The 72,089-nt window shown below is 32.8% G+C and overlaps 1 long non-coding RNA gene across 1 annotated transcript; it reads right to left on the reverse strand.

Moving 5' to 3' along the window:
- Window positions 1-9,400: 9,400 nt before the first annotated feature.
- Window positions 9,401-43,148, reverse strand: LOC133037871 (uncharacterized). The gene is made up of 3 exons (XR_009687856.1): window positions 43,069-43,148; window positions 9,868-10,188; window positions 9,401-9,719 (listed from the first exon to the last, which is right to left on the reverse strand). It is a non-coding gene; the product is annotated as an uncharacterized LOC133037871 (long non-coding RNA).
- Window positions 43,149-72,089: the final 28,941 nt, after the last annotated feature.

A 72,089-nucleotide genomic window follows, 5' to 3' on the forward strand; every position in this document is an offset into this window, starting at 1 on the left:
GCGCCAAGAGGAAAGAGTTCGTTCACCTGACCCAGCGGGAGAACATGAGCGTCACTGAGTATACTACTCAGTTTGACCGGTTGGCGAGGTTAGCCTCGGGAATTGTGCCGACCGACTTCAGCAAGAAGGAGAAATATCTGGATGGGTTGAATCCCAAGATCAGGCATGACCTGATGATCACCACAGACGACAGCACCACCTATGCTCAGATGGTGGAGAAGGCACTGCGAGCTGAGGGCGCAGTGGGGTGTATGTCAGAACCAGCCAGTACTCCGGTGAGTGGCGGAGCTCCTACCCCTCCTGCATCAGGTTATAGCAGGGGGAGTAGTGGTTCGGCTATTGATCAGAGGAAGAGGGCACCCACTGCTTCCGGCGGCTCAAGTCAGAACAAGAGGTTCCGGGGGAACCAGAATAGAGGGAGTCGTCCTGGTGGTACTGAGACCCGATTCTCCTATCACGAGTGCCCTATCTGCAAGAGGCATCATCGGGGTGAGTGCAAAGGTCAGGGATGCTTTCATTGTGGCATGCCCGGACACTTCAAGAGGGAATGTCCCCAGCTCCGGCCAGAGGCACCGAGAGCTCCAGCGATACCCACTCCAGCCAGGGTGTTCGCTATCACGCAGGCTGATGCAGATGCCAGCCCATCAGTTGTTACAGGTCAGCTTTTTATTAACAACTCGCTTTATTCAGTGCTGTTTGATTCTGGGGCTACACATTCTTATGTGGCGGCCAGAGTCTTTAGTAAGTTGGGTAGACCCTTTGATAGATATGAATCAGGGTTTGGAACCCTGTTACCTGGCGGAGAATTGGTTATCTCCAATAGGTGGATTAGGTCTATGCCGATCAGGATAGATGGTAGAGAGTTAAGCGCTGATCTGATAGAGATGAGCTTAGTCGAATTCGATATTATTTTAGGAATGGATTTCCTATCTAAATATTCGGCGAGCATTGACTGTAAGAGGAAGATGGTGGTCTTCCAACCGGAAAGTGAAGAACCGTTTGTATTTGTGGGTTCGGTTCAGGGATCTCGGATCCCGGTGATCTCGGCTATGTCAGTGAGAGAATTATTGCACGGCGGGTGCTTAGGGTTTCTGGCCATGGTGGTGGACACCACTCGGCCAGACACCGTTCGGCCAGAGGACATCATAGTGGTTCGGGAATTTTTGGACGTTTTTCCCGAAGAACTTCCAGGGTTACCACCTCAGCGGGAGATTGACTTCGTGATTGACTTGGCACCAGAGGTGGATCCGGTTTCCAAAGCCCCGTATAGGATGGCTCCAGCTGAACTTAAGGAATTAAAGATTCAGCTCCAAGGGTTGCTTGACATAGGGTTCATTCGGCCCAGTGTGTCACCCTGGGGAGCCCCGGTTTTGTTCGTCAAGAAGAAGGATGGATCTATGAGGATGTGCATCGACTACAGAGAGTTGAACAAGTTGACGGTGAAGAATAAATATCCATTACCTAGGATCGATGACTTGTTCGATCAGCTTCAGGGGAAGACGGTCTTTTCTAAGATTGATCTCCGTTCGGGTTATCATCAGTTGAGAATTCGAGAGGAGGACATTCCGAAGACGGCTTTCCGCACTAGGTATGGACACTACGAGTTTCTGGTTATGTCATTCGGACTAACCAATGCTCCTGCAGCATTCATGGACCTGATGAATAGAGTATTCAAGGATTTCCTCGATATATGTGTCATTGTGTTTATCGACGACATCCTCGTGTACTCTCAATCAGAAGAGGAGCATGAGTTACATCTTCAGATGGTACTGCAACGACTTCGAGAACATAAGCTCTACGCCAAGTTCAAGAAATGTGAGTTCTGGTTGTCTCAGGTGTCCTTCCTAGGGCACATTGTGAGTAAAGATGGGATCAAGGTGGATCCCGGGAAGATTGAATCCGTCAGGGATTGGCCGAGACCGAAGACAGTGACAGAGATCAGAAGCTTCTTGGGATTAGCTGGGTACTACCGTAGGTTCGTGGAGGGGTTCTCCAAAATTTCAATGCCCCTAACCGAGCTTACAAAGAAGAATCAGCGATTTATCTGGTCAGATAAATGCGAAGCTAGTTTTCAGGAGCTGAAACAGAGGTTGATTACTGCTCCGGTACTAGCTTTGCCTTCGGACAAGGAGAAGTTCGTAGTCTACTGTGACGCATCCAAACAGGGTTTAGGGTGCGTATTGATGCAAGCCGATCGGGTTATCGCTTATGCCTCCCGTCAGTTAAAGGATTATGAACAGCGATACCCGACTCATGATTTAGAATTAGCCGCAGTGGTTTTTGCACTGAAGATTTGGCGGCATTACCTTTACGGGGAGAAGTGTGAGATCTATACCGACCATAAAAGTCTCAAGTATTTCTTTACTCAGAAAGATTTGAACATGAGACAAAGGCGTTGGTTGGAATTAGTGAAGGATTACGATTGCGAGATCCTCTATCATCCCGGAAAAGCCAATGTAGTGGCCGATGCCCTGAGCAGAAAGGGTCCCGGGCAGGTAGCTAGCATGGTACAGATCTCACCCCAGCTAGCTGAGGATATGGTTAGATCCAGCATTGAGTTTGTGGTAGGTCACCTTCACAACTTAACGCTGCAATCTGATCTGTTGGGAAGAATAAAGGTCGCTCAGATGGCAGATCCGGAGTTAGTGAAGATCCGAGATGAGGTATTGGCTGGTCAAGCCAAAGACTTTTCAGTGTCAGATAGTGGGATGCTTTTGTATAAAGCCAGGGTTTGTGTTCCGAACAGTGTGGAACTGAGAAATGAGATCTTTGAGGAAGCTCATTCTACCCCGTATTCTCTGCATCCCGGCACCACCAAGATGTACCAAGATTTGAAATCGTACTTCTGGTGGAACGGTATGAAGAAGAATTTGGTAGAATTCGTATCGAGATGCCTCACTTGTCAGCAGATCAAGGCTGAACATCAGAGACCAGCAGGGTTGTTGCAGCCTCTAACCCTACCAGAATGGAAATGGGAGGATATTACGATGGATTTTGTGGTCGGGTTACCTAGGACCACGGGTATGTATGATTCCATCTGGGTAGTGGTGGACCGATTTACGAAATCTGCTCATTTTCTGCCGGTCAGAACAACATTTACAGTGGATCAGTTGGCAGAGTTATATGTCAGGGAGATAGTGAGACTTCACGGGGTACCGAAGTCTATAGTTTCGGAAAGGGATCCGAAATTCACCTCCAAATTTTGGCAAAGTTTGCAACGGGCAATGGGTACGAAGCTGAAATTCAGTACAACATTCCATCCTCAGACAGATGGTCAGTCCAAAAGGACAATTCAGATATTGGAGGATATGTTGAGAGCCTGTGTTATGGACTTTGAAGGCTCATGGAGTAAGTATCTACCGTTGATAGAGTTCTCTTACAACAACAGTTATCAGAGTACAATAGGGATGGCACCCTATGAACTGTTGTACGGTAGGAAATGCAGATCCCCTATCCACTGGGATGAGACAGGGGAGAGGAAATACCTAGGTCCAGAGTCAGTTCAGCGGACCAATGAGGCAATAGAAAAGATAAAAGCTAGAATGCTTGCCTCACAGAGCAGCATTTAAGAGTTACGCAGATCCGAAACGTAGAGATGTTGAGTTCCGAGTAGGGGACCATGTGTTTTTGCGAGTATCTCCGATGAAGGGGATTAAACGTTTCGGGAAAAGAGGCAAGTTATGCCCTAGATTTACTGGACCTTTCGAGATTCTCGAGAAGATAGGTCAAGTGGCATATCGGTTAGCATTGCCTCCAGCCTTATCAGCAGTGCACAACGTATTCCATGTCTCAATGTTGAGAAAATACGTTTCAGACCCCTCTCATATACTCAGTTATGAGAGTCTTCAGCTTCAGCCAGACATGTCATATGAGGAACAACCAGTGCAGATCCTGGATAGAAAGGATAAAGTCCTTCGGAATAAGACCATAGCATTGGTCAAGGTTCTCTGGAGAAACAGTAAGGTGAAAGAAGCCACCTGGGAGCTAGAGTCAGATATGCGAGCTCAATATCCAGAGTTATTCAGGTTAGATTTCGGGGACGAAATCCTTTTAAGGGGGGAATAGTTGTAAAGCCCGCTTAGTTAATTTGGAAATTAGCAGTTGTTTATGTTTAAATTATGAAATTATTTATAGCTATTTAAATAATTTATTACTGTTATTTATGGAATTCAGAAATGCATGATTATGTCATCAGTAGCTTTATATTTCGCATTTCCGGTGTCCGGTATTTTGGAACTCGACGTTGGCTCAGTAGAAATCACAACTTAGTATGTTAGTAATTTGGGGACGGGTTTAGACATTGGGAATGTCGGGAATGGCCGGGAATTTAGAATGTCCCAAAAATACCCCTTTAGTATGATTTATGTGATTTTATGGTGGAGGGGCAAAATGGTCTTTTTGCCCCATTAGTATTTTGTCTTATGTGATTTATTAAATGGAAAATAAATGATAATTGTTTATTTTAATGGCTGAAATAAAATGGTTTAAGTGGCTTATTCTTTCATTTTTCTCTCATTTCACACTTAGTAAAAATTAGAAATTTCAAAAGAAAATTCTCTCTCTTTCTTTCCCTTCCATTTTCGGCCAAGCTTTGAGCAGCAAGGAGGGGGTTTTTCTCCTTTGATTTTGGCTGGTTATTCATCATCTCTTAGGTCCATTGCAAGCTAGGTTGGTTCTTGTCTTTCCCTCTTTAATTTCTTGAAAAAAATGTGTAAAAAGTGATGATGCATGCATGTTTTTGTGGCTGTTATTATGGCTGTGTTTAGTTGTTATTTTCTGAGGTTCAAAGCATGTTTAATTGTTGTTAATTGAGTTGTTTGAAGCATGTTAGTTAGGTTTGTTCAAAGCTTTTAGTTTCTATGTTAAAATAGGTGATTTTGAATGAAATGATCCTATATGTTGCTGTGAAGTTGCTGGGTGTTTCTATTAGTTTTCTGAGGTGATATTATGCTTATTTGAGTAGAATTAACTAGGTTTGGATGCATGTTTGGTGGATTTGCTCAAGCTTGAGTTTGGAACTCAAAGCTTGAGCTCCAATGGTGATTTTTGTGTATGTGCTTTCTGGGTGGTTTTGAGGCTTTAGATTTGTTCTAGGGATAGTTTAGAACAGGTCTGGAAAGTTTGGTACCAATTGGGGTTGAATTGGTCGAGTTATGAATTTTTGAAGTTGCTGCCTGCGAGGAACCGGAATTCCGGTTGTGCATCCGGAATTCCGGATGGGGGTCCTGAATTTCCCAGAACCGGAATTCCGGTTGGGCAACCGGTCTACCGGTTGGGGGATTTTTCAGAACCCTAGTTTTCCTCGTTTTTGGGTTTTTAGGGGTATTGCCATGCTTTTTATCGATAGGGAAACTTTTAGTTCCAAGTTTTAGTCCCCGGGAAGTGATTTAGCGTGTCACTTATAGCGTTGTGATTTTTATGGTTTAGGAGCCAGTAATCCGCCACTCAGCTTCTGTTCCAGTCAGGTTGTGGCACACCGAAATCGGAATCCAGGTAAGATTAGTATAACAGTATGCATATGTAGATTACATGTTTAGCGTGCATGTAGGAAGCCTGCTAGATTACATTAGTCATGTATTTAGGCTTCGAACCATCCAACCCTGTCACGTCGGTACAGGCTGGAGTATGACCAGCAGCCGGAGTATGACCGGTTCGACCGATCAGGCTGACACTTGGTTGGTGGTTCAGTGCTATTGACCTATCCCGTCGGTACAGGCTGGAGTATGACCAGCAACCGGAGTATGACCGGTTCGACCAATCAGGAGGATACTTGTCAATAGTACCGTCCCCTGAACGTTCAAAACTCAGTACCATGTTGGACATGGCAGTAGTGGCTCAGTACCATGTTGGACATGGCAGTAGCGGGACTCAGTATCGTGTTGGACACGGCAGTTAGTTATGTATGATATTATTATGCTTTTCTTACTGAGTCTGTCGACTCACAGTTTATGTTCATGTGTAGGTAAAGGCAAGGCTATAGCTGATGGACCGTGAGCGAGCTTATGAGATTGTACATGTCGGGGCGGTTAGGCCTGGAGCGTACGATCCTCGGGACAGCAAGGCTGAGATTTTTGTAACTGTCGTTAGACGACTTTTATTTTGATGTAATAGTTAAACAGTTAAAACTTTTGTAAATGATTTTATAAATCGGGATCCCGAGACTTTTATAATATGGTTTATAAGTTTAATCAAAAAGCAAAATTTTAATTAATCACGTTTTTCCATAAACCTCGTTGATTAGCAACGAGCTGCACAGTACGTTTAAAAATTCACGTGATACGCCTAAGGTAGTTAGGGCGTTATATTGATGATTGTTGTTAGGTTTACTGTGATGATTCTTTTTGTCTGGTTTGCCTTTGGTAAACAGCCCTTCTCCACTGATGTCAGCATTGTCATCAGATTTCTTTTGAATCTCCTTTGAGTTGAGTGCAGACTTGACATCTGCCATGGTTAGGGATTCCTTTCCATATAATATAGTATCAACAAAGTGTTCAAAATATTTTGGGAGAGAAGAGAGTAAAATTATACCTTGATCCTCATCATCTATCTTGACTCCAATATTAATCAATTCGAGAATAATTCTATTGAATTCATCAAGATGTTTTCTTAGCTCTTTACTTTCATCCATTCTTAAAGTATAGAGCTTTTTCTTCAAGTACAATTTGTTAGCTAAGGATTTCTTAAGATAAATGTTAGCCAACTTACCCCAAAGGCTTACAGCAGTCTCTTCTTCAGAGACTTCCCTCAGAACTTCATCACCAAGACTCAGCAAGATTGCACTATGTGCTTTGATCTGAATCTCCTTCTTCTTCTTTTCATCTTCAATGGCTTTCATGGCTTCTGCATCAAGAGCTTCATACAGTCCTTGGTGCACCAGAATGGCCCTCATCTTTAGCCTCCATAACCCGAAATCATTCTCACCAGTGAACTTGTCCATCTCGAATTTAGCCATTGACATTCTTGGTTTCTCTGTGTTGTAATCGAGTAGTTCTTGAATTGATTAAGCCAACCTTGGCTCTGATACCATTTGTTGTGCAAGAACACAGCTGAAACAACACAATGCAAACAATAACAGAACAAACTCAAGAGATCAAAGAGATCAATTAATAATGAACTGAATTGAAAGTATATGAAATCGAATTCACCAAGAATCAATGAGGCTGAGTTTTGAATATGAAGAAGAATCTTTATTGCTGAATAATCTTTGATTACAATCAATGAGAGAGAGAGATAAACCAGAAAACTGATCAACTTACAAAACCAGAAACAAGTTACATTAAATCCTCACATGAGGGAAGCCATTTCATGAATGGACACTCCCTTTAACATCCCTCAAGAAAACTCTCTCTAAGTCTATCAATTTTATTTTTGTACAATCTCTCTCTAAGCAATTACAATACATCAAAAACAGTAGTGAAATCAATAGACAGGAGATTCTATTTATAGGGGTAGGCAGCAGTTGATTTTGAAACCAATTGAATTCAGTAGGTTAGGTAAGTTTGTTGATGATGTGGCAAACTAACAATTCACATGTGGCTTAATTACAACACTATCAGTAGTATATTATGATTTATTTAAAATGCACTAAACTCCAATAGAGTCAAATAATAGTGTTTATCCTATTGGTAATGTCAATCAAGAAAGCTTAGATTTTTCCAAGGTTGTTTTTAAAAGATCTTTATCCAACAAGGCAGTCAACTTCTATGATTGATATAATAGAAATAGATCAAATGGTAGTTTCATTATACATATATGGTAGGATTTAGGTTCATTACTTTTTACTAAATTACATACTAAAATTTATTTTAGATGATATGGTCTTAGTAATGGATAGTGACTTTAAGAAGGTTATGAAGTAGAATGCTATAATTCAGTTGCTACTAGCCAAACGGTAATCCCTTTGGCTAGTTCTAGTAATTTTTAGTGGGGTTCTCGTTGCTTAGTTCTTGTTGGTTGGTAGATTCTGGTCAATTTGATAATTTTCTAATAAAAGTTTTATTCTGGTTTACTGCTACTTTTCAGGTGTATTTCAATGAGCTAGAAGCGGTGTTTGAAGATGTTATAACTTTATTGTCTAAATTTCCGGTGGCAATTTTGTCCCATGTGGCTCGCTCTGAGAATTTAGCGGCCCATGGTTTGGCAAAGCATGTTCTGCGGTTAGACAAAGAGCTATCCTGATTCGAGAAGGTTTCAACGCTGGTAGCAAATGTCTGCATTGTAAATTTATGAGTGATTCTAATCACTTTGTCAAAAAAAAAAAATGTTAAAATTGTTGTAGTGTATACATATATAAGCTTAGCCAAAATATATACTTTGTCTCCAATTAATCCATGTAAAAATAATAAAATTAAATAGAAAAACTAAAATAAAAAGGGAAGATACATATGGACACTAATTATTATTAGTTCGCATGGTCAATTCAATAATAATCTTATAGATATTCTAATTATAACACCAGCTAATACACATGCATGTTATTGGTCTAGCTAATATTATCATATAGTCTTCCGCCTAAACATAAATTTAATCATATTACTTGGTATATTGACTTAAAGCCAGTTGCAGTGAAAACAGATTCGATCTCATCACCACTAGTAATAGTGTTAATAAGTTTGAGCAGAACCTTCTCAAATTCCTCACCATCACTCCATTCATGGATTTTGGCCTTGATGAGAAGTGGGTCATTGGCAATTAATCTCCATAATAGGAAATTCTTCTTGGCATCACAAAATCACTCTCTTCCAGTTTCAAGCTTGGGCAATAGTCATCAGCTTTGAAAATGTTCTTGAACAGTTAGTTTAGGAAACAGGACTGTAATGAAATGAAATGCTTGATCAATCAAACTGATCAAGTGTTCTCTGATATTTATATAGCAGAGTTTTACAACCTAAAAACCAGGAGAAAAACTAACAGAACAAGAAACAGAAAATATCTAATAACTAACCTATAACAAACTTTGGGAAAGATAAAAACAGAACACTTGTAACAATAACGACGTCGACTCTTGCTCTTTTCCTCTCTTTGGTAACTATTATTATCTCCATTATTATTATTACTTCTACTACTCATAAGTACCACATCTTCATCATCATGATCAACTTTTTCCTCTCTTCCTAATTCAGTGGGAACAACATAAACAAAAGGTACTGTTTGAACCCTGTTTTTCGGCGTGTTAAACTTTTCCGAATTTTTTTAAATTTTGCAGGTTGTCTTAAATAACTATAATATACATTACCATAAGAAAAAAAATTGACTAAAAATTATTTACGATACTAAAACACATAGAGATAGCATCAGTACATTATAGAATTTTCTAATAATATAGATCTATGTATATAAGTGAATAAAAAAGAAAGAAATTTAGCAATAAAAAAAAAATAAAAAAGAAAGACGCTCAAACAAAAAAAAAAAAAGCAAAACAGAAAATGTTTTTAGATTTTAGTGAAAACTTTATATTTACAAAAAAGAAAAATAAAATGAAATTATTTGTTGGATGCGGTGCACGCTCGCCTGGGTGAATTGACGGCATTCATAATGGGGAGGACGGTATTTGTGTTGCTATGCCACATTAACGTTATAATTGTAATTAATTTACCTATATTGTATATTAATGAAAAAATCCCTAATATTTATATCAATATATATGAAAGTCAGGTATAATATTGGACCCAACAGAACCACTCCATAACTAAATACATCGCTCATAGCTGTCACATGACCTGAAATTTTGTCACCAATATACACACATTAATAATATTATTATTAATTTATGAATCATGAGATCGATAATAATAATAATAATAATAATAATAATAATAATAATAATAAATAAAAATACGAAAGAGAAAAAGGGAAAAGATATTTCACCTTTGAAAATATGGTTGTCTAAGCTTCCCCGAGGCATGAATTCATAGACAATAAGCCTATGTTCATCTTCGCAACAATAACCGATCAAGTTTACAAGATGAGGGTGCTTTAATTGCCCAAGAAAATAAAAACGAAACATCTATATATATAAGCAATTTTGAATCACATAAAATAAACAATTGAATTGAATATTTTGGTGCATGATTTTATTATTAATTACCAGCCACTCCCGATGGCCTTGTTTGCCATCCAAATCGAGAACTTTAAGATTGAGCTTTCAAACCAGGCCTGACCTTGTCATCAAATAAACAGAGTACGTACCTTGTTGCTTTGAGCTTGAGTACGAGTTGGCCTTTTCGGAAGTCCGGTTGTAGAGGTCTCCAATTAATTTTTGTTACCAAGTTTCAGAATTTCGTAACCCTTTTCTCATCTCATCAATCATGAAAAGGGTTATGAAATTCTAAAACTTCATCGCAAAAATTGCTATTATTTTTTTCCAGCCATTACTGTTAATTACTGTTATTTATAATTAGGTTATATAGGATTATTAGGAAAAGAGATATTTATACGAAATCATAACCATTGTTCAAAAAATTAGAATATATATTATGAGAAATTGGTCTACTACGTATAATACTTCCATATATTAAAAAAGATATTTTAAAATATATCACAAAAAAATCTAATATTTTGTAAATATCTTTAATTATACGGAAAGTTATAAAATATACATTGTAGATTATTTTTAGAAATTTATGAAAATAGAGTAAAAAAATATTAAAAATTAACACAAACATAAAATAAAATAAATACTTAGAAAAATAAACAAAAACCCTGTGAACTTTAGGACACATTTATATGCACTCATAAAATTATAAATGTACTCTAATATTAAATAAAAATTATAATTATTTTAAAAATTTATATTTAATATTTTTTTTTTCAAATTTTCTTTTTCACATAATTTGTTGTTAATTTCAATAATTATGTTAATTTGGATTTCAATCTTTTTTTTTAAAAAAAAAAAAAATAATGCATATTTTTTTATTTTTATTTTCAATAATTATGTAAATTTGGATTTCTTTTATTTTTAAAAATAATTATAGAAGATTTTTTATTTCATTCAGATTTTCATAAATATGATGCCAGGACCATAATATTTGAAAGGTACTTATAACCGTTAACAAACAAAAAGAAAAATGGATAAAAATCTCAAAATAAAAAAATTAATAATCATAATGAAACAAAAGAAAGACAACACTCTATTAAAGAATGTATGTTTATGTAATATTATTATGAGTAAATTGCACCAAAACTTCAATAGTCACTTCGCTAGCAATTAATTTCTAAAATCTAAATTTTGACGGTAAAAACTCCTTAAACCAAAATATTGTTAGCAAAATCCAACTTCTTATTATCTCAGTGCCTTATTTGCCTATGACCAACTGCTAGGTCAACTACTATTACTATGCATGTCACTCAAAATGTAATCAAATGGCATTTCCACGTGTGCATTATTGTACACGTGGTCTACCTACATTGGTCTACATACTATATTAATTTAAAAATTATTTTAAATTGAAAAATAAATTATAAGTTTTACAAATAAAAACTAATTATAAAATTAATTACAAAATCCCACTCACTCAAATCGTCCCTGCCATGAAACCCAACTGAAAACACTCACAAAAATAACAATGCTATTATTTCCAGCCATTAATTATAGTTATTTGTTTCTCTTTAGTGGGTTTATATATATAGGCACTACGGAATATAATTTGGTAAATTAAGATTTAGGAATTAATATTACATTTCATTTTATTTTATATGTTAATATAAAGAGGTAAATCTTTTACTTTTATTAAATTAAACCACATAAATGATTAATTAATTAAGCGGTGGACCTTGGTATATTAAGGATTTAGAGCCGTCAGATCTCATATATATTTTAACTGTTGATAAAAGAGATATATATAAATATATAATTAGATATTAATTAAGAATAGGTTATATGTAAGTCGCAATATTAGGAGGAAGGTACGTACTGTGAAAAAACATGAATACGTGAAAAATAAATAAAGATTTTTTTTAAAAAAAAAATATTTGTAATTATATGAAATAATTAGTTTTTATGACAAAATTAAAATGATATATATTATTATTTTTTTGTCAGTTTTAATTGGAGTTTTTAGACCATATACTTAAATTTTTAACTTTTTTTATTTTTTTTACTGTGAGTTGGAATTATCTTTAAAAATACTGTGTAAAACTGTAAATTTTAGACTGTGTATTGTGTTAAGTTCTTACGGTTGTTCCACGGTTGTTTTTTAGTTGTTCTACTGTTGTTTAATTGTTCTATTTTATTGTTTTACGATTATTTTATAAAAAGATAGTATTTTTGTAAAACAATCGTGTGATGGTAAAATTGTAAACTTTTGTATAAAATCTAGTATTTTTTTGTAAAAATTCCTTTTTAATTGGCCATGGACTTAATTATTAGCAAACTGATCTTCTCCATCTCTCTCTCTCTCTCTCTCTCTCTCTCTCTCTCTCTCTCTCTCTCTCTCTCTCTCTCTCTCTCTCTCTCTCTCTCTCTCATTTTGCTCAATCAAAAACTGATTGGCCAAGCTTGTATTTATAAATAAATAAGTACTATTATAAGTTTGTTACTTTAGTAAACTAACAAATAAATAACTAATCTTTGTAACAGTCTATTTCTGTTACTCTATCATCCCCTCAAGTTGTACTGGTTTAGACCACGTGCTAACTTGTCTTTGAGGAAGTGGAATGAAGATACAAGTAAATATATCAGCTATTTGATTCATAGCGTCCAGATATCTTACATCTAGTTGGTTGGAAAGAACTTTATCTCGAACAAAATAAAGATCTATGTCAATATGCTTGGTTCTTGCATGAAATATTGGCTTGGAAGCCAAAGAATCAGCTCCCAAATTATCACACCACAAGATTGGACACTGAAGAATTGGTATTTTGAGTTCAATGAACAGAGATTGAATCCAAACCAGTTCAAAGGTGGCCAGAGCAAGGGCCCTATATTCAGATTCAGTGCTTGATCGGACAACCAATGTTTGTTTCTAGGAGCACCAACTTACCAAGTTACCTCCAAGGAAAATACAGTATCCTGATATGGACTTCTTATCATCATGACAACCTACCCAATCAGCATCAGTCTGCAACTCCATTTTGGAAGCTGGTGTGAAGACTAAACCAGTGTCCAATCTCCCTGCTAAATACCTTAGTGTTCTCTTGCAAGCACTACAATGTTCTGAAGTAGGAGCCTGAAGAAGCTGACTCAATTTATTAATAATGAATGCTACATCGGGTCTAATCATTGTCAAACTTCTATACATTGTTGGATTTTGCATTGGAGTTCCTGTTTAAGATTACATCTTTATTGTGGAACACATGGGAGTTGGCTGGGGCTCGGAGTCACTAAGTTTAGTTTTCTGTAATAAGTCTCAAATGTACTTCTTTTGATTGAGATAAATGTTTTGGCCATCCCTGGTGACTTTGAAGCCTAGGAAGTACTTGACAGTTCCTAGAATTTTGAGTGCAAACTGGTTATGTAGAGCATAGATTATGTGTTGAACTTGGGATGGTTCTTCTCCTACGATGAGAATATCATCAACTTATATGAAAATAATGAGAAGCTTTTTTAGTGAAGAACATGTTGGTATCAGACTTACTGTTGTGAAAACCCCACTGCAACAACTGATTTTTGAGCTTGTCAAACCAGGTTCTTGGTATTTGCTTAAGCCCATAAATGGCTTTATTTAATTTAAATCAAATATTCAAATTTAAGTTAGATAAGAAAAATCAGTTGATACAACTAATTTATAACTTAAATAGGAATATTTAATTAAATAAGCTCCAGAAAGAATCTTAGTTAGTTAAAATTCTATATTTAATTAAATATAAGAAAACTACAAATAGTTTATCTAGAAATAATATCTAAACTAAAAGTGTTTTTCTTAAAAATTAACTTTAAAATATTAAAATAAAAAATAAATTTTCATATATTTTAAAAGTTAATTATGTTGCTAATTCAATTTTATTAGGTCAAACTAATATAATTAACCTAGTACAGTTATTCAAATCAGACAAATGGGCCTTCACAATTGGGGTAATTCATGTGAGGGGGTGCTGGGTTCAGTATGTCGTACCCACTTCTATGGCTCCCAACTCTCACACAAGGCCCAAAAGAGAGGAATTTAACCTTAAAATAAATAACTGTTATTAATTGAATAGGTCCAAAAACTAAATGGACCTAAATAAAATCTATCATGGTGTGACATTTTATTTAGCAACAACCTATATGCATCTATATTAAAACAAAATAAACATATAGGCTCACACAGGCACACTTTGGATGGATCCTATCATGTTGCTAGGTCATACACAGATGAAAGAAGATTGTAAAATTTACCTGTTACAAATTATTAACTTGACCAAGGGAGCCATCAGATCATTAGATCTGGCAAAAAGTAACCATGGCTATTTGCAATCAAGTAATAATAAGTTTTTAAAACTTACACACAAGCTAAAAACACATACTCCTGCAACAAGGTTAGCTGGATAGTTAGAAGTAGGATTTATTTAATTTTAAATAAATAATTTCGAAAAATAAATAATTAAATAAAAAATATTTTAATTAATTTCGAAAAAAAATAAAATTAAAAAAAAATTAAATAATTTCGAAAATAAAATAAAAAATTAATTTAAATTTCGAATTTATTAAAAAAAAAATATTTAGAATTAAACCTACTATTTTGAAAAATTAGGTTTCAACCAACCTAAATATCATTTCAAAAATTTACTAACTACTTTTAAATATTAAATGTTATTTTAAAAATAAAAATTAAATAAAAATTAGAAAAGATAAAAGAAATATCTTTTCAGATTTTAAATTTAATTTGAATAAATAAAATAACAAAATTTAAAAGTTAGTAAAATATCTTATATCTATTTAAAATTACATGATTATAAATATCTTATTTAAATTTGAATAAGGTCAAAATATCTAAAAAAGATTTGATTTTAAAAAAAAAATCTTAAAAGATAAGATATTTTAAAATATCTTAAAAGATTTTATAAATATCTTATAAAATTTGACCTTAAATTTAAAAAAATAAGATATAATCAAATTTAAAAATAAGATAGATTTTTAAGCAAGAAGATAGTTACTAATTCTATTCAAATTCAAATTACACTAATATATTGAATTAAATTAAAAAAATATTAAATTAATTCAAAATGATAATTAGAATTGAATTAGGAATAGTAATAGTATATATACAAAACCATACAAAAAATTGGAAGTTAATTACATGAAAAAGCATGAAAAATCGAAGAAAAACAAAAAAATTCGAAACTGTACGGACAGATTTGCGATCGCAGGAAACTATCAGCACAACCCCGATTTTTCCAAATCTTCAAAAAATCATAACTAATTCAAATAAAATCCAAATTGAGTTCTGTAAAAGGCTAACTTGCTTAATTTTTTTCCATACTATCCAATAAAAATAATTCCAGAAACGAAATCACAATTATTTTTCACGAAAATTTCACAAACATCAATCAATTATCAAATAACACTCAATACAACATGATACCATCCAAAGAATATACAAACAATCATTTTAAAGTCCAAATTTCATGTAAGTAAATCAATTACCATGGCTCTGATACCAGTTGTTGGGAATTATTTTACCAGGATCTTAGATCTACTCACAAGTATGTTGTTTAAACACCCTAAATATGAACTTTCTAAAACGATAAATTAAACACATATAAAGTTAAGAAAACCTTACATTGATGCAGCGGAATTAATGTCTCCTTCCACTCAGATCTCTAACCCTTGAATCCTTTCTGTAGCAGAGTATAATCAAGATATGAGCCCGAATGTCCTTCTTCTTCAAGTTTGATCCTTCACAGTCTTCCAATCTATGATTGAGTTACTGCTTGCTGTGTGTGGGCACTTACTCTTTCACTAGGGTCACGAAAAAGATGAAGGAAAAAGAGAGAGAGGTATTTCGACCAAGGTAGAAAGTGAGGGAAGGCTCAGTTTTTCTGAAGAGAGAAAATTCTGTCAGAAAGCTAATGAAACCATGTTATGAGAGTGAGCCATCACTTTCTATTTAGGAAACTACTAGGTTTAGGTTAGGATTTATTTGGCATTAAAATAATGCAAATATTAATTTGAAAAATCTATTTAAGTGGCCGGCCATATGGTGTTATTGGGCCTCACTTAATTTTGCAATTTTATCAAATTTTATCTCTATTTTCTCAAAAACTCCAATTTTCCAATTCTAACCTTTTAAATGCCAAAACTAATTATTTAATAACTAAAATAGATTATTAAATAATATTGTCATTTAATTTAATTATTAATTAGACATATAAAGTCTATTAATAAATAAATAAACTTAGAAAACTCTTTTCCTTACAATTTCACCCCTGCTTAGTGAAAATTCATAAAATTAGACATAGTCTAACTTTAGAATTATAATTGATCAATCACGAATCAATTAATGAGTCTTACAAGAAGAATGTTCTCAACTAGAATGGGGACCATGGATCTATATGCTGAGCTTCCAATAAGTGAACCAAATTTACCAAGTAAATTCCTACTTATTAATTCTTCGTTGAATCCACTCTTAGAACTTAGAATTGCACTCTCAGACTTATATAGAGCATATTGTATGTTTCACGATACCAATATACTATCTCATTTAACCATTGTTATAATCTTATTGTGATTTAAAGATCCTCTATATAGATGATTTACATCGAGATGGGATTTCTTTACCGTTCTCACCCCTCAATGTATTTTGCCCCTTAAAACACTTAGCTACCTGTAAATGGTGTTTAGTGATCTAATAATTAGTCAGTTAAACAAGAGCTCATCCATTTACTTCTATTTGCTAAGCTCGAAGGGAATCATCACTTGACTTCTCTACACCAGTAGAAGCTATAGATTCCATATTTATGTTCAGCACTCCCACTCAATCATACTATCATGTTCTCGAAATATACGTATCACCCTGACCCGAAAGTAGGCTTAACTAATAAATCTAAGAACATGAATAGCACTCCTGAGTTGAGCCCAAGCATATCAGGATTTAGATTCTTTTTAATCTTAAGATCAACTACTGCTATTGACTTGGAAAGATATGTATAACGGTAAGTTTGTAATATCTTAACTTAGTTGCAATATCGGTCCAGTCCAATGTATACTCCATACATTCGAAACTAGCATACTTTACTAATGTCCTGGAAAGAACATAACACTTACTCCAAGTGTAAGTACACATCATCGCTGATAATTATCACATTAGTGTAAATCCAATAACACTGATGAAACAGGGACCAAAACTTTTGATGCATATGATCACAATCACATTCCACTGTGTTGACGATACTGTAATTGTGAATAAACATATGATCTGGATTTAACTGATTTTGTGTGTATGAATGTAATAAACATATTAAACATATTAAACCATTAGCATGTAAAATTCATGCAAACATCAATCACTTCAAATTTCTTATATTGATAACTAATCAGATTGTAAAGAGTTTTATTTAGGGCATAAAACCCAACAAACTCCCACTTGCACTAATATAAAACAAACTGTGCAAATAGGTCAATTTGATATCTTGATCTTCAGATCAAGTGTAGTATATTTGAATCCACCCAAACTTCTGGAAACTAGTTCATAAATACTCTTATGAAACATCCTTTACTATATGTTTTACTCATCAAGGGATACTGAAATCTTTACTATTTTAAAAGTACATCTGGATAAACAGAAGACATATCTCTCATATTTTAAAATATGTAATTGAGATAATACAGTGTAGACTTTTCTTCAGTGATATAACTTTCTGGTATTTTCGAATAGACCAAGTTATAGTTCTTCTCTGGTAGAGCTTGAATTATTATGCATGAATTCCTCCACCCCCAAAGTAAGCACCATCTTATAGAAATCGAAATTAGATGGTGAGATACAAAGACAACTGATACACAGTTCCTTAATATCTGACATATAGATCACTTTCATAAATCTTTCTTGAATATCTTCTAATGTTCCCTATTTGATTACATCTCAGATAGCTCCCACTCAATAGCAGATGTCTGGTTAAATAATACTTTTAACCTCTGATTGTTTGGAGAGTTACCTAGTTGTGACTTTTGTATTAGTCTGTCACTTTAAGACTAAGTCATCAACATAGCAAACTAGTATTTGAAGTGAAAAATACATGCCAGAGATTAAAGTAATCGAAATTAAGATACCATAAAATTTTATGAGGATTAAGAATTCTTGGTTCAAGTCATTCGAATGGACTGAACTAGAGTTCTTTATCTTATTCTCATAATTCTGATAAGCTATACCTATCCATGTGAATGGTTAGATTTGCTTTTCAGTAGTGTTCTTAAGTACCTATCACAATTATCAACCTAATGAAGATGGGTATAGAACTTTAAAATTCTCCCACTCAATTAAGGTAGTGTGAAACTTTAACAAAGAACTTTCAAAGGTTTCAAACTTTTACTTAAACAGTAAAAAAAACAAAATGGAACATACAATCAAGATCAAGAATCTATATTGACAATAGCTGACTCATTATATTACTTCCATGTTTAAACAAGATATGTGTTTCATAGGGAATTGTGGAATGGACTCCACCCCTAAGAATATACATATAGGGTACTTGTGGATAACCTCCACCCCTAAGTGTATAGAGATTATGATCCACCCCTAAAGGTTGTAAAGATCATGATTCTCTTAGTGTGATAGAGTTTATGTGGAGTTGAATACTATCCAGAGTTCATTAGATATAAAAGATCGTTGAACTGAATAGTTTTCTTAACTTTTCTCCACCCCTATCAGATCATAAGATCCTTTTATTAAACAAATTCTTAATAATTGTTTGAGAATTAACAATTATTGATAAACAAAGAAATAATTTCTAGTGTTTATATAATATAACTCTATGAAGAGTTGTAAATATTATAGAATTTGCATCAATAATAAAAACATTTACACATACAAACATACAAATATAATGTGGTAATAATTGATGAAGATAAATTAAATGAAGCTCAATCTCATAAATTGCAATAGTAAATTTCGAAAATTAGAAACTTTATTAATTAAAAAAAAAAAAGTATTGCAACAATATGAGAGAAACAGGGATAAATATCCCTGACTAAAATTTGAAATCCAAATTGTCTTTAAACTAAAACAATTAATTCAAAAAATTGAAGAGCTTCATCTTCATCTGGACGATTTAACCATTGGTCCAGCTTTCTGATCCAACTCAATTGAGTTCAAGTAGCTTGGCCTATAAGAAGAAGAAAACAAATAAACAAAGTTTAGTCCATAATCATAAATCCAATTGGATAACAATTCACTAAAACTCTCAAAGTTTATAAAAGGAGATACCTTGTTTCTTTGCAAGAAGTTTAGGACACTGGGGTTTCCAATGACCTTTTTCATTGCAGTAGAAACACTTTCCTTTAAGTGTAGCATCACCAGAAGGAGCAGCCTTTTTCATGGCTTTTGTTCGCTTCTTGGTGTTCTTCCACTTCTTCTTCGATTTGGGCTTTGAAACAGAGGCAACATTTGCTTCAGGTTTTATCGTCCCATTACCATTACCAGGATTATGAGGTTTACTCCCTTTCTTCTTGGGTCCTCCAATCAAATTTTCATAAGTTTGAAGGTCATTGACTAATTCATGAAAGTCAATTTCCTTCTTATTCATGACATAATTTGATGTATATGGTAGAAATGCTGGAGTCAGGCAATTCAAGATAAGACTTACTTGAGTAGCACTGTCCATTTCAGCACCATGATCCTGGGCTTCTTGGAAATAACTGGACATGAGGAGAACATGATCACGCACGTTTTGATGAGGTTCCATCCGTGCATTGATGTACTTCTTAGTCGCGTCAAAGCGTGACTGAAGTGATGCCTTACCGAATAGCTCATTTAACTTCGTCATAACTTCAGCAGCCTTCTCAGTTTTAGAAAACCGAGTTTTGAGGGTGTCAACCATGCTAGAAAGCATAAAGTATAGAGCTTTGTCATTTGCTTTCTGCCAACGCTCATACTTTTCTTTCACAGCTTTGGATGCATTATCCCCAGGCACTTCAGGTGACGGCTCAGTTAAAACAAACAAGGCACTTTCTCCTATGAGAGCAATATTAATGTTCTCATTCCATTTATTAAAGTTAAATCCATTCAGCTTATTTTCAGTCAACAGTGATAACATGGGATTCATTTTGACAATACAGGATACTACAAAATAATAGAAATCAACAAATAGAAATTAATAATGGTTTAACACACAAAATCAATTCAGAAATTATAAGCACATAGCAAGTAGGAATGATATGAGAAAATACTTAAAAAAAAATTCAATCCTAAATAATTTCCAAGGTTTTCAACAAACTGATATCAGTGTCCCGTTTAGGCGAGAGTCAAAGCTATCATCCATTGAATAGAGTTGTCAGCTCATCTAAAATGTTAAACATTCTAGCAACCTTTTATTCGATCAAGATCAGAATCCAGCGTTGTCCCGTTTAGGCGAGAGTCAAGGCTATTCTATCTCATGAGCTTCTACCATTGTTTCGCAATTTGCAAGTCAAATATGGTCGCCACCATTAGGGTGATCTATACCATATAAAACACTTACAAACCACTTATCATGCGAGATTAAACGGTACGAAATTGCTAATGAACGTTCCTCCATTAGGGAGGATTACTCACTAAAACAAACGCGGTGTAAAACCCACAATGGAGATCGAATATCTTTAATAATAATAAAGCTCATTATTTAAAATGTATTTTCTTTATTATTCTAATAAATAAATCTCATTAAATTCTAAATTAAGAATTAAAATTCAAAAAATAAGAATTTAATATAATATTTATAAAATTATACTTAGATGGTGATTGAAATAAAATTAATTATTTCCATCTTAGTAATAATCTTAAAGATAAATATTAAGGAAATTATTTTAAGTTGAATTAAATAAATAATTAGCAACTTAAAAATTTCCTTTGAGAATATATTTATTGGGTTCGAAAATTTAAAGTATATAAAAATACAATTTTCGAAAATAATAAAAATAGAAAAGAAATACTTCAAGCAAAAATATCACCTATCTAGATATTCTTTGACTAGTTAATTCAATTTCTAATAATATATATATTTTAAATTCATTTATTTTAAATTAATCAATTAAATCATTGACTTGAGTTGGTCCAAGAATTAATTAAAATAAATAATTAATTTACAACTCAATCTATTTTTCAAAAAATTCGAAAATATTGCATAATTAAAATGCAAATTTCGAAATTGATTTATAAAATAAAGAAAAAATATATATTTTGAAAATTATTTAAATTTAAGTTGAAAAATTAAATTTCAACCTAAAAATAATTTTCTATTTAATTAAGTGTCATGAAAAATCAATAAATATTTAAGTATCATGATGAAAATCAACTTAGATATTTAGATTTTTCAACTTAATTAAATGTATTAAATTCAAGAAATAATAATTAAGTGTAGAGAAAGCTTAATTATTAATTTCTATTTAATACTAGGAAAAATATACTTAATAAAATTGTACCAAAATGAATTATTTAAATAATTAATTTCACAAAGTATAATTTTCCTATTTAAATATTAGAAATAATAAGTAGTCTAGAAATTACTATCTAGAAAATATCTTATTTGACTAAGTATCTTTTCAAAAACTTGAAAAATATCTAATTTAAGTTATATAGAAAAAATCTAAAACTTAAATAATTTCAAATTTAGATTTAATTAAATATCAAAATTAAGTTGTAACCACTTAATTTGAAGATATCTTTTTAAAGTTAATATTTGAAAAGATATTAACCAAAAAAAAAAATATCTTAGATATTCCATTTCAAGTTAATATTTGAAAAGATATTAACTTAAAAAATATCTTAAGAATCTTTAATAACTAATGCCTAAGATTCCTCAACTTGATTTAAAATTTAAATCAAATATTCAAATTTAAGTTAGATAAGAAAAATCAGTTGATACAACTAATTTATAACTTAAATAGGAATATTTAATTAAATAAGCTCCAGAAAGAATCTTAGTTAGTTAAAATTCTATATTTAATTAAATACAAGAAAAATACAAATAGTTTATCTAGAAATAATATCTAAACTAAAAGTGTTTTTCTTAAAAATTAACTTTAAAATATTAAAATAAAAAATAAATTTTCATATATTTTAAAAGTTAATTATGTTGCTAATTCAATTTTATTAGGTCAAACTAATATAATTAACCTAGTACAGTTATTCAAATCAGACAAATGGGCCTTCACAATTGGGGTAATTCATGTGAGGGGGTGCTGGGTTCAGTATGTCGTACCCACTTCTATGGCTCCCAACTCTCACACAAGGCCCAAAAGAGAGGAATTTAACCTTAAAATAAATAACTGTTATTAATTGAATATGTCCAAAAACTAAATGGACCTAAATAAAATCTATCATGGTGTGACATTTTATTTAGCAACAACCTATATGCATCTATATTAAAACAAAATAAACATATAGGCTCACACAGGCACACTTTGGATGGATTCTATCATGTTGCTAGGTCATACACAGATGAAAGAAGATTGTAAAATTTACCTGTTACAAATTATTAACTTGACCAAGGGAGCCATCAGATCATTAGATCTGGCAAAAAGTAACCATGGCTATTTGCAATCAAGTAATAATAAGTTTTTAAAACTTACACACAAGCTAAAAACACATACTCCTGTAACAAGGTTAGCTGGATAGTTGGAAGTAGGATTTATTTAATTTTAAATAAATAATTTCGAAAAATAAATAATTAAATAAAAAATATTTTAATTAATTTCGAAAAAAAATAAAATTAAATAATTTCGAAAATAAAATAAAAAATAAATTTAAATTTCGAATTTATTAAAAAAAAATATTTAAAATTAAACCTACTATTTTGAAAAATTAGGTTTCAACCAACCTAAATATCATTTCAAAAATTTACTAACTACTTTTAAATATTAAATGTTATTTTAAAAATAAAAATTAGAAAAGATAAAAGAAATATGTTTTTCAGATTTTAAATTTAATTTGAATAAATAAAATAACAAAATTTAAAAGTTAGTAAAATATCTTATATCTATTTAAAATTACATGATTATAAATATCTTATTTAAATTTAAATAAGGTCAAAATATCTAAAAAGATTTGATTTTAAAAAAAAATCTTAAAAGATAAGATATTATTAAAAAATATCTTAAAAGATAAGATATTTTAAAATATCTTAAAAGATTTTATAAATATCTTATAAAATTTGACCTTAAATTTAAAAAAAATAAGATATAATCAAATTTAAAAATAAGATAGATTTTTAAGCAAGAAGATAGTTACTAATTCTATTCAAATTCAAATTACACTAATATCTTGAATTAAATTAAAAAAATATTAAATTAATTCAAAATGATAATTAGAATTGAATTAGGAATAGTAATAGTATATATACAAAACCATACAAAAAATTGGAAGTGAATTACATGAAAAAGCATGAAAAATCGAAGAAAAACGAAAAAATTCGAAACTGTACGGACAGATTTGCGATCGCAGGAAACTATCAGCACAGCCCCGATTTTTCCAAATCTTCACAAAATCATAACTAATTCAAATAAAATCCAAATTGAGTTCTGTAAAAGGCTAACTTGCTTAATTTTTTTCCATACTATCCAATAAAAATAATTCCAGAAACGAAATCACAATTATTTTTCACGAAAATTTCACAAACATCAATCAATTATCAAATAACACTCAATACAACATGATACCATCCAAAGAATATACAAACAATCATTTTAAAGTCCAAATTTCATGTAAATAAATCAATTACCATGGCTCTGATACCAGTTGTTGGGAATTATTTTACCAGGATCTTAGATCTACTCACAAGTATGTTGTTTAAACACCCTAAATATGAACTTTCTAAAACGATAAATTAAACACATATAAAGTTAAGAAAACCTTACATTGATGCAGCGGAATTAATGTCTCCTTCCACTCAGATCTCTAACCCTTGAATCCTTTCTGTAGCAGAGTATAATCAAGATCTGAGCCCGAATGTCCTTCTTCTTCAAGTTTGATCCTTCACAGTCTTCCAATCTATGATTGAGTTACTGCTTGCTGTGTGTGGGCACTTACTCTTTCACTAGGGTCACCAAAAAGATGAAGGAAAAAGAGAGAGAGGTATTTCGACCAAGGTAGAAAGTGAGGGAAGGCTCAGTTTTTCTGAAGAGAGAAAATTCTGTCAGAAAGCTAATGAAACCATGTTATGAGAGTGAGCCATCACTTTCTATTTATAGGCAACTACTAGGTTTAGGTTAAGATTTATTTGGCATTAAAATAATGAAAATATTAATTTGAAAAATCTATTTAAGTGGCCAGCCATATGGTGTTATTGGGCCTCACTTAATTTTGCAATTTTATCAAATTTTATCTCTATTTTCTCAAAAACGCTAATTTTCCAATTCTAACCTTTTAAATGCCAAAACTAATTATTTAATAACTAAAATAGATTATTAAATAATATTGTCATTTAATTTAATTATTAATTAGACATATAAAGTCTATTAATAAATAAATAAATCTAGAAAACTCTTTTCCTTACAATTTCACCCCTGCTTAGTGAAAATTCATAAAATTAGACATAGTCTAACTTTAGAATTATAATTGATCAATCACGAATCAATTAATGAGTCTTACAAGCAGAATGTTCTCAACTAGAATGAGGACCATGGATCTATATGCTGAGCTTCCAATAAGTGAACCAAATTTACCAAGTAAATTCCTACTTATTAATTCTTCGTTGAATCCACTCTTAGAACTTAGAATTGCACTCTCAGACTTATATAGAGCATATTGTATGTTTCACGATACCAATATACTATCTCATTTAACCATTGTTATAATCTTATTGTGATTTAAAGATCCTCTATATAGATGATTTACATCGAGATGGGATTTCTTTACCGTTCTCACCCCTCAATGTATTTTGCCCCTTAAAACACTTAGCTACCTGTAAATGGTGTTTAGTGATCTAATAATTAGTCAGTTAAACAAGAGCTCATCCATTTACTTCTATTTGCTAAGCTCGAAGGGAATCATCACTTGACTTCTATATACCAGTAGAAGCTATAGATTCCATATTTATGTTCAGCACTCCCACTCAATCATACTATCATGTTCTCGAAATATACGTATCACCCTGACCCGAAAGTAGGCTTAACTAATAAATCTAAGAACATGAATAGCACTCCTGAGTTGAGCCCAAGCATATTAGGATTTAGATTCTTTTTAATCTTAAGATCAACTACTGATATTGACTTGGAAAGATATGTATAACGGTAAGTTTGTAATATCTTAACTTAGTTGCAATATCAGTCCAGTCCAATGTATACTCCATACATTGGAAACTAGCATACTTTACTAATGTCCTGGAAAGAACATAACACTTACTCCAAGTGTAAGTACACATCATATCTGATTATCACATTAGTGTAAATCCAATAACACTGATGAAACAGGGACCAAAACTTTTGATGCATATGATCACAATCACATTCCACTGTGTTGACGATATTGTAATTGTGAATAAACATATGATCTGGATTTAACTGATTTTGTGTGTATGAATGTAATAAACATATTAAACATATTTAAACCATTAGCATGTAAAATTCATGCAAACATCAATCACTTCAAATTTCTTATATTGATAACTAATCAGATTGTAAAGAGTTTTATTTAGGGCATAAAACCCAACAGTTCATACATGTAGACAGCTTCTTGAAGCTCCCCATTCAAGAAAGGATTATTAATGTCTACTTGTTGAATGTCCCAACCATGAGTGGCTGCAAGATTAAAAATTATTCTTATTGTACAGGGTTTGATAACAGAACTGTAAGTCTCAAAAAAATCAATATTAGGAATTAGTTCAAAATCTTTGGCTACCAACCTAGCCTTGAAACGATCAACATTTCCATCTTTGTTTTTTTCACTCTAAAGATCTATTTGTTGTGAACAATAGTCATGTAAGAGGTAGGAGGAACCAAAACCCATGTTTTCTTCTTGGTAAGAGCAATTATTTCATGATTCATGGCTGCATTCCACTTAGGAATAGTAAGTGCAACTTTAATTGATTTAGGTTCTAGTTCAATGCTTGTGCTAACAAGGTAGGATTTTAGTTTAAAAATTTCATGTTTTGATCTAGTAACCATGGGGCGATTGTTTAAAGTTTGGATGGTTTGAGATCCTATTGAGGTAGAATGATCGACAAAGATATTAGTGACTAAATTTTGTGACACGGGAGAGGTAGTGTCTGCCTCAGGAATGATGGGGGTTGGGGGAATGAGACTGAATTGGAGACTGAGAGCTGCTAGAATCATTTTGGGAATTAATGACAATTCTGGTTACGGGGAGATTGGGAAGTGTACTGGAAGGAATTTGAAAGTCAATGCATGGTTAATTATTCTAGGAGCACATTCAGTTGTCGTTTGAGAGAATAGATGAGGATAGGGAAACTCAGTATCATTGAAGGTGACACTTCGAGCTACATAGACTCTCCCACTAGGATGTAGACATTTATATCCTTTGGCAGGACTGTGATAGCCTATGAACAAACATTTGGAAGACATGAATGAAACTTTATGAGATTCATAGGCCCTAAGTAGAGGAAAGCAAGAGCAACCAAACACTTTCAACATGTTATAATCTGGGTGTCGTTGGAACAGTGTTTCATATGGTGAGACAAAGTTCAATTGTGGGTGGGGAAGTCTATTTGTTAGATAAGGGGCAAATGTGAAGGCATCCCACCCAAAATTTAGTGGCATATTGGCTTTGGCTAATAGGGTAAGTGTTGGGTTTTATGCCCTAAATAAAACTCTTTACAATCTGATTAGTTATCAATATAAGAAATTTGAAGTGATTGATGTTTGCATGAATTTTACATGCTAATTGTTTAATATGTTTAACATGTTTAATATGTTTATTACATTCATACACACAAAATCAGTTAAATCCAGATCATATGTTTATTCACAATTACAGTATCGTCAACACAGTGGAATGTGATTGTGATCATATGAATCAAAAGTTTTGGTCCCTGTTTCATCAGTGTTATTGGATTTACACTAATGTGATAATCAGCGATGATGTGTACTTACACTTGGAGTAAGTGTTATGTTCTTTCCAGGACATTAGTAAAGTATACTAGTTTCGAATGTATGGAGTATACATTGGACTGGACCGATATTGCAACTAAGTTAAGATATTACAAACTTACCGTTATACATATCTTTCCAAGTTAATATCAGTAGTTGATCTTAAGATTAAAAGAATCTAAATCCTGATATGCTTAGGCTCAACTCAGGAGTGCTATTCATGTTCATAGATTTATTAGTTAAGCCTACTTTCGGGTCAGGGTGATACGTATATTTCGAGAACATGATAGTATGATTGAGTGGGAGTGCTGAACATAAATATGGAATCTATAGCTTCTACTGGTGTATAGAAGTTAAGTGATGATTCCCTTCGAGCTTAGCAAATAGAAGTAAATGGATGAGCTCTTGTTTGACTGACTAATTATTAGATCACTAAACACCATTTACAGGTAGCTAAGTGTTTTAAGGGGCAAAATACATTGAGGGGTGAGAACGGTAAAGAAATCCCATCTCGATGTAAATCATCTATATAGAGGATCTTTAAATCACAATAAGATTATAACAATGGTTAAATGAGATAGTATATTGGTATCGTGAAACATACGATATGCTCTATATAAGTCTGAGAGTGCAATTCTAAGTTCTAAGAGTGGATTCAACGAAGAATTAATAAGTAGGAATTTACTTGGTAAATTTGGTTCACTTATTGGAAGCTCAGCATATAGATCCATGGTCTCCATTCTAGTTGAGAACATTCTGCTTGTAAGACTCATTAATTGATTCGTGATTGATCAATTATAATTCTAAAGTTAGACTATATCTAATTTTATGAATTTTCACTAAACAGGGGTGAAGTTGTAAGGAAAAGAGTTTTCTAGGTTTATTTATTTATTAATGGACTTTATATGTCTAATTAATAATTAAATTAAATGACAATATTATTTAATAATCTATTTTAGTTATTAAATAATTAGTTTTGGCATTTAAAAGGTTAGAATTGGAAAATTGGCGTTTTTGAGAAAATAGAGATAAAATTTGATAAAATTGCAAAATTAAGTGAGGCCCAATAACACCATATGGCCGGCCACTTAAATAGATTTTTCAAATTAATATTTTCATTATTTTAATGCCAAATAAATCCTAACCTAAACCTAGTAGTTGCCTATAAATAGAAAGTGATGGCTCAGTCACAACACATGCTTTCATTAGTAATCTGACAGAAATTTCTCTCTTCAGAAAAACTGAGCCTTCCCACTTTCTATCCTTGGCCGAAATACCTCTCTCTCTTTTCCCTTCATCTTTTTCGTGACCCTAGTGAAAGAGTAAGTGCCCACACACAGCAAGCAGTAACTCAATCATAGATTGGAAGACTATGAAGGATCAAACTTGAAGAAGAAGGACATTCGGGCTCAGATCTTGATTATACTCTGCTACAGAAAGGATACAAGGGTCAGAGATCTGAGTGGAAGGAGACATTAATTCCGCTGCATCAATGTAAGGTTTTCTTAACTTTATATGTGTTTAATTTATCGTTTTAGAAAGTTCTTATTTAGGATGTTAATAAACATACTTGTGAGTAGATCTAAGATCCTGGTAAAATAATTCCCAACAGTAAGCCCTATGTCAATTACATGCATGTGCTTTCTTTCAACTATTCCTTGTTATTGATGTGTGTGAGGACAAGAATTTCTTCTAACAGTGCCTGGATTTTTGAACAAATTATAGAGGGGTTCATATTATTTTTCCCATGTTAGACTGAACACTTTTAATTTTAGTTTGAAAATATCTCTCAACAAAGGCATTGAACTGTTGAAAGATATGATTAACTTCATATTTGGCTTTCATAAGAAAGAGCCATATAGACTTAGTCAAATCATCAATGAAACTTATGCAATTTGTATCCTTCATTAGAAGTATGAAAAGACGGTCCTCATACATCAGTAAGAACAAGTTCGAAAGGCATTGAAGTTTTATTGCTGGAATTTTTAAAACTAAAGTGATGCATTTTGCCAATTTGGCAAGCATCACAGAACTCAAACTAACTACACTTGACAACAGGTAAAACAGTTGCTAGAACTTTTGTTGTAATATTTTAACATGCAAGTACACGTATCGTAAACAACTAATAGACTCAAAAAGAGTGAGGTCGATTCCACAAGGATTGTAGTTAAGTACTTTAAAATTAAATCTTTACTTCTATTTGCCTATATAAAATTTAAGAGAAAATTAAAACTAGAAAACAATAAAAACAATAAAAATAGGAAACAAGTAAATTAATAGAAAAATTAATGATGATTAAAAGTTAGGGGTTTCGATTTCAATTGTATCTATCGATTATGGTTTAATATGATTCAATTCCTATTACCAAATTCTATGCAATTGCAAGTTTACTCAAGTAATTTATAGTCTTTTCAGATATATAAATCTCAATTACATGCAAATTTTCTAATCTCGTGATAAATTAAACATGTAAAAGACATTAAACACAAAAACTCTATAAGCTATTCAAATTATATAGGTACTCTTATCCTATATATTAACTTGGTTCTATTTCACTATAGCATAATTGACACTCTCTTCTCAGATTTTGTATCAAAATCATAAACAATAATTAAGAGTAATTAAGTACAAATGAAATAGAATACATAAAAATTGAGAAGAAATTAAATCACATTATAACCAAAAATTAATGTCAAACAATATCCATCTAAAACCTAATGAACTGTTTAGCTATTCATGTTTATCGTAGCAATTTCACACATATTAATTCAGAATAGAAGAAGAAAATAGAAAAGAAAAGAATGCTGAAAATCTTGTTGAGAAAGCCTTCACTATTCACTTTGCTCTCTAAAATTCGTACTCCTTAATTGCTTGCCGAAAACTATTGAAGTCTAATTCTTTTATAGCCATAAGAAGATAAAAAAGATTTAAAAAAAAATGCTGAAAAATCTTATTCTGCTTGGAATTAGATGGGGCGGGCCGCAACATAGGAAGTTCCGTGTTTGCAAGTATACACGTCTTCAGAATGCATTGACACGAGCCTAGGCATGGGATTTCCATGCCTAGGAATGACTCCCTTTTTTATGGGCAGCAGTGAGCATTTATTTGACTTTTCTTTTTCTTCTTATTCCTTCAATATTTTTTATTTTTTATCTATTTTAAATCTGCAAAAATAAAAGATAACAAAAAGTCTAAAATTGCTCCAAACAAGAGTAAAACTTAATTAAAAATACACTAAAATCAACCTAAAAATAGTACTAATAACATCCTAACAACTTTGTTTAAGACATATTTAGAAGGATTCCTAGCCTGCAATGCCATGTAGAAGCAACTTGGGACTTGTCTTGGACAGGATGGCTAGTGGTGGTAAAGTTGTGGGCAGTAGAACTAGGATGAATGGACACCACATAATTGTTGGATGAATCTTGAGACTTGGAAGGGGAGACATGTAGCTTGTATAGGCCCTGAAGAAGAACTTGCTTAGTGCTCTTGTCCTTGATAAGACAACACAAATCATAAAATTCAAAGGTAACATTATTATCTTTCGTAAATTAAGATATGCTAAGGAGATTCTTGGTGACATTAGGAACATGAAGAATGTCATGTAAGATTAGGGATCGGTTAGGAAAATTTGTAAGCACTGAACTATGACCTATATGATGCATTGGAAGAGAGGAGACATTACCTACAACAACTTTGGCTTTTCTTTTGTAATCTATGGCAGAGTTGAGTGTCTGAGTGTCATTGGTCATGTGATTTGTTGCTCCACTATCCAAGAACCAGGTTGTTGATAGATCTGAGGAAAAGTTGGACTTAGTTAGGAAGGCCTGAGGTTGTTCATTGTTAGAGGTGGTGGATGATGTGGATGGTGGAGGTCCAGTGAAAGCAATATCAAATCCGTGATAGCACTTAACAAAAGTGTGTCCAACTCGACGAAAAAGTTAACACGTGGGTCTTGAACCTCTTCCTCATCCTCTTCCATTGTTAGATGATTTTCTACCACCGTTGTAGGCTCCTCGATTTCCACAATTATTGTATGAACCTCTACCTCCAATGTTGTAATTTGAATTTTCCAGATTTACTTGAACATTGACAAGGGAATCTATTGTGAGTTGTTGAATTTGCGTTTCTTTATTTTGAAGCATGAATTGTACTTCTTGGAGAGTGAGAGGTTATGTGCTCGAAGTGAGATTGATCACAACAGATTTGTATTCAGATCCCAAGCCTCCAAGAATGTACAACACTAGATTATCATCAGTCATAGGTTGATCTGTAGCTACAAGCAGATCAGTATACTGCTTCATCTTTAGAATATAATCTTCAATGGACAATGAGCGTTGTTTGGTTGATTGAAGAAGATTTTGTAGTTGAAGCAGTCTTGCTTTGGATCAAGTGGAAAAGAGTTGAGTAAAGGTTCTTTAGATCTCAGCACAAGTTTGGTAATTGATAACATGACCAAGCATGTTTTCAGATACAGAATTCATTAGCCAGTGCATTAGAAACTAATCAAAATGCATCCATTATTGACGTGCAAGGTTAGGGACATTACCTACAAGAATAGATGGTGGAGGAGGATGCTGTCCGAGGATGTATTGATCAAGATATCATAGGCACAAACAGTAGGAAGAGCTAGAGATCTCCAGATTGTGTAGTTGGTGCGATCAAGACGAAGATTAAGAGGAAGGATATTGTTGTTTGGGAGAGCTACTTTAGCTTTTTCTAATTTGCTGATTTTTTATGGAGCTCGTTCTGCAAGTGGAGGATCAACTCAAGCTCTTTTAGCACCATTGTCTTCATTGTTAAACATGACTTTGATACCATGAAAGAATTTGACGCAAGAAAAAAGAGAGAGAGAGAGAGAGAGAGAGAGAGAGAGAGAGAGAGAGAGAGAGAGAGAGAGAGAGAGAAAAGAAAAAGATGGAACTGAATTTTGCTCAATCAAAAACTGATTGGCCAAGCTTGTATTTATAAACCAAAAACTGTTATAAGTTTGTTACAACGGTAAACTAACAAATAACAACTGTAATAACTAACTTTTTTAACAATCTATTTCTGCTACTCTATCATCATCAAATATAATAACTTGTAGTCAAAAATATTGATTCACAAAAATATGCTCACCACTTGCTCTCATGTAGTAATCATAAATATATTTCCCTCTCTTATGCATATCATGATCTTTTGGAAACCTTCAAAAAGATCCTTCTTCTTCAATCACACTTTTCACTTCTCTTTTTTTTTTTTTTTGAAAAGACTTTTCACTTCTCTTAATCCACTTGGAAAATATAATGGCATCTTAAAATTGTCCAGCCTTTTTTACTTCATTCCATTAGATTCAAGTATTTATACAAACTTAATTAAATTTGTACCATATAAGAATTGTTGTATAATAATCATGGAATAACTCCTATAATCATATACATAATATACTAAAGATAAATAAAGAATTAAAAACCTAATACAAGGATAATATAAGAGATTAATTATATAAATATTACAACACATATATTGTTATAATTAATAAAGACACTAAAAGATATTGGACTTTGCCACATTAGCAAGTGCTCTAACTAACTCTGTTAGTTACAACCTAATATTACAACACATATATTGTTATAATTAATGACGCTAAAGGATATTGGACTTTGCCACATTAGCAAGTGCTCTAACTAACTCTATTAGTTACAACCTGCATGTCCTAATTATAGATAGCTATTAGCTCTCTTTTGTTGAGAGAGGACTTGCATCATTATTTTATAGAAAGAGAATCAGAGAGAATATTAAGCCATAGTTACAGACATGAGATTTCTTGGAAGGATGTTAAAGGGATTGTCAATTCTTGAAATAGCTTCCCTGATCATGAGAGATGAATATGTAATCCTAGTTAGGCTAGTTTAGGGTGCTCGATCCATTGATTTCTCTATGGTTTTGTACTAAAAGTTCAACAATAAAAGCTTCTTCATCGTTCATAGTAGGTTTGATCATCATGAAACACATTGTTTCATAGTTCAGTCTACTCAAATTTTGGTGTTCTTCTTCCTTTTCTTTTTATTCATAACTTTGGTTATTCAATTCTTGTTTAGTTTGTTTAATTCTCTATTATTGATCTTGATCAAGGAATGTTCATTCACAACAAATGGTATCAGAGCCGAGGTTAGCTTGACGAGATCATGAACTACTCAATCAAAGTTCAAAGAAGCCAAGAATGTCAATGATCAAGTTTAAAATGGATAAGTTTATTGCTGGGAATGATTTAAGGTTGTGGAGACTCAAGATGAAAGCTATGTTGGCACACCAAAGTTTGTATAAGGCTCTAGATACAAAGGCTCTTGCAGCTATTGAAGACCAAAAGAAAAAGAAAGAAATTCAGATCAAGGCTCATAGTGTATTATTGTAAAGGATTGGGAATGAAGTTCTTCGAGAGGTATCTGATGCTGATGGCTTATTCGAAAAGTTAGTTGGGATCTATTTGAAAAAATCCCATGCTAACAAATTGTACCTCAAGAAAAAACTATAAAATATTGATGAAATCAAAGAACTAAGAAGGCACCTTGACGAATTCAACAAGATTATTCTAGAACTGAATAATATTGGTGTCAAGATTGATGAAGAGGATCAAGGTATAATTCTACTCTGTTCTCCACCCAAATCTTTTGAGCATTTTGTTGATATAACTTTGTATGGACAAGAATCACTAACAATGGCAGATGTAAAGTCTGCACTTAACTCAAAAGAAATTCAAAAGAAGTAATGAGACATGTGACAAAGGCATGTTCACCAAAGGCAAATCAGATAAGAGAGGCTTCAAGAATTATAAGAACAACTCCAAGAATGGTAATCAATCCAAGTCCCAATTTAAATTAAGGAAGAAGTGTTACTACTGTCAAAGACAAGGGGCACTTCAGAGATGAGTGCAGAGCACTCAAAGCTAAACTTGCCAGAGATCAGGGCAAGAACAAGGAAGAAGCAGACATTGCATCTCAGGATTACATATCATCAGATGTATTGGTAGTCTCATGTGAAGCCTATGATCATGGACTCGGTTGTTCATTCCATATGTGACCCAAGATTGAGATGTTCAATGACTTCAAGAAAGTCTCAGGGGTACTCTTCTATTGGGAAACAATAAGGCTTGCAATGTTCTTGGCATTGGCTTAGTTGTCATCACCTTATTTGATGGCATATCAAGAACCTTGCAAAATGTAAGATATGTTCATCATGATTTCAGAAGAAACTTACTGTCAATTGGCATGCTAGACATTATTGGATGCACCATTAAGGTGGAAGTTGGAATCTTTAAAATTTCAAAGGATTCCACAATGGTGATGAAAATTGAAGAATGGTTTATTTATATTCTTTAATTAGCAAAACTCTTATGGGCAAAGCTGCACCTGCAATAACAGTTCCAGAGTTTGACAAAACATGGCTATGGCATCTAAAGTTTGGATATATGAGTGAGAGGGGGTTGCAAGAACTTGAGAAACAAGGACTGCTAAAAGGAAAGCTTGAGTGAAGATTGTGTTTATGGTAAGTTTTGCAAGACAAAGTTCACCACTGGTATGGATATATAACAACAAAGAACAATTGATACACTAAGACTTGTGGGGACCATCAAGGGTAAAAACACTTGATGGTGCTAGTTATTTTCTAAGTATTATTGCTGATTTTTTAAGAAAGGTTTGGCTATTCTTACTAATATTTAAAGATCATGCTTTTAATACTTTTGTTACTTGGAGAAAACTAGTTGAGAATCAAACTAGTAAAACTATGAATAAACTCAAGACTAGGGCTGTTCATCCGATCCAATCCGCACTTTTTTGGTTTTTATATGATATACTCTTAGTAATTAAAAACATTACTTGAGTTTTGTTCTAATCATTTCACTGAGTTTTGTAGGAAAGGAGGCATAAATAGGTAGAAGATAGTTTTCAAGAATTCACAACAAAATGTATTGGCAGAGAGCATAAATAGGACACTCATGAAGAGGATTAGAAGCATGCTTCATAATGCTGGCCTTCAGAGACCATTTTGGGGAGAAGTTGTAAAAACAGCTAGCTATCTTCTAGAGATGACTTCACTTCCAGATCCTTTGACTTCAAGGCAGAGATCACTTCTTCTTCTAGAGTTATCTCTGTTATTCCATACTTGATAAAATTCTTCATTTTCTAGTGACTGATAAACAGTTCATCTAAAGTGTACACTAACAATTATAAGCATAATTTCATAATCACAATTATTAATTAAAGTGCAAAACTACTAGCTGTAATTGTCAATATAACTATAATGGGGTTAGAAGGGTATGATACATAGATACTTTATTTTTTAAAAATAAAATAACAAAATAGTAAATATAAAAAAGTTTTTTTTTTTTAATTTAAATACTTTAAAGTATTTTTTTTAATTTTTACGGAATATATAGTGCAAACCACGGAGCAACCAACAGAACAACTTAAATTGCAACCCAATTCAAACCACAATCCACATCGCAACCCACACAACAATCCATATTGCAACTAACGGAGCAATCCAAAACATAAAAGTGAAAAAAAAATCATAAAAATAAAAAAAAAATGAAAAGTGGTATATAAGATAATTTTACTATAAAAATAAGGATTATTTCACAAATACATAATAATAACAAAAAAAACTATTAAAATACGGTTGTACGAAATTTTAAATATTTTTACGATTTATATGATTTTATTTACGGTTTTTATATGTTATACTCTTGTTAATTAGTTGTTAATTTTTTGTTATCTGTATGCTATTTTTTATTGTTGTTATGATGTTGTTTGGATGCAATTTTTCTATTACTTTTATGTAGTTTTCTTGTTATTTTTGTGTCTCAATAAAAAATCGTAAAAATGTAAAAAATAATCTTTAAACATAAAAAAGTAAAAAATTTACAAAAAATAGTGCTTTATGTAATTAATCCTAAAAAAATAAGTCAAAAGTTTTATGCACTTGTAGCCCAAAATAAACCATGCATGACTCCAAATCCATATGAATAAAAATAGAAAAACTAATTTAAAAAGGGAAGAGGGATGATCAATTCAATAATCATGGTATAAATATTCTAATTATAACACTAATCCAAATGGTACTGGTCTAAGATTAAGAGGAAGGATATTGTTGTTTGGGAGAGCTACTTTAGCTTTTTCTAATTCACTGATTTTTTATGGAGCTCAATCTGCAAGTGGAGGATCAACTCAAGCTCTTTGAGCACCATTGTCTTCATTGTTAAACATGACTTTGATACCATGAAAGAATTTGACGCAAGAAAAAATGAGAGAGAGAGAGAGAGAGAGAGAGAGAGAGAGAGAGAGAGAGAGAGAAGAAAGAAAAAGATGGACTGAATTTTGCTCAATCAAAAACTGATTGGCCAAGCTTGTATTTATAAACCAAAAACTGTTATAAGTTTTTTACAACGGTAAACTAACAAATAACAATTGTAATAACTAATTTTTTTAACAATCTATTTCTGTTACTCTATCATCATCAAATATAATAACTTGTAGTCCAAAATATTGATTCACCAAAATATGCTCACCACTTGCTCTCATGTAGTAATCATAAATATATTTCCCTCTCTTATGCATGTCATGATCTTCATCAAGATTAATAGTGAAACCTGCATCCACAACAAGCCATTTGAAAACCTTCAAAAAGATCCTTCTTCTTCAATCACACTTTTCACTTCTCTTAATCCTCTTGGAAAATATAATGGCATCTCAAAATTGTCCAGCCTCTTTTACTTCTTTCCATTATATTCAAGTATTTATACAAACTCAATTAAATTTGTACCATATAAGATTTGTTGTGTATAATAATCATGGAATAACTCCTATAATCATATACCTAATATATTAAAGATAAATAAAGAATTACAAATCTAATACAAGGATAATATAAGAGATTAACTATATATATATATTACAACACATATATTGTTATAATTAATAAAGACACTAAAAGATATTGGACTTTGCCACATTAGCAAGGATTTTTGGGGAAAAACCCACAAAATTCGCAATAAGTCGAACCAAATTTACCAAGTAAATTCCCTAACTTATTAATTCCTCATTGAATCCACACTTAGAACTTAGAATTGCACTCTCAGTCATATAGAACGCTCTATATGTTCCATGATATAGACACGTCAATAGTTATCCATTGTTATAACCCTAATGTGATCAATGATCCTCTATATAGATGATTTACATTGTAAAGGGATTAAATTACCGTAACACCCTACAATGTATTTTATCCTTAAAACACTTAACCCTGTATAAATGATATTTCAGCTAAGTGAAATAAGATCTCCACCATTTATTTTCGTTTGGTTAAGCTCGAAGGAAATCATCCTTTACTTCTATTTGCCAGATAGAAGCTATAGATTCCATATTTATGTTAGCGCTCCCACTCAATTGCACTACCGTGTTCCCAAAATGTACGTATCACCCTGACCCAAAAGTAGGCTTAACTAACAAATCAAAGAACACGAATAACACTCTTGAGATTGAACCTAACCATATCAGGATTAAGATCATTTGATCTAGGATCAACAGGTGATATTGAATTGAATAGATATTACGGTAAGTTTTAATATATCTAATCAAAGTTCAATATCGGTCCCTTCCGACGTATACTCCATACATCCGATACTGGTAAACTTTGCCACTGTCCTGGAAAGGACATAACACTTTTTCAAGGTGTAAGAATACCTATCGCTGATTATACCATATCAGTCTAAATCCAGTGTTCTGACAAATCAAGAAATAAACTTTTGAACATATAATTAAGATTATATTCCACTGTGCTGACAACACTATAATCTTTAATAAACTTATATGTTCTGGACTTAAAAAGAATTCATACATTATATACATATAATCATGAAATAAATCATGTGAACCATGCAACATAAAATGTTATTTCTGATCTTTATTAATAAGTAAATCTGATTATATTGAAATGAGTTTTATTTAGGGCACAAAACCCAACAAAAAGGTAGAGAAAGATCACTTTTTTATTTTTTAATTCAAGAATTTAAATAATTTTTTGTTTTCCTTGATTTTCAGGGTTTGCTTAAGGTTGCTGAAAATGGCGTCTTAGTAGTGTGTGGCATATTTTGCAAAGCTCATATACCCTCTTATTATATACAAAGGCAGGGCCATTCTATTTTTCTTGTAATGCAAACCAAATTTGCACCCAATCTTAAGATTGACCACTTAAAGATGTTGCAGGATCCAAATTATCAAGCCACTAAATGAGCTAGACACATGTTCTTTTGAAGAAATCATGAGTGAAATTCCATTGTGGATGAAAACCCCGGATAATGATTGAGTTAGTATTTGCATTTTCTTTGCAAATAACGTACTATTTTCTTGTTTGTGTGTGTGTAATGATTTGCATGATTATGTTTGTTCCATGGCTTCTAAATTTAGGTAGACTGGTTAAACAAGTTCATCTTGGAAATGTGACCTTACCTCAATAAGGTGAGATACTAAAGGTTATATTTGGAAGAAAAATGTTAAAATGTACTTGAGTTTAGATTGAGTTTGGCTTAATCTCCAGGGAATTTGTGGCACTATAACAAGAATAGCAGAACCTATATTCAAACAGTACATTGGAAAGTTTCACATTGAAGCAATCGAGTTCGAGAGTTTAAGTCTTGGTACCCTTCCACCCAAACTTTATGGTGAGTTTATTACTTCTTGGATCATCTTTGTTACTCTTTTTAATACTGAAAGTGTTTAAGTTTTAAAGCCAAACTTTCTAACTTTTCTAGGTAAGTGTGTAAAACTAATGAGAAAGAACTAGCTAGTCATGGAACCTGCATTGAGATGGGCTAGAAATCCTAACACTTGTTTTAAAAAATAAAGTTGCTATCTCTAAGACTTAAAATTCAGGTTAACAAACATTCTTAAAGGGACTACTCACGGTAGAATGCTACACTTGCAACTATTGAAAAGATCTTTAAATTAGCAGAGGTAGCCTCTGTTCACCACTTCTTTTATTTAGACTGCACTTGCTGCTATGTTCATGCATTAGCTTACCTGAGTGTTGGTATTGATGATCCAGACAACAAATCTCAAACAGAACATTAATCAAATGTTTGGTGGGGAACATGTAAGTTCAAGTTCATCTTTTAACTAAATGAAGTAATTGGATAAAGGGTTTACTTGTTTTATAATTGTGTTTAATAAGTTCATTGTGCTTATTAGAAAGCAAGAATTCATTGATAGTTTTGATGCATTCAGTGTCAATTTCGCATTTCATCATTGGTGCCCTATTCTGTGCTAAATCAGTGCTCCTAGAGACACTGTTAATAAATGGTAGAGAATTGAGCCATATATAAGAACATGGGGTTCCATCTCAAAACCAATTGGCTATGAGTGGAGTAGCTCATGTTCTTATATATGGCTCAATTCTCTACCATTTATTCCATGTGGGACATTGTCCACAATATTCCCCCTCAAGATGATGGCTATTTTTTGCTCATCAATCTTGAACCGTATCAGAGTGGATATGGTCACTATCTGTATAGGTGCGGATCGGATATGATCACATGACTCTGATACCATGTTGAGAATCATGGGGTTCCATTTCAAAACCAATTGACTATGAGTGGAGTAGCTCATGTTCTTATATATGGCTCAATTCTCTACCATTTATTCCATGTGGGACATTGTCCACAATAAGAGTGATGAGAAGAATGAGAACAATTGCTAGATGCACTATTAAAGTCATCTATGTGATTGTTTTAAGTTTGGTTTTCTAATTTTATCAAGTCCTTGAAAAGAAAAGGTGTCTTAAATCTTATTCTTTTAATATTTGATTGGTTTCGAATAAAGGATTCAAAATTTTAATCTTATTAGTATTGTTTGTGCTTTCTAAGAATTATTAGACATGAAGCTGAAACTAGTATCTATATTAATAGTAATCACATTTGTTATTTTTGTTCTCTATTAATTTTAAATAGAGAATACTAACATTTTTATTTCTCTTGCTCTGTTGTTGGGTGCTTTCTTCAGCTCAAAATCTCTCTTAGTGCTCTGTCGTTCACATGTATATATACCAATATTTTATTGAAGAATGTAATTATGAAATGACTTCACTTGTTTTAGTAAAGTTATATTTTACTTTTTATAAGTCTAATTTGACATTTAATTTATTATTTTAATTATTTACAGTTCAATTCAAATTCTCCATATGATCTAAACTTAGGAGGAGTGGGCTAACTACATTCTACTACATCGTAATGAATGATGGTATGCTCAACTATGTGAGGAATTTTGGTACTTTTTGAAATTTTGTATTTTTTTTTTATTAGTAAGTGTAATTTAATATGGAACTAATATTAGTTTTTGATTATGCATTTTCTTTTTATGTACTAATTGTTTTAGGTTAATACTCAAAAATGATTATCTTTTATTGTAGTACAATGTATGAATTTATTAATATCAATAAATAATGTATATTAATTAATTTCAATTATTAAAGTTAAATAAATATTCATTCTTTTTTAAATTTTTATGTAAGTTTTTAAAAGGTTATTTTAACTTTTTTTTTTTTTATTATCTATTTACTATTACATAGAATTATTCTAAAATTTGATAATGCAGGTGCAGAAAATTGCATGAAAAATTTGTAATTTTCCCTTACTTATATTTGCGCTTCATTTTATAAGTGACGCAATAGGTAAAAAAAAAGTATTTTCGTAATAGATATGTCATTTTTAAACTGACGTAATAAGTTTTTTGTGACAGTTTTAAAATGTCATAAATAATTTAGCATCATTTCTAAACCATTGCAAAAGATAAAATAGAAAAGTAAATATTTTGCGTCGGTTTATAAATGTAGAAAAAACTATTTTCGACTACGGTATATACGTCGGTTTTTTAAACCGACGTAAATTCTTTAAATGACACTTGAAAACCGACATGAATTATATACTTTTTGTAGTAGTGTTTTTTAATAGAAAAGTTTGGGTATTCTTACTAATATTTAAAGATCACGCTTTTAATACTTTTGTTACATGGAGAAAACTAGTTGAGAATCAAGCTAGTAAAACTATGAATAAACTCAAGACTAATAATGGTCTAGAGTTTTGTTCTAATCATTTCACTGAGTTTTGTAGGAAAGGAGGCATAAATAGGTAGAAGATAGTTTTCAAGAATTCACAACAAATTGTATTGGCAGAAAGGATAAATAGGACACTCATAGAGAGGATCAGAAGCATGCTTCACAATGCTGGCCTTGAGAGACCATTTTTGGGAGAAGTTGTAATTAAAAACAGCTAGTTATCTTCTAGAGATGACTTCACTTCCAGATCCTTTGACTTCAAGGCAGAGATGACTTCTTCTTCTAGAGTTATCTCTTTATTCCATACTTGATAAAGTTCTTCATTTTCTAGCGACTCATGAACAGTTCATCTATCTAAAGTACACTAACGATTATAAGCATAATTTCATAATCACAATTATTAATTAAAGTGCCAAACTACTAGTTATAATTGTCAATATAACTATAATGGGGTTAGAAGGGTATGATACATAGATACTTTATTTTTTAAAAATAAAATAATAAAATAGTAAATATAAAAAAGTTTTTTTTTTTATTTAAATACTTTAAAGTATTTTTTTTTTTTGTATTTTTACGGAATATATAGTACAAACCACGGAGCAACCAACAGAACAACTTAAATTGCAACCCAATTCAAACCACAATCCACATCGCAACCCACACAACAATCCATATTGCAACTAACAGAGCAATCTAAAACATAAAAATGAAAAAAAAAATCATAAAAATAAAAAAAAAATGAAAAGTGGTACGATATAAGATAATTTTACTATAATAATAAGGATTATTTCACAAATACATAAAAATAACAAAAAACTTATTAAAATATGGTTGTACGAAATTTTAAATATTTTTACGATTTATATGATTTTATTTACGGTTTTTATATGTTATACTCTTGTTAATTAGTTGTTAGTTTTTTGTTATCTGTATGTTATTTTTTATTGTTGTTATGATGTTGTTTGGATGCAATTTTCCTATTACTTTCATGTAGTTTTCTTGTTATTTTTGTGTCTCAATAAAAAATCGTGAAAATGTAAAAAATAATCTTTAAACATAAAAAAGTAAAAAATTTATAAAAAATAATGCTTTATGTAATTAATCCTAAAAAAATAAGTCAAAAGTTTTATGCACTTGTAGCCCAAAATACACCATGCATGACTCCAAATCCACATGAAAGAAACAAATTATGAAAATAGAAAAACTAAATTAAAAAGGGAAGAGGGATGATCAATTCAGTAATCATGGTATAAATATTGTAATTATAACACTAATCCAAATTGTAGTATTCGGTGATCAATGAGGCTCGCCTAATTTATCTTCGTTTGACCACCCATCTATGACGCCTAGTGTTTGGCCTGTGGGAAATGACATTAATGGTAGTATTTGGTATTTTGAGTTAGAGGCAGGTGCAGTGAAAACAGACTCGATCTCATTTGCAATGACATCCAAATGGGTGTTGTTGTTGTTGGATTTTTAACATAATATATATTGTGGTGTCTGGAAAAGGAATATAAGTATGTGAAGGAATAAGGAAGTGAAGGGCGTAGAATTAAACAAGCTAAGAATAAAGAAAATAGTAGCAGTAATAATTTGACAAGTGGCTGGATATATAATTTCTTCCAGTGAATGCATGACAGATCAACTCCATCTCTGTATATTATTGCAACCTCAACATGATCCTATAATTCCCAACCAACCACTAGAAAAGAAAGCATAATAAATTAGATGAGATCAATTAATTAATTATTCCCATTTAAACCATTAATATTGAAACAGAGTAACAAAAAACAGAGTATGGCTTCTATATTCAAATCAAAAGTACGTACCTTGTTGTTGTGGAGTTCGGACTTGACTTTGAGCTTGAGTACGAGTTGGCCTTTTCGGAAGTTGGGTTGTAGAGGTCTCCAATTTTCGTCACCAAGTTTCAGAATTTCGTAACACTTTTCTCATCTCATCAATGTTGAAAAGGGTTACGAAATTCTGAAACTTGGTCACAAAAATAACAATGCTATTATTTCCAGCCATTAATTATAGTTATTTGTTTCTCTGTGTTGATTTAGTGGGTTTATATATATATAGGCACTACGTATCGAATATATAATTTGGTAAATTAATCTTTTTTTCTTTTTCTATTAGGATTAGGAATTAATATTACATTTGATTTTATTTTATCTTTAATATAAAGAAATAAATCTTTTTTTTTTATAGAAAATCTGAATTACACACTAGCGCCCAGGGGCAAATCTGCTTTCAAAGAAGCAGCTGCACAATAAGGCAAAAACGATGTCCACACATCAGAAACATGAACCAAACGGCTCCAATTTGCAAGGCAATGAGCTACATTATTACACTTCCTAGGAATAAAAATAAAAGACAGATTATTGAAGTTTTTGCTTGCTAGGATGCAGTCTTCAATTATTATACCCCAGTCCGTGTTGATGCGAGTCTGCCCTTTCAAAGCTGTAATCACCGATTGACTATCTGAAGCTATGAAAATGTTCTGCATTGATCTTGTAGCAGCGAGTTTCAGAGCTAAACGGATCGCCAAAGTCTCTGCTACAAGCACTGAAAGGCAGCCAGGAATGTAGTCTGTTGCAGCAGTAACTAAAGCGCCCAAATGATCACGAATGATCACCCCTAAACCACATCCCGGTTGCCCATCAATGAGAGATGCATCTGTATTGATCATGAATGAACCCAGTGGAGGAGGAGACCAGCTAACCTTGTCCTTTGAAGGCTTCTGATGTGAGTCTTTGTGAGCAAAAGCAAGGTGCAGCTCTAACATCTCCATGGCCCAAGGAATCCAAATGCTGTCTTCAATGTCCTTATTTTGAAAAATACATTTATTCCTACGAAACCAAATTAGCCAAGTAATACCAATAAAGAAAATAAACTCTTCTTTAGAAAGCTTCCCCTTCATCACCATTAGGAAGTCTGGGGCATGCCGTAAGGAAGAAGGGAATTGGTGTATGAACCCGAAATGCTTCCAAACATTGTGTAACTTGGGGCAATTCCATAAAGCATGGCAAACATCCTCAACATGACTCTTACACCAGTTACAAGTTATATTCATGGACATACCTCGCTTAATTAACTCTGTTTTGACCGGTAGCCAATTGTGGAACACACGCCATATGAAAATTTTCATTTTACGAGTAAGCCAAGACCCCCAAACCACCTTCCACCAAGCTTTATTAGCTGAATTATCAGAACATTCTGCTATGTTAGGATCCCTAAATCGCAACTTATAACCACTAGCCACTGTGTATTGACCATTAGTGGTACGGCTCCATCCGATTGTATCATTCCTCGCTTTCGAAGGGGTAATCCCCAACACCCAAGGAACGTCTTCCTTATGAAACCAGCTAGCGATCTCTTCAGTTTTCCATTCCCCTTCTTCGATTATTAGAGTTTGAATTGTCACTTGAACCTTTGTAGGAAGAGTAAAAGGAGCTCCTCTAGGGATCCAAGGGTCCTCATTTATCCTAACTGTTTTACCATTCCCGATAACCCAACGGTAACCATAAAGAAATAAATCTTGTATTGTTATTATTAAAACCACATAAATGATTAATTAATTAAGCGCTGGAAAAAGATATATATAAATATATTGACCGATTGTTACTTTGAGGTTTTTTCTATAATAAGTATTTTAGTCTCAAATTTTACATTTTTAGCTTGGTAAGGAAAATTAAAGAAAAATAGAAAATCTAAAAGTTTTTTTTTTTCAAAAATACGGACAACTTATCTCGTGAAGCACATGAATATCTTTTCAAGGATGATATATTATATAAACAAGACACTACTTTTTAATGGTAGGCTGAACTGGGCCTATATACATATACCCCTATATAATATATTATATTTCATAGCTATAAAAAGGAAATAAATTAGATCAATCATATCTAATACTATGTCATCACGTGAACTCATGATTGCTTAATTACACTATATATTGTTCTCTCTCTCATTTATATTGACATTTGAAACAACTTAAAATGCACATATGAGTACATATATATAAATAGACATACGAGGAATTTGTATATAAAAATTTTTCAATATTATTTTTTATCTCTCAATATTGCATAATTTTGTGTGATTAAGTTATTAAATCAATTTTTTTTTCTTCAATTTGCCAATATTCTTTTATTTTACTGTAAGATATTTATTTAATTTTTATTGGTGTTGTATATAGAATTACTATTTTATTTATATATTTCTCACCATATATATAAATATACATATTTACACACATTAATATGTATTTTGCTAATTTACACATTAATATTACTGAGAGCAACATCACGACTACTCTAGACTCTAAATTAAGGATGACAAAAGTTTGTTATTTTACATAAAGTTATTAATAAAGAAAACTGATTTCACACGATATTCATTGTTTGTGAACACATTCAACTACACAGTAACAACAAAATAACAACTCTTATAGTAGACACCCAACCAATAGTGTGAAACAATATGACAGTGGCTGAAAGTGAAAATTACTCACGACACTCAACTATGAAGCAACTTGACAACAACACAACAACAACAACTAAACAACTTTTATCTGCTCCAAGGAGGGGATCAGTTTCAAAAGATGTTACTTTTGTTCATACTGACACTCGAAGAAGCTAAATATTGAAGAATATACAATTATTAATTTGTTCATCAATTATTTTTATATTTTTATATCATTGTTATAGTTGTTAACAGTTAAAAAACATATTAGCAACTATTGTCTTTATGTTTTTATATTGTTGTTCTACTATGATTTTTTTCTTCAAATGAATGAACTACAAGCAGAGAACGATTCAAATAAGAAAAATCAAAAAAAATAAATTATAAACCTTGTAATATTTTCTTTAGAAGGTTCAACTTTTAAACACCATCAAAGGTCTTATCACACACCTGTAAATATTAAGATGACAAAATTAATAAAATAATGAACCATTAAAATACGATTAATAGTTAAACATAATTGTAAGTATATCATGTATTGAACAACATAAAAACAACAATATAACAACTAAAAAATAACGTAATTGTAAAATTTAATAAATATGAAACTAAAACAGCTTCAACTATAAAACTCAAATAAACTAATAAATGTAAGGCTTAACCCAATGATATAGTTTTTTTAAGAACCCTATAATAAGAACCATATAATAACTAAATTAAAACTGAAAAATAACTAATTATAAATAGAAAAAGTGAGAGACATAAACTATTTAAGGTTGAACAATTTTTCTTACTAAATACATCAAAAAAGATACATAAACATAACAAAATAAGTCTTTGAAACAAACAAAGACAACAAAAACTATACGTTAATCTTTTGAGTTGCAACCTCGACATCATTATCTCGCCTTTTTCCCTTAAAAACTCTTCAATGGATGACTTGGTGAAACAACAACAACAAAATAAATTAAAAGATGAAACAACTATAAAACAACTAATGATTAGAAATGAGCTAGATGAGATTTGTATTATGTTGTGAAAAAATGCTTGAATAAATATTATTTAAAACATACTTTTAAATAGTATAATTTATTTTATTATTATTATTTTGAATAAAAATAATAAAAAAAAATAGACTTTTAGATTGTTCTTTTTTAGCAATAAAATAACAACAACAACAAACTAAAAATAAAGTTACTAGACAACAACACAATTTCAATATATACAAAAATAAAAATATACATCAATACATTGGTTTTTTGACATTTGGAAATACAAAAAAAAAACAAAAACAATCTTAATATGTACGATGAAAAACTAAATATATACATATATATTAACTTTCTCTTAATTAATCGAACAATTAAATAATAACAAATAAACAACTGTATGACAACTCTAGTAATTGCATCAACTCTAAGAAGAAATAAAAAACTAGTTATCTATAAAATAAATTTAAAAGTAACTACATAATATTTGTATATCAACTCAAAAATATATGTACCCATAAAAAATTAAACATAATTTTTTTTTATTGTTGTTAAACAACTTTAAAAAAATGAATAAACAACTCGATAACAACTGTACTTTAACATAAAAATAGATTAAACATCAATACATTGCGACAACTTAAAAAACATACAAATAATCTCAAATAATCTCAAAAAAATAAAACAAACGTAAAAGTAATTACAAATTATTTGTATATCAACTCAATAATATATGTACTTAAGAAAAGCTAAACATATACTCTTTTAGTGCAATTTGATTTGATATTTTATAAAAATACATTAACACGAATGTTTTTTTTTATTTTTAATTTTTTATTTACAAAAATACGTACTTCAGTAAAACTAATAAAGTATTTTTTTTTATTGTTTTATAGTTTATTTAAAGTTGTATTGTAGCTGCCACAAGGTTATTTATTTGGGGTGTTTTTGGTTGTTTTGTAATTTCTTTATGATTGTTTCATAGTTGTCATGATGTTAATTTCACGTTATTTTTTAGTTGTTTTCTTACTTTTTATTGAGAAAAGAGTATTTTTGTAATTTTAAAAGCGTATATTTGTAAATAAAAACTTTAGGCCGTAATATTATAAATAAAACATAAAAATAGGATATTTATACATGACATTACTTACACTAGCATTTGCATTGTTTTCACTTTTTTTTTTTTTTGCTTTTCCATTTTCAACCTTATATGGCAATGGCCTTTTCTTTGAAGTTGATGCTTCCCGAATAGGTTGAGAAACACGATGATCCTCCATTGCAATAGCGTTCTTACCCATTTTAGTTTGTATTTTGAGTTTTCAAGATTATTTAATATTTAGTAACATTTCTAGGATCTAGAATTAGAAGAAAAGCTGAAGAAGCTCTAGCAATAGCCATAGTCTTGTTACTCTTTCTTTTTTTTTTTAAAAAAAAAAGGCCACAGTAAATTGCATGTGAATTTATGAACTAAAAAAAATAGTTTTACAAATGAAAAATCAGAGTGGAATGAGAGAACATGTGTACTGGAGAAGTTCTATTAAAAAATAAATAAAAAAAAAAGAAAAAGAAATGTGATGAATATAAAAGAATAGAACAAAAAAATGAGTATTTGACTGGAGAGAGAGAGACGATCATGTGTAACAAGTAAAAATTGAAAAAAATAGTAAAGGTACATTATATCAATATTAATAGGTAAGTAATAATTTTTAAAATTTTAAACTTTTAAAAATGTATAAAAAAAACAATCAATGTTAAAATTATTCAAAATGTTGCTCACTAATAAGAAAGTAATAATATGTGATTTTTGGTTGAATTCAGTAAAAATCTCTTATTTAATTAATATTAAATTATTTTTTTAATTTAAAGACAGGGAAAAATGAAGAGAAAAAAAAAAGATTATGGAACAAAAAAAGAGAGAAAAGGAGTTAACATGTAAAAGAGACTAAACATAAGCAATAAAAGTATTTTTGTAATTAAAGAACTTTGTGAAAAGTAAAATTAAAAAACTGATTTTATATAAAAGTTTAAAAAACCAAATAAAAAAAGTACCAAATTTGAAAAAAATCCCTAATTAATTGTTAATTTGGTTGGGATTACCGATTATTTAAAAATAGAGATATTAATTAGGTTATATGTAAGGGGTCGCAATATTAGGAGGAATAGGTTACTGTGGGAAACATGAATACGTAAAAAATAAATAAAGATTTTTTTTAAAAAAAAATTGTAATTATATGAAATAATTAGTTTTTTATGATAAAATTAAAATGATATATATTATTATTTTTTTTGTCATTTTTAATTAGAGGTTTTACACCACATACTTAAATTTTTAATTTTTTTATTATTTTACTGTGAGGTGAAATTATTTTTAAAAACACTGTGTAAAACTGTAAATTTTAGACTGTGCATTGTGTAAAGTTCTTACGCTTGTTCCGCGGTTGTTTTTTAGTTGTTCTACTGTTGTTTTAATTGTTCTGCTTTATTGTTTTACGATTATTTTATAAAAAGATGGTATTTTGTAAAAAAATCGTGTGACGGTAGAATTGTAAATTTTTGTATAAAATCCAGTATTTTTTTGTAAAAATTCCTTTTTAATTGGCCATGGACTTAACTTAATGACATTAATTATTAGCAAACTGATCTTCTCCATCTCTCTCTCTCTCTCATTTTGCTCAATCAAAAACTGATTGGCCAAGCTTGTATTTATAAATAAACAAGTACTATTATAAGTTTGTTACTTTAGGAAACTAACAAATAACAACTGTAATAACTAATTTTTGTATCAGTCTATTTCTGTTACTCTATCATCCCCTCAAGTTGTACTGGTCTAGACCACGTGCTAACTTGTGTTTGAGGAAGTGGAATGAAGATACAAGTAAATATATCAGCTATTTGATTCATAGAGTCCAGATATCTTACATCCAGTTGGTTGGAAAGAACTTTATCTCGAACAAAATAAAGATCTATGTCAATATGCTTGGTTCTTGCATGAAATATTGGATTGGAAGCCAAAGAATCAGCTCCCAAATTATCACACCACAAGATTGGACACTGAAGAATTGGTATGCTGAGCTCAATGAACACAGATTGAATCCAAACCAGTTCAAAGGTGGCCAGAGCAAGGGCCCTATATTCAGATTCAGTGCTTGATCGGGCAGCCAATGTTTGTTTCTAGGAGCACCAACTGACCAAGTTACCTCCAAGGAAAATACAGTATCCAGATGTGGACTTCTTATCATCATGACACCTTGCCCAATAAGCATCAGTCTACAACTCCATTTTGGAAGCTGGTGTGAAGACTAAACCAGTGTCCAATCTCCCTGCTAAATACCTTAGTGTTCTCTTGCAAGCACTATAATGATCTGAAGTAGGAGCCTGAAGAAGCTGACTCAATTTACTAACAGGGAATGCTATATCGGGTCTAATTATTGTCAAACTTCTATACATTGTGGGATTTTGCATTGGAGTTCCTGTTTAAGATTACATCTATATTGTGGAACACATGGGAGTTGGCTGGGGCTCGGAGTCACTGAGTTGAGTTTTCTGTAATAAGTCTCAAATGTACTTCTTTTGATTGAGATAAATGTTTTGGCTATCCCTGGTGACTTTAAAGCCTAGGAAGTACTTGACAGTTACTAGAACTTTGAGTGCAAACTGGTTATGTAGAGCAGAGATTATGTGTTGAACTTGGGATGGTTCTTCTCCTACGATGAGAATATCATCAACTTATATGAAAAGAATGAGAAGCTTTTTTAGTGAAGAACATGTTTGTATCAGACTTACTGTTGTGAAAACCCCACTGCAACAACTGACTTTTGAGCTTGTCAAACCAGGTTCTTGGTATTTGCTTAAGCCCATAAATGGTTTTATTTAATTTGCACACATGATGTGGATATTCAAGGTTGATGAACCCTTGTGGTTCATACATGTAGACAGCTTCTTGAAGCTCCCCAGTCAAGAAAGGATTATTAATGTCTACTTGTTGAATGTCCCAACCATGAGTGGCTGCAAGATTAAAAATTATTCTTATTATACAGGGTTTGATAACAAAATTGTAAGCCTCAAAAAAATCAATATTAGGAATTTGTTCAAAATCTTTGGCTACCAACTTAGCCTTGAAACGATCAACATTTCCATCTTTGTTTTTTTCACTCTAAAGATCCATTTGCTGTGAACAATAGTCATGTAAGAGGTAGGAGGAGCCAAAACCCATGTTTTCTTTTTGGTAAGAGCAACTATTTCTTGATTCATGGTTGCATTCCACTTAGGAATAGTAAGTGCAACTTTAATTGATTTAGGTTCTAGTTCAGTGCTTGTGCTAACAAGGTAGGATTTTAGTTTAAAAATTTCATGTTTTGATCTAGTAACCATGGGGCGATTGTTTAAAGTTTGGATGGGTTGAGATCCTGTTGAGGTAGAATGATCGAAAAAGATATTAGTGACTAAATTTTGTGACACGGGAGAGGTAGTGTCTGCCTCAGGAATGATGGGGGTGGCGGAATGAGATTGAATTGGAGACTGAGAGCTGCTAGAATCATTTTGGGAATTAATGACAGTTCTGGTTGCGGGGAGATTGGGAAGTGTACTGGAAGGAATTTTAAAGTCAATGCATGGTTAATTATTCTAGGAGCACATTCAGTTATCGTTTGAGAGAATAGATGAGGATAGGGAAACTTAGTTTCATTGAAGGTGACACTTCGAGCTACATAGACTCTCCCACTAGGATGTAGACATTTATATCCTTTGGCAGGACTGTGATAGCCTATGAACAAACGTTTGGAAGACCTGAATGAAACTTTATGAGATTCATAGTCCCTAAGTACAGGAAAGCAAGAGCAACCAAACACTTTCAGCATGTTATAATCTGGGGTTCGTTGGAACAGTGTTTCATATGGTGAGACAAAGTTCAATTGTGGGTGGGGTAGTCTATTTGTTAGATAAGGGGAAAATGTGAAGGCATCCCACCAAAAATTTAGTGGCATATTGGCTTTGGCTAACAGGGTAAGCCCTATGTCAATTACATGCCTGTGCTTTCTCTCAACTTTTCCTTGTTATTGATGTGTGTGAGGACAAGAATTTCTTCTAATAGTGCTTGGATTTTTGAACAGATTATAGTGGGGTTCATATTATTTTTCCCATGTTAGACTGAACACTTTTAATTTTAGTTTGAAAATACCTCTCAACAAAGGCATTGAACTGTTGAAAGATATGATTAACTTCAGATTTGGCTTTCATAAGAAAGAGCCATATAAACTTAGTGAAATCATCAATGAAACTTCTGTAATTTGTATCCTTCATTAGAAGTATGAAAAGATAGTCCTCATACATCAGTAAGAACAAGTTCAAAAGGCATTGAAGTTTTATTGCTGGAGTTTTTAAAACTAAAGTGAAGCATTTTGCCAATTTGGCAAGCATCACAGAACTCAAACTAACTACACTTGACAACAGGTAAAACAGTGGCTAGAACTTTTGTTGTAATATTTTAACATGCAAGTACATGTATCGTAAACAACTAATAGACTCACAATGAGTGAGGTCGATTCTAGAAGGATTGTAGTTAAGTACTTTAAAATTAAATCTTTACTTCTATTTGCCTATATCAAATTTAAGAGAATATTAAAACTAGAAAACAATAAAAACAATAAAAATAGGAAGCAAGTAAATTAATAGGTAAATTAATGATGATTAAAAGTTAGGGGTTTCGATTTCAATTGTATCTATCGATTATGGTTTAACATGATTCAATTTCTATTACCAAATTCTATGCAATAGCAAGTTTACTCAAGTAATTTATAGTCTTTTCAGATATATAAATCTCAATTACATGCAAATTTTCTAATCTCGTGATAAATTAAACATGTAAAAGACATTAAACACAAAAACTCTATAAGCTATCCAGATTATATAGGTACTCTTGTCCTATATATTAACTTGGTTCTATTTCACTATAGCATAATTGACACTCCCTTCTCAGATTTTGTATCAAAATCATAAACAATAATTAAAAGTAATTAAGTACAAATGAAATAGAATACATAGAAATTGAGGGGAAATTAAATAACATTATAACCAAAAATTAATGTCAAACAATATCCATCTAAACCCTAATGAACTGTTTAGCTATTCATGTTCATCGTAGCAATTTAACACATAATTCAGAATAGAAGAAGAAAATAGAAAAGAAAAGAATGCTGAAAAATCTTGTTGAGAAAGCCTTCACTATTAACTTTGCTCTCTAAAATTCGTACTCCTTAATTGCTTCCCGAATACTATTGAAGTCCACTTCTTTTATAGCCATAAAAAGATAAAAAAAGATACAAAAAAAAATACTGAAAAATCCTATTATGTTTGGAATTAGATGGGGCGGGCCGCAACATAGGAGGTTCCGTGTTTGCAAGTATACACGTCTTCAGGATGCATTGACACGAGCCTAGGCATGGGATTTCCATGCCTAGGCATGACTCCCTTTTTTATGGGCAGCAGTGAGTATTTATTTGACTTTTTTTTTCTTCTTATTCCTTTAATATTTTTTATTTTTCATCTATTTTAAATCTGCAAAAATAAAAGCTAACAAAAAAGTCTAAAATTGCTACAAACAAGAGTAAAACTTAATTAAAAATACACTAAAATCAACCTAAAAATAGTAACATCCTAACAACTTTGTTTAAGACATATTTAGAAGGATTCCTAGCCTGCAATGCCATGTAGAAGCAACTTGGGACTTGTCTTGGACAGGATGGCTAGTGGTGGGATGAATGGACACCACATAATTGTTGGATGAATCTTGAGACTTGGAAGGGGAGACATGTAGCTTGTATAGGCCTTGAAGAAGAAGTTTCTTAGTGCTCTTGTCCTTGATAAGACAACACACATCATAAAATTCAAAGGTAACATTATTATCTTTGGTAAATTAAGATATGCTAAGGAGATTCTTGGTGACATTAGGAACATGAAGAATGTCATATAAGATTAGGGATTGGTTAGGAAAATTTGAAAGCACTGAACTATGCCCTATGTGATGTATTGGAAGAGAGGAGCCATTACCAACAACAACTTTGGCTTTTCCTTTGTAATCTGTGGCAGAGTTGAGTGTCTGAATGTCATTGGTCATGTGATTTGTTGCTCCACTATCTAAGAACCAGGTTGTTGATAGATCTGAGGAAAAATTGGACTTAGTTAGGAAGGCCTGAGGTTGTTCATTGTTAGAGGTGGTGGATTAAGTGGATGGTGGAGGTCCAGTGAAAGCAATATCAAATCCGTGATAGCACTTAACAAAAGTGTGTCTAACTCAACGAAAAAGTTAACACGTGGGTCTTGAACCTCTTCCTCATCCTCTTCCATTGTTAGATGATTTTCTACCACCGTTGTAGGCTCCTCGATTTCCACAATTATTGTATGAACCTCTGCCTCCAATGTTGTAATTTGAATTTTCCAGATTTACTTGAACATTGACAAGGGAATCTATTGTGAGTTGTTGAATTTGCGTTTCTTGATTTTGAAGCATGAACTGTACTTCTTGGAGAGTGAGAGGTTATGTGCGCGAAGTGAGATTGATCACAACAAATTTGTATTCAGATCTTAAGCCTCCAAGAATGTACAACACTAGATCATCATAAGTCATAGGTTGATCTGCAGCTACAAGCAGATCAGTATACTGCTTCATCTTTAAAATATAATCTTCAATGGACAATGAGCCTTTTTTGGTGGATTGAAGAAGATTTCGCAGTTGAAGCAGTCTTGCTTTGGATCAAGTGGAAAAGAGTTGAGTAAAGGTTCTTTAGATCTCAGCAGAAGTTTGGTAATTGATAACATGACCAAGCATGTTTTTCAGATACAGAATTCATTAGCCATTGCATTAGAAACTAATCAAAATGCATCCATTATTGACGTGCAAGGTTAGGGACATTACCTACAAGAATAGATGGTGGAGGAGGATGCTGTTCGAGGATGTATTGATCAAGATATCATAGGCACAAACAAGAGGAAAAGCTAGAGATCTCCATATTCTGTAGTTGGTGCGATCAAGATGAAGATTAAGAGGAAGGATATTGTTGTTTGGGAGAGCTACTTTAGCTTTTTCTAATTTGCTGATTTTTTTATGGAGCTCGTTCTGCAAGTGGAGGATCAACTCAAGCTCTTTGAGCACCATTGTCTTCATTGTTAAACATGACTTTGATACCATGAAAGAATTTGATGCAAGAAAAAATGAGAGAGAGAGAGAGAGAGAGAGAGAGAGAGAGAGAGAGAGAGAGAGAGAGAGAAGAAAGAAAAAGATGGAACTGAATTTTGCTCAATCAAAAACTGATTGGCCAAGCTTGTATTTATAAACCAAAAACTGTTATAAGTTTGTTACAACAGTAAGCTAACAAATAACAACTGTAATAACTAACTTTTTTAACAATCTATTTCTGTTACTCTATCATCATGAAATATAATAACTTGTAGTCCAAAATATTGATTCACCAAAATATGCTCACCACTTGCTCTCATGTAGTAATCATAAATATATTTCCCTCTCTTATGCATATCATGATCTTCATCAAGATTAATAGTGAAACCTGCATCCACAACAAGCCATTTGGAAACCTTAAAAAAGATCCTTCTTCTTCAATCACACTTTTCACTTCTCTTAGTCCACTTGGAAAATATATGGCATCTTAAAATTGTCCAGCCTTTTTTACTTCATTCCATTATATTCAAGTATTTATACAAACTTAATTAAATTTGTACCATATAAGATTTGTTGTATAATAATCAAGGAGTAACTCCTATAATCATATACATAATATATTAAGATAAATAAAGAATTAAAAATCTAATACAAGGATAATATAAGAGATTAATTATATTAATATTACAACACATATATTGTTATGATTAATAAAGACACTAAAAGATATTGGACTTTGCCACATTAGCAAGTGCTCTAACTAACTCTATTAGTTACAACATAATATTACAACACATATATTGTTATAATTAATGACAGTAAAAGATATTGGACTTTGCCACATTAGCAAGTGCTCTAACTAACTCTATTAGGTACAACCTGTCCTAATTATAAATAGCTATTAACTCTCTTTTGTTGAGAGAGGACTTGCATCATTACTTTATACAAAGAGAATCAGAGAGAATATTGAGCCATAATTATAGACATGAGATTTCTCGGAAGGATGTTAAAGGGATTGTCAATTCTTGAAATAGCTTCCCTGATCACGAGAGATGAATATGTAATCCTAGTTAGGCTTGTTTAGGGTGCTTGATCCATTGATTTCTCTCTGGGTTTGTACTAAAATTTCAACAATAAAAGCTTTTTCATTGTTCATAGTAGGTTTGATCATCATGAAACACATTGTTTCATAGTTCAGTCTACTCAAATTCTTGTGTTCATCTTCCTTTTCTGTTTTATTCATAGCTCTGGTTATTCAATTCTTGTTTAGTTTGTTTAATTCTCTATTATTGATCTTGATCAAGGTATGTTCATTCACAACAAACGGTATCAGAGCCGAGGTTAGCTTGACGAGATCATTAACTACTCAATCAAAGTTCAAAGAAGCCAAGAATGTCAATGATCAAGTTTGAAATGGATAAGTTTATTGGTGGGAATGATTTTAGGTTGTGGAGACTCAAGATGAAAGCTATGTTGGTACACCAAAGTTTGTATATGGCTCTAGATACAAAGGCTCTTGCAGCTATTGAAGACCAAAAGAAAAAGAAAGAAATTCAGATCAAGGCTCATAGTGTATTATTGTTAAGTATTGGGAATGAAGTTCTTCGAGAGTTATCTGATGTTGATGGCCTATTGGAAAAGTTATCTGGGATCTATTTGAAAAAAATCCCTTGCTAACAAATTGTACCTCAAGAAAAAGCTATAAAATATTGATGAAAGCAAAGAACTAAGAAGGCACCTTGATGAATTCAACAAGATTATTCTGGAACTGAATAATATTGGTGTCAAGATTGATGAAGAGGATCAAGGTATAATTCTACTCTGTTCTCCACCCAAATCTTTCGATCATTTTGTTTATATAATTTTGTATGGGAAAGAATCACTAACAATGGCAGATGTAAAGTCTGCACTTAACTCAAAAGAAATTCAAAAGAAGTAATGAGACATGTGACAACAATGGAGAAGGCATGTTCACCAAACGCAACTCAGATAAGAGAGGCTTCAAGAAATATAAGAACAACTCCAAGAATGGTAATCAATCCAAGGCCCAATTTAAATTAGGGAAGAAGTGTTACTACTCTCAAAAACACGGGGCACTTCAGAGATGAGTGTACAACACTCAAAGCTAAACTTGCCAGAGATTAGGGCAAGAACAAGGAAGAAGCAGACATTGCATCTCAGGATTACATATCATCAGATGTATTGGTAGTCTCATGTGAAGCCTATGATCATGGACTCGGTTGTTCATTCCATATGTGACCCAAGATTGAGATGTTCAGTGAGTTCACGAAAGTCTCAGGGGTACTCTTCTATTGGGAAACAATAAGGCTTGCAATGTTCTTGGTATTGGCTTAGTTGTCATCACCCTATTTGATGGCATATCAAGAACCTTGCAAAATGTCAGATATGTTCATCATGATTTCATAAGAAACATACTGTCAATTGGCATGCTAGACATTATTGGATGCACCATTAAGGTGGAAGGTGGAATCTTTAAAATTTCAAAGGATTCCATAATGGTGATGAAAATTGAAGAATGGTTTAATTATATTCTTTAATTGGCAAAACTCTTATGGGCAAAGCTGCACCTGCAATAACAGTTCCAGAGTTTGACAAAACATGGCTATGGCATCTAAAGTTTGGATATGTGAGTGAGAGGGGGTTGCAAGAACTTGAGAACAAGGACTGTTAAAAGGAAAGCTTGAGTGAAGATTGTGTTTATGGTAAGTTTTGCAAGACAAAGTTCACCACTGGTATGGATATATAACAGCAAAGAACAATTGATACACTAAGACTTGTGGGGACCATCAAGGGTAAGAACACACTACTACAAAAACCCCTTTTAGAGGCGGTTTTTAAGCCATTTCAGCGTCGGTTTTCGCGAAATTCGCTACCGACGCTATTTAGGGCGACGCTAAAGGGTTTTTATGAACTGACGCCATATGTATTGGCAGAGAGGATGAATAGGACACTCATAGAGAGGATCAGAAGCATGCTTCACAATGCTGGCCTTGAGAGACCATTTTGGGGAGAAGTTGTAAAAACAGCTAGCTATCTTCTAGAGATGACTTCACTTCCAGATCCTTTGACTTCAAGGCAGAGATGACTTCTTCTTCTAGAGTTATCTCTTTATTCCATACTTGATAAAATTCTTCTTTTTCTAGCGACTGATGAACAGTTCATCTAAAGTACACTAACGATTATAAGCATAATTTCATAACCACAATTATTAATTAATTAAAGTGCAAAACTACTAGCTATAATTGTCAATATAACTATAATGGGGTTAGAAGGGTATGATAAATAGATACTTTATTTTTTAAAAATAAAATAATAAAATAGTAAATATAAAAAAGTTTTTTTTTTATTTATACACTTTAAAGTATATATTTTGTTTTAGTATTTCTACGGAATATATGGTGCAAACCACGGAGCAACCAACAGAGCAACTTAAATTGCAACCCAATTCAAACCACAATCCACATGATCACAACCCACACAACAATACATATTGCAACCAACGGAGCAATCCAAAACATAAAAATGAAAAAAAATTAAAAAAATCATAAAAAAAAAAAATGAAAAGTGGTATATAAGATAATTTTACTATAAAAATAAGGATTATTTCACAAATACATAAAAATAACAAAAAAATTATTAAAATACGGTTGTACGAAATTTTAAATATTTTTACGATTTATATGATTTTATTTTACGGGTTTTATATTGTATACTCTTGTTAATTAGTTGTTAATTTTTTGTTATCTATATGTTATTTTTTATTGTTGTTATGATGTTGTTTGGATGTAATTTTCCAATTACTTTCATGTAGTTTTCTTGTTATTTTTGTGTCTCAATAAAAAATCATAAAAATGTAAAAAATAATCTTTAAACATAAAAAACTAAAAAATTTACAAAAAATAGTGCTTGAGGTAATTAATCCTAAAAAAATAAGTCAAAAGTTTTATGCACTTGTAGCCCAAAATAGACCATGCATGACTCCAAATCCACATGAATGAAACAAATGAAAATAGAAAAACTAAATTAAAAAGGGAAGAGGGATGATCAATTCAATAATCATGGTATAAATATTCTAATAATTATAACACTAATCCAAATGGTACTGGTCTAATATTTGGTGATCAATGAGGCTCGCCTAATTTATCTTCGTTTGACCACCCATTTATGACGCCTAGTGTTTGGCCTGTGGGAAATGACATTAATGGTAGTATTTGGTATTTTGAGTTAGAGGCAGGTGCAGTGAAACACAGACTGGATCTCATGATCACCAGTAGAAATAGTGTTAATAAGTTTGAGGAGAACCTTCTCAAATTCCTCATGTTGTAATTAAGCCACATGTGAATTGTTAGTTTGCCACATCATCAACAAACTTACCTAACCTACTGAATTCAGTTGGCTTCGAAATCAACTACTGCCTACTCCTATAAATAGAATTTCCTGTCTATTGATTTCACTTACTGTTTTTGATGTATTGTAATTGCTTAGAGAGAGATTGTACAAAACAGAATTGATAGACTTAGAGAGAGTTTTTCTTGAGGGATGTTAAAGGGAGTGTCCATTCATGAAATGGCTTCCCTCATGTGAGGATTCAATGTAACTTGTTTCTGGTTTTGTAAGTTGATCAGTTTTCTGGTTTATCTCTCTCTCTCTCATTGATTGTAATCAAAGATTATTCAGCAATAAAGATTCTTCTTCATATTCAAAACTCAGCCTCATTGATTCTTGGTGAATTCGATTTCATATACTTTCAATTCAGTTCATTATTAATTGATCTCTTTGATCTCTTGAGTTTGTTCTGTTATTGTTTGCATTGTGTTGTTTCAGCTGTGTTCTTGCACAACAAATGGTATCAGAGCCAAGGTTGGCTTAATCAATTCAAGAACTACTCGATTACAACACAGAGAAACCAAGAATGTCAATGGCTAAATTCGAGATGGACAAGTTCACTGGTGAGAATGATTTCGGGTTATGGAGGCTAAAGATGAGGGCCATTCTGGTGCACCAAGGACTATATGAAGCCCTTGATGCAGAAGCGATGAAAGCCATTGAAGATGAAAAGAAGAAGAAGGAGATTCAGATCAAAGCACACAGTGCAATCTTGCTGAGTCTTGGGGATGAAGTTCTGAGGGAAGTCTCTGAAGAAGAGACTGTTGTAGGCCTTTGGGGTAAGTTGGCTAACATTTATCTTAAGAAATCTTTAGCTAACAAATTGTACTTGAAGAAAAAGCTCTATACTTTAAGAATGGATGAAAGTAAAGAGCTAAGAAAATATCTTGATGAATTCAATAGAATTATTCTCGAATTGAATAATATTGGAGTCAAGATAGATGATGAGGATCAAGGTATAATTTTACTCTCTTTTCTCCCAAAATCTTTTGAACACTTTGTTGATACTATATTATATGGAAAGGAATCCCTAACCATGGAAGATGTCAAGTCTGCACTCAACTCAAAAGAGATTCAAAAGAAATCTGATGACAATTCTGACATCAGTGGAGAAGGGCTGTTCACCAAAGGCAAACCAGACAGAAAGAATCATCACAATAAACCTAACAACAATCATCAAAATAAGTCAAAGTTCAAATCAGGAAAGAAATGTTTTTATTGTCAAAAGGAAGGACATTTCAGAAGTGAGTGCAGGGCACTCAAGGCTAAACTTGCCAAAGAAGAAGGCAAGAAACAAGGAGAAGCTGACATTGCATGCCAAGATTATATGTCTGCTGATGTTTTAGTTGTTTCAAGCAGAGCATATGAAGAGGAGTGGATCTTGGACTCGGGGTGTTCCTTCCACATGTGTCCCAAAGCTGAAATGTTCAATGATCTCAAGGAGATCTCAGGGGGAACAGTGCTATTGGGAAACAACAAAGCATGTAATGTACTTGGTATTGGGTCTGTGGTCATCAATATGTTTGATGGCATACCAAGAACACTTAAGAATGTCAGATATGTACCTGATTTGAAGAGAAATCTGCTGTCAATTGGTATGTTAGACAGCATTGGTTGCATCATCAAGGTGGAAAATGAAATGCTTGTGATTTCTAAGAATTCCATACCTGTGATGAAAGGAGAATTAAAGAATGGCTTATATTCTTTAATTGGGAAAACTGTTATGGGAAATGCTGCTCCAGCCATAATAGATCAAGAAATTGACAAGACCAGACTTTGGCACCTTAAGCTTGGTGATGTAAGTGAAAGGGGACTGCAAGAACTCGAAAAACAGGGACTGCTGAAGGACAAGTTGGATGGAAAACTAGGATTCTGTGAAGATTGTGTTTATGGGAAGTGTTGTAAGACAAAGTTCTCTTCAGGTCTACACATCAGCAAGGAACCATTGAATACATACACTCTGATTTATGGGGGCCATCTAAAATTAAGACACTGGGAGGAGCTAGCTACTTTCTCAGCATCATAGATGATTTTTCTAGGAAGGTATGGGTGTATCTTTTCAATTCTAAGGATAATACTTTAAGTACATTTGTCACTTGGAAGAGACTAGTTGAGAATCAAACTGGAAAGAAATTGAAGAAACTCAGAACTGACAATGGTCTTGAGTTTTGCTCAAACCAATTTACTGAGTTTTGCAAGAGAGAAGGCATTGACAGACACAAGACTGTACCCAAGAATCCCCAGCAAAATGGATTAGCTGAAAGGATGAATAGGACATTAACTGAGAGGGTCAGATGCATGTTACATTGTGCTGGACTTGAGAGACCTTTCTGGGGTGAAGCTGTGAAGACAGCCAGCTATCTCATCAATAGATGCCCTTCTGCAGCCATTGAGTTCAAAACCCCACAAGAGAGATGGACAGGGCATCCACCTAGTTATGAACACCTTAGGGTGTTTGGATGCACTGCCTATGTCCACATAAGGCAAGACAAACTCCAACCAAGAGCTCTGAAGTGCCTATTTCTAGGCTATCCAGATGGAGTGAAAGGCTACAGATTATGGTGCATGGAACCAGGCTACAAGAAGTGTATTCTAAGCAGGGATGTTGTCTTCAAAGAGGAGGAGATGGCAATGAAATCTAAGACAGACACTAAACCAAATGAAAACTCTAGTACTGAACCAGTTGGGTTTGAGGTTGATGCAGACACTACAGATCAGGCACCTGAAGAACAGGCTGCTGATCAGGTTCAAACAGAAGAACCTATGGGAGTAGAGACTGACATGAGTGGTGATGATTATCAACTCACTAGAGATAGAGAAAGAAGGGTTCATAGAGCCCCTGCCATTTTTGGTTTTGCAGATTTCACAGCTTTTGCACTTGCAGCAGCAGAAAAGCTAGACAACTCAGAGCCTGAAACTTATCAAGAAGCAATCACAGGTAAAGATAGCAAGAAATGGAACAAAGCTATTGATGATGAGATGATATCCTTGAAGAAAAATAAGACCTGGATTGTTGTCAACAAACCAGAGGGTCAAAAGCTAGTAGGATGCAAGTGGCTATTCAGGCACAAAGAAGATGAAACTGGCAATGGTGAAGTGAGATACATAGCAAGGCTAGTAGCCAAAGGCTTTACTCAAAAGGAGGGAACATATTTTACTGAAATTTTTGCCCCAGTTGTGAAACAAACATCCATAAGGGTTATGATAGCAAAAGCAGCTAAGTTTGACCTTGAGATTGATCAAATGGATGTTAGAACTGCATTCCTACATGGCACACTTGATGAAAAGATTTATATGTCACAACCAGAGGGATTTGACAATGGGAATCCTAATCAAGTATGCCTTCTGCTCAAGTCTCTATATGGATTGAAACAGGCCCCCAGACAATGGAATTTGAGGTTTGATGAGTTCATGAAGGCCATTGGATTCAGTCAAAGCAGGTATGACCCTTGTGTTTACTTTAATCAGCATGTCTATCTATTGTTGTATGTAGATGATATGCTATTAATTGGTAAAGATAGATCTGAGATAAACAAGATAAAAGAAAAGCTTAATGCTGAATTCAAAATGAAGGACCTAGGATCAGCTAAAAAGATCCTAGGTATTGACATCAAAAGGAAAAGACCCCATTCCATTTTCTTATCTCAGAAAGGTTACCTGCAGAAAGTTCTAACCAGGTTTGTAATGGAAAATGCCAAACTTGTTTCAACACCATTAGCTCACCAGTTCAGACTTTTAAAGGAGCAATCACCAAAAACAGAGAGAGAAAGGGCTGACATGGATTGCATACCATATGCCAATGCTGTTGGCAGCTTAATGTATGCCATGGTCTGTACCAGACCTGACATTGGATATGCTATGAGCATGGTGAGCAAATTTCTCACTGACCCTAGGCAGCAACACTGGTCTGCTCTTAAATGGACTCTAAGGTACATAAAAGGTACTCTAAACATGGGGATTATGTTTGGAAAAGAGTCATTTACCAAAGAAATTGCTACTGGTTGTGTGGACTCTGACTATGCTGGCTGCATAGACACAAGGAGGTCTCTCACAGGTTTTATGTTCACTGTGTTTGGTGGCTGTGTAAGCTGGAAATCAACCTTGCAAAAGGTTGTAGCTCTTCAACAGAAGCAGAATATATGGCTGCCACTGAAGCAATCAAAGAGGCACTATGGTTGAAGGGATTCACTAGTGAACTAGGACTCAACACTGATGACATGACAATGCACTGTGACAACCAAAGTGCACTTCATCTCATGAAAAATCCTATGCATCATGAGAGATCTAAACATATCGACATAAGGCTGCATTTCATCAGAGACATTGTCACCAGCAACCAGGTACATGTCAAGAAAATTAGCACAGAACACAACCCTGCTGACATGCTTACAAAGTGTGTCACTTTGGACAAGTTTAGACACTGTCTAACCTTCCTCAACATTGAAGAATCATAAAATCTTAAACTTGAGTTCACTTGTGTCTCAATTAAGGTGGAAATTGTTGTAATTAAGCCACATGTGAATTGTTAGTTTGCCACATCATCAACAAACTTACCTAACCTACTGAATTCAGTTGGCTTCGAAATAAACTACTGCCTACTCCTATAAATAGAATTTCCTGTCTATTGATTTCACTTACTGTTTTTGATGTATTGTAATTGCTTAGAGAGAGATTGTACAAAACAGAATTGATAGACTTAGAGAGAGTTTTTCTTGAGGGATGTTAAAGGGAATGTCCATTCATGAAATGGCTTCCCTCATGTGAGGATTCAATGTAACTTGTTTCTGGTTTTGTAAGTTGATCAGTTTTCTGGTTTATCTCTCTCTCTCATTGATTGTAATAAAAGATTATTCAGCAATAAAGATTCTTCTTCATATTCAAAACTCAGCCTCATTGATTCTTGGTGAATTCGATTTCATATACTTTCAATTCAGTTCATTATTAATTGATCTCTTTGATCTCTTGAGTTTGTTCTATTATTGTTTGCATTGTGTTGTTTCAGCTGTGTTCTTGCACAACACGTCACCATCACTCCATTCATGAATTTTGGCCTTGATGAGAAGTGGGTCATTGGCAATTAATCTCCATAATGGGAAATTCTTTCTTGGCATCACAAAATCACTCTCTTCCAGCTTCAAGCTTGGGCAATAGTCATCAGCTTCATCACCACATAGTGAAAATCAAGGATATCTGCCCGAGACTCCAGCACCAACCCCGTAAAATCAAGGATATTGATACCTGATCGCTGATTGTGTAATTGAACTCCTCCAGCCTGTCTCTCATTGGCCTCCGAACTTTGGTGGCTCCCTTGGAAGCTTGAACTGCCTGAACTAACCGCCGACCCCGAACGAAGCCACTGAGCTCCAATATTATGGTGTCTTCTACGCGGAGGAGCCTTCAGTTCAAGATTATAAGGCCTCTCTATCAAGTGCATAGGGATATCAAAAAGACGATCACAGAACTGCTCGGAATGGCCAAGAATTCAATAGATAAAACAAAAGGTTGGTAGATCTTCATACATAAAACCAACAGTACATGAAGCACCACTCTTCATCTCCAACTTCATATTTCTTTCAAGTGGTAAATCGACCCGTATTGAAACACGAATTCTGAGATAATTCCTCCACACTCCTTGGAAGTTATTTGGATCCCATTTAACGAAGGTACCAATATAATTCCCAACATCTTTAATAACCCTTTCAGACATGAATTTAGACGTCATATCATGAAGTTTGTCCCAAAGATTAAGCGTTTCCAGTGTTAACAATCGTGGATTTTCACCATGTTTAACCCTCTCAAAGACTAGAGGTGCACGATCAAACGTCCACGGACTTCCTTCGATTACTCGTTCAATGTCCACCTCGTGATAAAACTGAAAGATGTAATGGTTATGGCTAAGCTCTTTGACATAAACACCTCTTCCTGGCTGCCAAAGGGAAGCCATTTTGTTTTGCATCGCCTAAAAATCTATGTTACGTTTCGTGAGAAAACGTCCAACCAAACGCCATCTATCATCAAACTCGGACAGTTCAGGATCTTCATCGTCATATACCAACCTCCCCATGGGAGCCTCTTCCATCCGAACATCATTGTAATCTTCCTCCACAACAAAAGATCAGTAAAAAAACACAACAACAACCAAGCAAAATAACCTTCACAGACAAAACACCCACTCTTCACACCATGTCATATGACAAGACTCTACCATCTTTCACATCTTAAAAATTCCTAATGCTTATTTTTCAAAAATACAGAAAAAAGTGAAAATTAATTAATAAAATAACATAAAATTAAATATAATTTTAAAACACATATTCTTATTTCTTATTTTCGTAAAAATAGTAAGTATAAAATACCACATAGTGTAAGAACAAACCTCATGGATCTCCCAAGAACTATTTATGAAATATATGTGTAGTAAAATAACAATGCTATTATTTCCAGCCATTAATTATACTTATTTGTTTCTCTGTGTTGATTTAGTGGGTTTATATATATATATATAGGCACTACGTACGGAATATATAATTTGGTAAATTAAGAATGATCATCTTCCATCTTTTTTCTTTTTCTATTAGGATTAGGAATTAATATTACATTTGATTTTATTTTATCTGTTAATATAAAGAAATAAATCTCTTATTGTTATTATTAAAACCGCATGTGCGGGTGCGGTTTGGGAAATTTAAAAAACCGCATGTGCGGGTTAGTTTGAAAAAATAGTCAAAAACCGCACCACCCGTACCGCGAACACCCCTACTGTAAACTTTAGGATGATAGGGTTATAAAACACTTAAAGAAATATATAAATCACAGATCTAAACATATTCCTAAAGTGCTTTAATATAGAAAACCCTAAATCATATAAATCTATAAAGCCTTTGCTAAATTAAAAAAGAAGATGATGATAAAAGATCAGCGGAAGCACTAACCTGAAGCCATTGTTGGAGATTGCAGAGAAGGTTTTGATCTTCCAAGAATACACTATTTTCTTAGGTATTTTCTCTGATGGGGAAGGAGAGAATACAGAAAACCTTAGTGTTTCTTGGGGACCACTACCTATTTATAGACTCATCTTAGAATGAGTTTTGGGTATTTATAATTTGGCCCCTCAACAAATTATAAATTAACTTATGGTATCTACACATTAATTCCATGACACTTTAATACCCTTTTGATACCCATAACATAATTGGTCACTTAATTTTGTATCACACTTTATAATAGCATATACATTATACATATGTGCCCACATAGGATTTTTAATCCAACAATCTCCCACTTGGGCAACATATGTTACCTGATAAATGTATAACCTTATGAGCTCAAAATTTGCTATTATGTAAAGGTATTTCAACAATCTCGTCCATCAACTATACCCATATAGGATCAAAGCGATTTTCGTCATATCAATCATGACTAAACCCATCAATGGTCACATATACAAATATAGCCAAATGACATAGATCAATCATGGATGTGTAGCATGAAAATTACATGCAATGTGAACCGAACATGCCTATTTCCAACTGGTCCTCCTTAAACCAAAGTGAGGTCAAACTTAAACATAACAAAACAGAGTGAATAAACTAAAAACTTTATTTCTGATCAGAAAATAACCAAATACATAAATGTCTTAAACAAACATAAAGCAAAGAAAATACAAACTCCCACTAAATCATGATATCCTCAAGCAATACTACACCCATATGAGCAGTGTGCTCATGAAAGACCTTGGGTGGTAATCCTTTTGTGAGCGGATCCGCTATCATGGAGTTTGTCCCAATATGCTCTATGGAAATCTGTCCACTCTGCACTCTTTCTTTCACAACTAGGAACTTTATGTCAATATGCTTTGACTTGGATGAGCTCCTATTGTTGTTGGAATACTAGCTATTTGATTTATTGTCACAAAATATCTTAAGTGGTCTTTCAACATTCTCCAAAATACGCAGCCTAGTGACAAAGTTTCTCAGCCATATTCCCTGATTTGATGCCTCATAACACGCTACAAATTCAGCCGCCATAGTGGAAGAAGCTACAAGTGTCTGTTTGACACTTTTCCAGGATATAGCTCCTCGGCTAACTAACAAGAAAATGTAACTGATGTAGACCTTACTATCTTGGCATCAGCGAAATCGAATCAGAATACCCTACGACCTCCAAATGATCTGATTTCCTGTATGTGAGCATGTAATCTTTTGTTCTCTGAAGATACCTCATAACCCTCTTGGCTATCCAATGGTCCATACCGGGGTTGCTTAAATATCCGCCTAACATCCCAACAATGTACGCAATATGCGGGACGCGTACATACGAAGATACATTAGACTCCCTACAACTGATGCATAGGGAATCTTTTTCATTTCCTGAATTTCAAGTTTGCTTTTAGGGCATTGTCTAAGACTGAATTTGTCTCCTTTAGCAACAGGGGTATCACCTGGTCTACAATCTTGCATGCCAAACCTTTTGAGTACTTTATCGATATAGCCCTTTTGTGATAATCCAAGAATACCCCGAGAACGATCTCGACGTATTTGAATTCCTAATACAAAAGAGGCGTCACCAAGATCTTTCATCTCAAATTGCTTAGATAAAAATCTCTTGGTTTCGTGCAATAAGCCTATATCATTAGTAGCAAGCAATATGTCATCGACATATAGAACCAGAAATATGTATTTACTCCCACTGAACTTGTGATATACACAATCATCAATAATATTCATCTCAAAACCAAATGAGATAATTACTTGATGAAACTTGTGATACCACTGACGAGAAGCTTGCTTGAGTCCATAGATGGATTTCTTTAATTTGCAAACCATATTCTTTGGGTCACCAACCACAAAGTTTTTTGGTTGCTCCATATAAATTTTCTCATCAATGTCGCCATTGAGAAACGCTGTTTGTTTAACATCCATCTGATGTAACTCAAGGTCAAAATGAGCAACAAGTGCCAATATTATCCTAAAAGAGTCTTTCGATGAAACCGGAGAGAAAGTCTCTGTATAGTCAATGCCTTGTTTCTGAGTATAGCCTTTTGCTACAAGACGTGCCTTAAATCTCACCACATTACCATATTCATCCTTCTTGGTTTTAAGTATCCACTTACAACCAATTGGTTTTACACCTTCTGGTAATGGGACAACTTCCCAAACTTTATTGTCTTGCATAGACTTATTCTCTTCATCCATGGCATCAATCCACTTTTGAGAGTTAGAACTTTTCATGGCCTGATGCAAGTTGATTGGATCATCTTCCATCATTCCAATTTCATCCTCATGTTCTTGAAGAAATACAAAATAGTCATCTGAAATAGCATTTCTTCTCTCTCTTGTGGACCTTCTTAATGGCTCTTGTTCTTGAGGGTGTTGAATTTGTTCTTCTGGAACAATAGCCTCATTTTGATTTGGGAGTTGTTCAACATTGTCTTGTTGAGGTTCCGGATTCATTTCTTGATCAATGACAGGTGTGGAAGCCTGAACATTGTCTAAAATGATAGTAGGAACTGAGTTTGAATTCAATTCCTCCTCAAAAACAATGTCTCTAACCTTATTTCTCCCCCCAAATTCAACATCCTCAAAAAATGTTGCAGTTCCCGTCTCAAAAATATTTCTGACAGTGGGATCATAAAACTTATAGCCCCTAGATCGCTCGTAATAACCAATAAAGTACTGCTAACATTTTGGAGTCCAATTTATTTTCATGTGGCCTATAAGGCCTTGCCTCGACATTGGACATCCCCAAATGTGGAAATGCTTTAGTCTAGGCTTTCGACCGGTCCAAAGCTCATAAGGTGTTTTGCAATCGCTTTGTAGTACTCTTCGAATGTAAATTTCTTGTCTTTAATGCTTCTCCCCAGAGGGACTCAGGTAAGGTAGAATGAGCGATCATGCTCCTTACCATATCCTTAAGAGTCCTATTTCGTCTCTCAGCAACACCATTCATGCTAGGTGATCCTGGCATGGTGTCTTTGTGGGACAATACCACATTCCTCTAGGAATTTAGCAAATGGTCTGGACGTTGTTCACCCGAGCCATCATATCTACCGTAGTACTCACCACCACGATCGAGATTTGACGTTCTTAATCCTTTTGTTGAGTTGATTCTCAACTTCACTTTGTAAGCTTTGAACACGTCCACAGTTGAGATTTTTCATGAATGAGATATAGGTACTTACATAACGTGAGTAATCGTCTATGAATGATATAAAATATTGTTGACCATTCCAAGATGCGTGTAGGGAATGGCCCACAAATATACGTGTGAATCAATTCTAAGACTTCGAAGCTCTATTGGCACCTAATCTCTTAGTTTTGGTCCGTTTTCCCTTGATACAATCTACACGAGACATTGAAATCTATGAAGTCAAGAGACTCTAAAATGTCATCAGACACAAGACGCTCAATTCTACCTCTTGAGATATGACCTAAGCGTTTATGCCATAATGACGCTGAATTTTCTTTATTTAATTTGCGTTTAGTACCTCGTGATTCCACATGCAAGGTTTCATTATAGGATGCAATTGTTTCTAACAAATAAAGATTGTCATAAGTATTCAAATAACCGAGTTCAATAATATTCGAATTTAAAGACAAGGTAAACTGATTGTTTCCAAATGAACAACAATATCCAAATTTGTCCAACAAAGAAACAGAAACTAAATTTCGCCTAAAAGACGGCACAACAAAAGTGTCTTTCAAATCCAAATAAGAACCAGTTCCTAATAACAATCTGAAATGCCCAATTGCTTCCACTTCCACCGATTGACCATCGCCCACAAAGATGTATCTTTCACCATCACTTGGCTTTCGGTAGCTCAGGCAACCCTGCATAGAAACACTTATGTGAGTAGTAGCACGAATCTATCCACCAAGTGTTTCTAGGTACGAAACTAAATTAACCTCGAACAGACCTCAGCAAGATTACTACCTTTCTTTACACGCCATGCGTGATATTTGGCACAATCTTTCTTCACATGTCCGGAGTTGGTCACAAAAGAAACAACCCTTAGAATCTTGTTGTTGTTTCTTTTGAACTGGACCCTTAGCAGCTTCATTCTCAAATTTCCTTTTCTTGCCCTTATCCTTAGGGGTAGTGGCCAAATGAGCACTTTCGGTTTTGTCCTTTTTCAACCTTTCTTCCTCTTGCACACAATGAGAAATAAGCTCGTTGAGAGTCCATTTCTCTTTTTGACAGTTGTAACTAATTTTAAATTGGTTAAACTGTGGAGGAAGCGTTAACAAAACCATGAGTACAAGTACATCATCTGAAAGCTCAATCTTAAGTGTCCTTAATCTTGAGACAATATGATGCATTTCCATAATGTACTCCCTTACATTTCCTTGACCCTTATACTTCATGTTCATTAAAGAACCAAGAAGTGTTGTCATTTCAACCTTATCGTTTTTAGCAAAACGTTCCTCAATTTGTTCAAGGAAATTCTTAGCCATAGTAACCCCTTCGGATTCTGTGCCCCAAAAGGCTCATGGAATGTTGTGTTTCATAATCATTAGACTCATGCGATTTGAACGATCCCACCTCTCAAATTCCCTTTTATCATCATGGGAACTTTCCTTAGTGAGAGGTGCAGGTTGTTCATTCCTTAGTGCATGGTCCAAATCCATACATCCCAGAACTATAAGTAGGTTCCTTTTCCAATCCTTGAAATTGGTCCCATTAAGCATAGGAATAGAATTAATGTTAGCAGATATTGAAACGACGAGAAGATGAACTAGCTGAATATAGAACAAATAAAACAAGCTCACATTAATATGCATAATAAAACAATAAATTCAAAAATTGGTTAATCCCATCTCAAGATACCAAACACACATTAATATCAAGTCTTTGGACAATAATATTAACTGTAAGCGGTACTCTTGGTGTAGCAATCAAATATTGACAATAAAACTGTGTCAAACAATAGGTCAATCTTTGGACTAACGTATTGCTCACACAAAATACCTTATAATTGTCACACATTTATCGCCACAGGTATGTTTGAAATCTAGCAAAATATTCACTTACCTTTGGGCTAGTCAATATAAGCATCAATTACAAACATACAACCATCCTAATATTTAAATAAATTAATCTACACAAAAGAGGTCACTTTGGCAACATATTGTTTCAATTAATTTACTCAAAATATTAGTCATAAACCAACACCAAAATTTGAATTAAATTGTTTGCACAAAAAATATATTTACCAAACTATACGGTAACATATATATTACATAAATCAATCCGTAACCATTAATCAATAAAAGAAAGAAACATTCAATATATATCTCTCTGTTAAAAGAAAAAAATTGAAACTATATATATATTAACAGAAATCTACAAATCTGGAAAACCGAAAGCCAATATATATATATGACAGGAATGGAAACGTGAAAGAAAATTCCATGCCGAGATTGATGAAACAATATATCTAATCCGAAACATATATACGTATATATAGTACAGTATATAAGACAAATATATATATATTTATATGAATCCATTATACAGTAAAAAGAAAAACTGTACTACATATATTTAAAATCTTTAATCTGACATTAAGATAAATGAAGAATATATAAATATATTAGTCATCGATCTCAAAACAATGTATATATATATAACAAAAGGAAACAAAATAGTAGTCAAACTAAAATAATTTCAGTATATATATATATTAACTGAGCCGCACAAACATATATATATTGATCAATACAAATCAATTCTGTAACAATTAATACCGATCAAAGTACACCAAAAATACAGAATCATCAACCCATTAAAATGAAACAAAAATTTGATTTTCAATATC

Source organism: Cannabis sativa, chromosome 5 (genome assembly GCF_029168945.1).
Source record: "Cannabis sativa cultivar Pink pepper isolate KNU-18-1 chromosome 5, ASM2916894v1, whole genome shotgun sequence".
Taxonomy (NCBI): Eukaryota; Viridiplantae; Streptophyta; class Magnoliopsida; order Rosales; family Cannabaceae; genus Cannabis; species Cannabis sativa.